This window comes from Phalacrocorax aristotelis, chromosome 8 (assembly GCF_949628215.1).
Source record: "Phalacrocorax aristotelis chromosome 8, bGulAri2.1, whole genome shotgun sequence".
Taxonomy (NCBI): Eukaryota; Metazoa; Chordata; class Aves; order Suliformes; family Phalacrocoracidae; genus Phalacrocorax; species Phalacrocorax aristotelis.
Genome location: NC_134283.1, coordinates 24,005,224 through 24,072,680, shown reverse-complemented (window position 1 = coordinate 24,072,680; position 67,457 = coordinate 24,005,224). Strand labels below are relative to the sequence as shown.

Sequence of the window (67,457 nt, the reverse complement as noted above, 5' to 3'; positions counted from 1 at the left end):
GCAGGTGATGATGGGGGTGATGGTCTAACAGGGGACTGACCAAGACTGGGACAGGACCAAGGTGGGGTGACAGGGGTGGCAGGGTCTGAAACAGGGTGTGAGGGGGTGATGAGAGTGGCAGGGTGTGGCAGGGTGTGGCAAAGCCGTGAGGAGTTTGGTTGGGTGACAGGGGATGGAAAGGGTTTGGGTGACGGGGCCGTGGCAGGTGACACGAGGTGGGCTGAGGAGAGGCGACGGGGACTTGACGGGTGAGTGGCGGTTGCGGTGGCGGGGAGGGGGACGTGACGAAGCGTGACGGCAGCCGCCCGGCCCGCTGGCGCCGAGGGGGCGGACCTCCGCGCCGCCAGGGGGCGCTGCGCGGCTGGGGGCTGGGCGGCGGCGGCGGGGGCGCCTTTTCCGGGTTGGCTGCGAGGCGCTTGGGGCCGGCCCAGGCTGAAGCCGCCGGCACCGGGCCTGGGCCTCGGCACGCTCCGCGCGGGCCCCGCGCCCGCTGCCCCCGGGCCGGCCCCGCCCCGCCCCGCCCTGCCCCGCTCCGGCCTGGCCCTGCCGCCGCCGCCCGTTGCCGCCGCCCTCCTGCGCGCCGCGCCCCGCCTCGCCGGTCTCCCGCACCGGCCCCGCGCCCTCCTCCTCCTCCTGCAGCCGCCGCCCGGCGCCGCCATGCCCGGCCCGGCCGCCGGCAGCCGGGCGCGGGTGTACGCCGAGGTGAACAGCCTGAGGAGCCGCGAGTACTGGGACTACGAGGCGCACGTCCCGAGCTGGGGGTAAACCGCCCCGCGGGGACCCCCCCCAACCCCTCCGTTCCCCGGGCCGCCGGCGGCCTCGCACCCTCCTGCGGGCTTCAGCCCACGGGGAGGGCTCCCTGTCCCCGTCCCCCCACCCTGTTTTGGGGTGTCCCCGGGGGGACTTCGGGCGGCTGGGGGGGGGGCTGGGAGAGGGCCCCCACCCGCCCTGTTGCCCTGTCAGTTATCCGCTCCCCCGCTTCCTCCTCCTCCTTTCTCCTCTTGGTGCCCGCAGCAATCAGGACGACTACCAGCTGGTTCGCAAGCTGGGGCGAGGGAAGTACAGCGAGGTCTTCGAGGCCATCAACATTACCAACAACGAGAGGGTTGTCGTGAAGATTCTCAAGGTGAGTGTCCCGTTGATGGTGTCGGGGCTTGCAGCAGCTGGCAGCGAGGGGGAGAGGAGCTGTGTTGGCAGGGCCAAAGGACTGTTGCATCTTCTTCTTCACCCCAAAACCCATGTTTTCTCCTTAAGGACATTGGGATGGTAGGTTTTGAAATGGATTTGGTGTCCCACATGCTGTCGTGATGTTTTGATGTCTCCTGTCCAGCATAACTCTGGGCTGAGAGCCCCTGTGGAGGAGGAGGGCTGTGAGTCTTGACATTTGAATGGTGTTGCATGTGCTGCCTGCGTTTGGTAAATGATATCTGGCAACTCCTGTCTAAAACAGCCCAGGGACTGCCATGTCAACAAGAGTGTGGAGCCCAGAGGGGGGAATCCTTCTGTTAACCTCTAGACAGCTGGCAAGTGGCCTTTTCAGAGCCAGGCTCAGCAGTAAAAAAGCAGGCAAAATTTTATATTCAGTCCTTTAGAGGATCTTATGTGGAAAAGAACTTCACCACAGACAGGCCGAAAACACATGGAAATTTGAGGAGACTGAAAGAGGCTGTCTGGAGTTTGGCAACATCGGTGACCTGTATTTTAGTGCGTTGGCCCTTGTGGGGTCAGGCCTTGGGCTTCGTGCAGCAGCAGCAGGTTGTAGTTTGGGATTGCTGAATGTAATGCGGGTTAGCCACTGCAGGGCACGCCTTACCGTGGTTGGCGCTGAAGCAGCATGCCTGCAGCAAGCTATGGTAACTCCTAGCAGCAATCTGTGTTGGTGATCTGGGGGTAGACAGGGGTGTTTAAAAAAAAAAAAAAAAAAGAAATGAAAGTTTAGAGTTGGGGTGCTTTTGGTTTTGGCTTGGCTGATGCTTGTGGCTGTCATTTGTTGGATCAGCAACGCTTGTTGCTTGTTCTCCAACAGTACATGGGAGCCAGTGTCTGACCGTGGGTGTTCTAAGAATTTGGGCACATGTTGATCCGTGGCATGCAAGGGGGTCTGAGCTTAATCTGCCCTTTTAGCCTCTCAGACTAGCAGCTATTTAGTACACACATCTCTCTGCAGGGCTGTAGCCTTAAGGCATTTGCTAGATCCACTCAGATAGTGTGGCTAGCTGTCTCATTTTGTCTTTGCTGATATTCCTATTTTATCACTGTGCCTGCTTACCTGGGATGTTCCTTGGCTTCCCAGAGAACTTGTCACTGTTTGTCTGGCCTCCTTTCCTAGGCAAGGTGTGATCTCCTGTCTTCCTCTGGAAGGAGGTGCAGACACCCCTGCTTTGGCTGCGATCAAGGTGGTGCCTAGGAGAGCCCCTGTGGCTGAGCCAGACATCAGGGCAGAGTGGTGAGCCTCATGTGCCCTCACTGAGCTGAGTTCCTCTGGCAGGCTGTTTGGGCCTCCCTCTTGTTTGTACGGCTTATGTGGTTTTGGCCTTTTTAAGCAGGGACAGGAGGGAGTTTTTGTTATGATAGAGTAGTCAAAGGTAGCCAGTGCAGAGCTGGGTTTTAATGGCAAGATAGCTTGTGGCTAGGCTGGTGAAACTGCACTTCTGCATGCTGCTCTGGAGCCCTGATGGCCTCTTCAGAACTGCTCTGGTTTGCTGAGACCCTGAGTCTTGTCCCACATAGAAAGGCACCATGAGGCTGAGAAGAGGCTGCAGGGAAAGTCGTCATAAATCTTCCTCCTTGCCTCTTCCCAGCCTAAAGAGCCTCTCCTCTCCCTGTGGCAGCAGAACTCTGCCATGTCTATAGGGAGCCTGTCAGCATTGGATTCTAAGTCAGCTGGCGGCAGTCATCTGAGGGCGGCTGGGTGCTCCTTCTCCTTGGGGCCTGAATGTGTTGTCTTAATGCCCTGCGAGCAAGGGACTGGATTGTCCCAGATTTGAAGCGGATGGTGTTGCTACCAGTTCCCCTGGCTCCCCTCACTTGCATTAACATGCAGACAGCATTCATGTGAGTAAGCAAGGAAAAGCAGAAAGTCCAGATAAATAAAGATGAACTTTCTTCTCAGTGGAAAGTGGGTCAGTGAAAAGTGACTTTCAGAGGACCGTGTGGTGTATGTTATGAAAACCTGTGAAGTGTGGTAATAACATCACTCTGATCTGTGGAAGGTGCATCTGGTTTCCTGTAGCTAGACTCAAACTTAATTGCAAATGTAATTACATGTATCTACAGTGGAGCCTTAGCAAAGAGGCTGTTCCTCCTAATTCAGGCTGGATCCTGTGAGGTGGGAAATGCAACCAAAAGTCTTCAGGTCTTTTGTGTGGCTGTAGGGGTGGGACAAAGGGGAATGTTGTTGCTGGGCAATGGATGTGGCTGTTTAGCACAGTTGCTCCTTTCTTTTTAAGGTTTTTTGAGAGGAGAATTTATGTTATGTGTTAGAGTGATTTTTTTTTTTTTTTTAGCAAGACTTACTGTTTTAATATCTGTGTCTCATGGGAGGTGACTGGTATATCTTCTCAGCCTTGCTCTTTGAAGCAGCTTATCCTTACTGAGTTCAAGTTAGCATGTAGGAAGTACTTCCCCTGCCTTTTTTTTCCTCCCCTTCTTTGGTGTTGTGCTACCTGAACATCTTGTACCCTCCTCCAGAGAGGTCAGGAAATTTTATCACCCTTTCTGTGATGCAGAACTGAGCCACAGAGATTTCCTGTCTGACTTTGGGCAAGTCCCTTAGCCTCAACAGAGCTGACTCTAGAGCATAGGTCCTAGCCTAATGCTGCATGAAGGAGATAACTGCTCTTCCTCTTCTGACAGCCACTTGCCTTGTTTGTTTAAGTGCCCTTTGAAGACTTTAGCATTGGACAAGGCCAGGGAGCTAATGGCTCTGATTGGTATCACAGTGCCCCAGGCCTTTTGGGCTTGCATAAAGCAAGATGCCCCATTTCCCTGTCCAGTATCAAACATTGCCTTTCAGTTCTGGTACCCCAAGTACAGGGCCAGGGGTAATCCTGCAGGAAAATGGGATGTGCTCAAGCCACTAGTTGTGGTCATAACACGTGTCAGCAAAGGAGCAGAATGACTGATCATGCAGATGACTATAATGTTACCATTTCCTGGATCAAGTGCCTTTCTTTGCAAATATGATGCTCTTAATGTCACTTTTTCCAGGAAAATTCTGCAACCCTTTTTTTAAAAGACAAACAAAGCAAGCGGATTGCTTCTCACTCCACTGCAGCAAGACATCAGGATGTGCCATGTAGAACAGTGTGTGCAGAGCAGCAAGGCAGGAGCCCTAATTTGCCACACAGACACCCCCTGCAAAGTGTCCTCCAAAAGCTTTTATCTTGAAAAGTGAGACAGAGGGCAAATTCCCACCTTTTCAACCTGTTCATGGAGCAAAGGTTCAGCAAAAAAAGCTGTGGGGCTGAAGTCATCTTGGTAGATAGTGGAGGACTCTGCACTGTACTGACCTTCCTATCCCTCCTGGGTAGTAGGGCATGGAGTTAGCCAGCAGCTGTGTCTCTGCAGTCTCTAGCTGGTGTAGGAGGCTCTTCTGGGCTTTTTCATCTGGCTGGCCTCAGTACAGCACTGGGCATGCTTCCTGCATGCTTAGGGGAGGGCCAAGCCAGGAAGAGGGAAAGTGTGAACAGGTCCTGGACATGCTTTTGTGTCTTGCTTAAATTTGATGCTAAGTTTGACTCCGAGGATGAGGCCTGACATTCCTCAGCACATCCAAAGGAAGTTTAAGACATCTTTGAGTTATATATCATCTATATCCAATGCAGGTATCTAAAGCACAGCTCTGCTCTTTCATATCTGACCACATAGATTTAGATTTTCTGGTGGACCTCTGAGGTCAATCTGCAACCTTTGATGTCTCTTTCAACTTCTCAGTTTGCTTTTCTGCTAATGAGGCTCCAAAGTGTCTGCCAGTCTCCTCGTGCCTTAAAAGTGAATCCCCTGTTCTGGGGTAACAGTGTTCCTGGGGGATGTGAAAAGCATTGCAGGTTGCCACTCTGAATGCCAATGATAAGCTTTCCGCGTTGCTTGCAACTTCTGTGGGAGATTCTTTGTGGTGAGAATGCTGCTGTTAAAGTTACCTACAATTATGGCTGTTGGTGAGCTTCAGATGTGCTGCAGTGTCCTTCACAGCCTGTTCATTCCCTTGTACTGTTTATCACCATCCAAGTGTCCACTCAAGGCAGAGATTACAGCAACCATATTGTCAGCTCTGTGCAGGAATCCTTCTGTTTTCCTGATGTACGTATGTGTCCATGTACACTTTACTTGCCTGCAAGGCATTAAACCCACCACATAAAGAGACTGTTGTCTCCTTGTATGGTTACTATCTGCATAGGCACAACACACAGGTGGAGGTTAGGGGAAGAATGCAGTTACACGGAGAGGGACCAGTGAAATGGAGGTTCTGCAACAATGATGAAATCACCCCTTTCTCCTTTGGTGGCTTTTGTCCCTCTGTGCTGAGTCCATGAACTGGAACTTTCAACCATGTACGTGGTTTCACAAGCGCGTTCTTGTTTGTTTGGGTTTGTTTTCCCTGTTCCCCCTTTTGGGCTGTGTGAACCCTCCAGAGCTGCTGCTCATACCAGGCACTGCTGCAAGGTCCTTCCAGTGCTGAACTCAAATTATCATTCTAGTAGCTAGAGAACCATTTGGGGGAGGTAGTTCTGTGGCTTTGGTTAATTTTCTTCTGTCTCTTAAAGCTTTAGAGCCCACATATATCATCACGTTCTAGATGGGGGCTGAAATGATTCCCGTGGTGGTGTGCAGAAGGGTTTGCACAGGGAAATACAACTGGATGATGTTGGTCCCTCAGGCTGGAGCTTTTGACTGCATCAGTGACCTTCCACTAAACTGTTCAGTGCCTGTTCCTGGTAGCTGTCTGTGTCTCTTGCTCCTCCTGTGTTTGCATGCACTGAATCAGCTCTCCCTGGCCCACTTCCTCCTCTGGCAGTCTTGAAATGAGCCCTTTTGCAAGAGAGCTGGGTACACAGCTCTTCTCTTTTAAACACCAGTTGCCCAAACTGAGCTTGGCACAGTTGGCTGCTGGAGTCCAGCCTTGTTTGGAGCTGAGACCAACTGAGACAGTCGGGTGCCTTGCAGAGGCCTGGAGATGCAGCTGGTAACTCTCACAGTGGTCTAGCACGAAGGAATTGGTGAGCTGCAAAGTTGCGGCTCCTGCAAGGAGGAGAATGAGTTACAGCACTGCATCTGTTCGCAGCGGCCTAGGGCAGAGACTGAATGAGTGATTCTCGTCCCTTGTAACAGTGGTGGTGGGGATCAGGGCTTGGTCCTTGTGCATCTTCCTTTTAGTTGACTTCAGGAGTCTTGATGCATTGTGGGCAGCCCTGAAGCTCCAGGAGGGCTGTTTTGGGATGTGCTATGTGGGGACGAAAGGCATTCTGCAGGAAAGAATGGCACTGCCCTCAAAAAACATGCTGGTACGTTCTACCAACCTAAAATAAAAAAGTAAAAGTGTTTTAGTAGTTTCAGAGTAGGGTTCCTCCCCCCCCCCTTCTAAAATTCAAGACCAGCTCGGGAAAGTTTGAATTCCCACAATGGAAGTTGTAAGATGCAAACAACCAACCAAATATTAACATAAGTGGGCTCCTTGATTTTGTAGCTCTTTTAAATACGATTATTTGGTTTCCCAGCTGATGTCTGGCAAAATAAGCACTGCTGCTCTGGAGCCAATTTTCCTATTGAGCAATTGGCGTCAGGCTTTATAGGCTGATTATTGTGATCCTTTCGATAATACTTGCTAGAGATGAATGAGTTTCTAGTGCCAGCTTTTAAATGTTTAAAGCCTGTCGTAAGGGTGTCGGTCAAGCCTTTTGCTGGTCCTGGACATTGTTTGTTGAGGTTTCCCTGCTTGTTCACTGGAAGTGTTGTGGTGTTTCCAGGCTCTTTGAGTTTGGTGAGCAAAGAACAGATATTTTTCTTTACGGGGTGGTGGAATAAATTAGTTCAGTTTCTTGCAGATTTGTATCTTTTAACTGCTAAACCTTCCACCCTGCTGTGCTAACCCCAGGTCTTTTTAGAGCACCTGCTGGGCAAAACCCAGCACCTTCTGTGACTCCTTCAGAATAGCACATGTGCTCCTCAGCTGGCAGTGTGTGTCTGCTGCCTGGCTGCCTGCTTTCAACTGATGTAGAATGATTTTTATGCTTTGGATTTAACTCATATTTCACATGCCTTCCTGGTCACTAGTTTTACTTCTCAGTGTGGAAATGCACAGATAACTTGGAATAACTAATTTATTTTTTCTCTTTGCTTGAATTCAAGCAATGCATCCCCAGGTTGTTGGGGAAGGCTGGAACTGAGGCATCTGACAAAAAAGTCTACTCCCTTTGATTTAGAAACCAAGCAAAAAAGGTGATTAACCAGGCAGCCATTTATTTGTTCAAGACAGGAAGTGGTGGCTGCAACCTTATATTTAAAGGTTTATTCTAGCAAACAATGTTAATTCTCCCAGCTGCCATTTGCTGCAGCTGGATTCCTTCCCTTCTTACATGATCTCATGGAAAATGACCCAGGATCTGATCTCTTGGTCACAGAGGGGTGTTTTCTTCTGCATCTACCTGACTGCAAAGCAACTACTTACCTCATACCGTTGCTCACCTCTGCAGAGGGATGGTGTGCATGATGCTCCCCCATCTTTGGGCAAAGGCAGTTGGAATAGCATTGGCCACTGTCACTGTGTCTTCTGCCTGACTTTCAAGTGGATTGAAGCACCCTCATGGGATCTTTTTGGGTGGGAGGGTGAGAAACCTGCAGCAAAGGGTGGCCAGCTGGGGACAGTCAAGTGAGAGCTGCCAGGTCCAGCAGAGACCATCCTCCCGTGGCTGGAGGTCACATTGTCCCTCTGCTCCGGGCACGCAGTGTAGTGGACAGCCATGAGCTGTATGTTTTGTCTCCACTGTCTACAGCCACCTCACTTCCAGTTTGCCTGAGGAAGGAAGCAGTTTCCTGGGAAACTGGAAAACTGGCTTGTGCTAGATGGTCCTGTTGTTCTAAGGGTACTGCTGCAGTTGAAGTAATTAAACCCCTCCCAGTGTAGACACAGTTAAAATGAGACGTGTCTTTTAGCCTGGTTTCCTATGGAAACGAGCCTTATGCAATCCTGCTGTCTGTCAGCCTTTTTCCCCCTCCTCTTCTCCCCCCCTCCGTAGTTTTTGCACTGGTTGGCCAGTTTCAACCAAATGTGACAGAAGTCTCCAAGCTGTCAAGTTTTTACAGATTTAATGGAAATAGGTGTTTGCATAGAGATGGGGCACTCTGTTGGAGCCTGTCTTGGAGGGAAAGGCTGCAGTGAGGGTTTGACTCATAGTGGTCACTGGAGAATCCAAGCATGGAGGAAAGCTTTGAAATGCTTCTGCTGTGGGAACAGATGGAGTTGGAGTCCGCACCTGTGTAAAATGTTGCCTTGCAAATACAGCCAGATCAAAGTCAGGAGCAGTTAATTTTGTCTTGGTGCCTGTTCCATTCCTCTGCTGGAAATTGCTCTTCCAGGGCAAGGGGACTGAGCAGTAGGAAACACAACCTGAAATGCTGCTGTTCATAGCCTGGTTTAATAGCCTTAAAGGAGTACTGTTAAAATACTCTGGCTACAAGGGCTGGTGTTTTAGAAGCTACCCCTGCTGGGAGAGGCAGATGGTTGGAGGCCATTATAGCTTCAGTTAGTTCGCATTTAATCCATGCGTGTTTGGAGTCAACATCCTTGGAGAGACAGATCGGATGACTCTGAGAGACAGTTGTAGCAACCCAGACTTAATCCTGGTACTTGGAGGATGTGCTGCTGATTGCCTGTAGTTTCAGCAGTAACGGAGTCTGGGGACAGGAGGGAAGTCAGCAGTTTCTTGTGGTTGTGTCCAGTTAGCTCCAGTGTAGAACTGGCAGTGTGCTGGAGTGGTTTGCACCAAGGTGTTTGACTTACCAGATGCAAGGGCCTTGGCTTGGAATCAGTTACTGGGTGAAAACTGAGCCCCAGTGATGTGCTCTTGGGTCGTAGAGAGTTTGCAGTTGTGGCTGGAGCAATGGCATGGGACATCATGTGGGTAGGAGGTGGTGTGCAGCTGGGCTGGTGGTGTGGCTGGTAAGGTGAAAGCCAGCAGTCGCCACTGTTTTCTCCTGCAAATCTGAAATGAGGAAATCCTCCATTCCCCTGCATTGCTCTCTGAGGAAAATTCCAGGCAATAGCTTTTACTCTAAGATGCCATTACTTCAGTGCATGGCATTTCTCCCTGCCTCATCCCTGGAGTATCCTTTCCTGACTGCTGGCTGTAGGTGGGGAGGGTACTCCGACGATGCAGTGCTTACCACCCCGCAATGAGCAGGGCTTCCCATACCTCCACCCTGCCTAGAGGCTGGCAGGGCCCTTGCTGCAGCTCACAGCCAACATGGAGGTAGTGTAGCTATGTGTGGACAGCCTGGCCTGAGCTCTGCACTACTGCAGCTTTGCAGGAAAACATGCAAACAGCGAGCAGCTTTTAACTCTTCTTGCTGACACACTGTTTGCTGGAGTGTCTTCCCTCAGTAATGTCAGAGATGCGGCTGTTGGTGATCGTCTACAGGCATTTCATGAAAAAAAGTCTGACTTCTCTCCTTTTTCCCAAAAGTTGCTGATTCTGTCTGCTTGTGTCTTTTAATAAGTGTTTTGTGGGTAGGGTTGGATTTTTGGTGGAGATCATGCAGGGCATCATTTTTCTGTTCTGAAAAAGGTGGAAACATGTGGAGGGGACTGGAAGACATCTTCTGCCCCAGTGGGAGTGGTGGTTGCTATGGAAGGAGAAATGGAAATCTTGGAGGGATATCCTCCCCTACCTAGCTGATGCAAAGGGCCTTTGAAATAACTACACTACAAAGGAAAACGTATTTCAAAATGGGCTTTGGGTACCCTTGGCAGTGTTCAGACACTGTATCAGCTTCTGATGAGGTGCACATGTCGCAGCAGAGAGGCTGTGATGCATGTCTGTTGGTAGCCAAGCCATGCAGTGAGTGCCTTCAGGACGGCAGTGGATCAGCTCCCTATGAAGTTCCTTGGAAAACAGCTTGTGTGTGCATCTGCCTCGCTGCATGAGCAGAGTAACCAAATTATATCCTCTAATTCCATTGCGGCCTTCTGGTAAGATCAGTGCACGTGGGCAACACAAGGGTGGTGCCTGTCCCCATGCTGACATAAATGAAATTAGTCCCTAATGAAGCATCTTCCTCTCAGGTTCTGAAACGTAGCTCTCACTTATGCTGGTCCCCTGGCTCTGTCTGCTTCTCCCTGTCTGTCCAACCTCCCACCAGCCCCAGCCATGTCTGGGTACTGCCCTGGGGCTGTTGGTTGCTCCTCCCCAGTGAACCCTGCCCCATGTGGCTCCAGCTCTGGCTGACAGCTGTGGTGGCCTTGCTGCTGTTTTCCACAGTGGCTTTATGAGATGCTGATGCTCCCTGTGCTGGCATTAGTGTTATTTTTGGCACTTTGCTTTGGGCTGAGATTCTCATCTTTTGGCTTGAATGTCTAGCTCCTGCCTTTTAACTTGGAAGAGGAGAAGGACACGATCCAAATCTGAAGGTTTCAGCCACCTGAAGAGCCTAGAAAGACAGCATATTTTATCACTTATAAAAATGCCGTATTTTCCTACTATGTAAAAAGCTTCTGTTCCTTCTCCTGTGTGCTCATACATTCCCATGAGGGGTCTGAAACCAGAGATTTCCTTGGATTTGCCTGTAACAGTAGTGTGACTTGCCCCTTTGGCACTCTGAAGCCATCACTGAGAGGCTGCAGCAGAGGCGAGGCAGCAAGCGCGAGCTGTTGAGTTCTTGTGGCTCCTTGTCCTTCACGTAGGCACCCTATAACATGTGTTCCTTTGGTAAGGTGCCTGGTACCCTCTTGGAACTCCCTGTTACTCCCCTCCTCACACATGAGACTATGCCAAATGTAGAAAACTAGGTGTCTGGAGAGCAGTGGTTTCATCAGCAAATCTCGCAGATAGGGCAGGGACTTCACCAGTCCCTGCAGGATGTCTTTGCATCTCTCTGCAATGGTACCAGTGGTGCAGGAGGCCATATTCCAGCTCTTCAGTAAAGACCTGCTATACTCAGTGACTCGCAACTAGTGATGCCCACACCAGGCACTAGCCAAGGCTTGTTTAAAAAAGTCTCACCTCTTGGCTGCTCTAAGCTACCTTTCAAGGAGGCTCAGAGCTATAGTTGTCCTGGGAGTGGATGAATTGCAGAAAAAATTGTTCATTTGCGTTGAAGTGAACTGCTGGATCAGCAGAGTGTAAAAGCTACGCTAGCCTCCAATCCCCTGCCTTGGGAGCAGCTGTTCTATGTCACTCTCTGCAGGGTGATGTCCAGAGAAAAGCTTACTTTGCAATAGGAGTTCCAGAGACTGCCAGATTGGAGGAGGAGTCCAAAACTGTTTAAAATGTCTGTAGGCTTTAAAAATAAATATGGTATATGGATGCAGTTGGCATGCTGTGCAGTTGGGTCTATACTCCTGGGATGGTTGTGAAAGACGTGCAGATAGTTAGGCGTAGCAGTGTCTGAGCTTACTAGAAATCTTGGTGTAGGAGACTGTCAGGTCATTGTTTCATTGGATTAAAGTACTTGTTGGGAAATGGGTTGGGATTAAGGAGTAAAAGACTGGTTTGTGCTGGTAAACAAAAGCTGACATATGAGGTCCACCATGCTTATCCTGTGGCTCTAAATGTGTAATAGGAGTGTGCCCAGATGTCCACATAGCAGTCCAAGGTGCTTTTAACCAGTTACTGGAGTTGCAATTAAGTTTGTCAGGAGTGGTTTGATTTTTCCCCTGATGAGTGGAAAGCTCTCACTGATGAGAGAGGAAATCCTAAATCCTGCAAGGTGTCTGTCTCCTCTTTGAAGCTAAAAATATTCACTTGTGAGGGTGGGAGCAGAGAGAAGAAAGGAGGTGATGTGAGCCAGTCAAAATCAGTGGCAGAAATTGGTGTTAATTTCTGAAAGGACTCTCACTTCTGATTTCTCTTGTCTATTTAAGCCAGTGAAGAAAAAGAAGATAAAACGCGAGGTTAAGATTCTGGAGAATCTGCGTGGTGGCACCAACATCATTAATCTGATTGACACTGTCAAGGATCCGGTGGTAGGTGCCTGTGTGTTGCGGTGTGTGTGGTGGGCTTGCTGCCCCGCTGGCTGCAGGAATGGGGCAGGCACTGCCGTGTGACTTATGCTCTCAGCTCAGGTTAGGTGCTGCCTGTGCCTTTGTGCCAGCCACGGGTGAGCATTGTCCAGCTTGTTAGGGTCTCCTGAGGTGGGTTGGTTTGGATGAGCTTATGTTCTTCTCAGTATTCCCCAGGCTCTTTTACACCCCTTCTGTGTCTTCTGTGAGTTTCCCATGGTTGATGGGGAAGAAGTTTTGTAACCCTACAAGTTTTCTGTAAGAAAGCAGAGCCTGTAGCCTTCCAGCTTCTGTATGGTCTCTGGAACATAAGTATCTGCCAGGGCAATTGGATATTAAGCACTTTTCATCCTTCTGGTTGCTGTCCTGCCCAGCGACCAGAGGTCATGTCCTTTATCTGCATTGCCATGATCACCCCATTTCTGGGAAGTTTTCTCTGACTAGCAGCTGGCTGAGGTCTGTGACTCGCAGCCTGCTGACAGCCATGGAGGGGAAATGACACTGCTGTAGCATTGGCAGTCCTGGCTGACCTTCCTCCTGCGAAGGGATGCGAGGCCTTAGCACCTGGTGTCATCTGTTGCCTTACCCAGTGCTGTCTCTGCTCTGTGGCAGGGGGAGGAGCAGCACTGGCCAAAATGCCCTGTTGGTGCTTGCTGCACGGGCTATTAGCAGAGCTTGCCTCTCTGCCTGCTGTGGGAACAGTGCTGCATTTCTCTTGCTCTTCTGCTTCCACCCACTCTCCACAGTGAGGGTTGAGCAGGAAGCATAAGTTTTCTCAGGTCTCTTGGAGCAAAGAAAGGTCAAGAGGGTGTTTTAAACAATGACTCTCTCTCTCTTGCAGTCAAAGACCCCTGCTCTGGTGTTTGAGTACATCAATAACACAGATTTTAAGGTGAGTCTGCCTGAGTGTGGAGGGGGGGGAGGCTTCCCATTTCAGTTAAGAGCACTGTGATCTTGGGTTGTCAATTCCTAGAGAGTTGTGGGGGGAGTTCAGAGTTTTCACCTAGGTTGGCTTCACCTTACTTTCCCCGTGTAAATCAGAAACCTGTAAATAGGCTCTAGATGAGAAGGAATGAAAAGCTTGTGTGCTGGATCTCCTCCCAACTTTAAGGAATAAGTTCAACAGGTAGATATTGTTACTCGCCTCTCAACTTAGTAATTACTGCTGCACTATATATTCAGCCCAAGTTAATCCCTGTGCTGCGATGTTCTATTTACAGCAGTGCAGTTGATGGAGCAGGTGACACCTGTTTGTGCTGGAATCCTTCAGACCTGGGGACTGTGGGGTGGCAGAGTCTGGAGAGCATGTCTTCTGCTGCTGGTGGGCATGGTAGCAGGGGTCTGAGCAGTCTTGAATACATCTTAAGAGCTTTTCTGCTTGCCTTAGGCTGCAGCATATTCACTGGCTCTTCTGATTTCTGGGTAGCTCCGAGTGGTATTACTCCTTCCCAAAACAGAGGTCCTTCTGTCTGGGTGCAGCTATGACTGCCTGTGCTACTGAAATCCTTCTGGCTGGCAGCAGCAAGCTGATACACGAAAGGGATATATAATTATCAGCCACACCTATTTTAATGGTATCTTTGCTTCCCCCATGTGAATCTTTACCCTAAGTCATTAAGTCAGTGGTGGAGAATTAATTGAGCAGTTGCCATTAGAAAGCTAGCACTGTTCGGATATCTCTTTCATTCCATGTTATGTGACAGTGCTTTTTTATTTCTATCTGCGCTGGAGCGTTATGCTACACACCTTGTAGGATGCAGCTTCAGCAGATACACCAAACACCCAGAAAAGGACCCCAGGTTGGTGGTGGTGGAAAGGAGGCAGCTTGTCAGCTGGCCCATGGACAGCTTCACCTGCAGCCCTGCACACTGTGAGGCAGCACATGCTGTTTCTGTCCCTCTGGAGTTGGTCCAGCAAGCTGAATCCTGCTGGGTGGTACCCTGTGCATAGCCAGAGCTGCAGTCATGCTGGCGGTGGTAGTCTCAGTGCTACGTAATCTCATGTAGAGACTTACTGCAGAGTCTAGAATAGTAACCTGCAGCAGCATCTGCCCTGACAGCTCTCGGTAGGGAGATGCATATTGCCTCCATCAAGTAAACAGCCATGAGAGGAGTGCTATGTGGTGACCTTTCAGGGCTAATTAAAGCAGGCCTGGTTTGTCTGTGTTTCACTGACATCAGCTGGGCTGTTCAAGTGCCACATGTATGTTGGGAACATGCCAGTGCTTCTCCTGCTGACCCAGGGACTCTTCATAAGGCTGATCCTGGAAGTTTTCAACTTTCTGTTTAGAGATTTCACCCTCCCCCCTTTTTTTTTTTTAGTTTTTCCTTTTAATGTATGGCTTGAGATAAAATAGGTTGCTAGGGCAGTGACACAGCTTGCTGAGGATCTGTTTGTGTGTGTCCTAGTCAAAATGTTATTATACCACTCTGTCGTTGTTAGAGGAAGAAATTATCAAAGGTACCACCCAGTAACTGATATATGTTCACAAAGTGGAGTTTTAAGTAGTAACTTGAGTCTGGTGGCCAACAGGGAATCTTAACTGAAAATGTAGGGCTTGGAGTACATGGTAGGTAAGCTGTCCCAGCCATGCTGAGAGCTGTCGCAAGCCCAGTAGAAGTAAGTGTTCAGCTCTGGCTATTGCATTAGAAACAACTATGTAAGTTTACAGCCGATCATTTCTAGGCTCCTAGGAGAAAGCTTGGCTCCTTGAGGAAGTCCAGATTCACAGCTGTACAAGTCCAAGACAGAAAGTATTGATGTTTTGATGCTGATTGGTACAAGGCAGGAATAACTTACCTTGCGAATACAAGCGTGCCTCCCAGGGCATGCAGTATGGCTATTTGTGTTCAGAGCCTATTTGTAACCTGAATTTCACTAGCTATGTTTGGGTGTGTGGGTTATTCAAGCTACACTCCCACAAGCTCTGCTGCCTGTTTGGGTAGGTTCTTGGGGCTGCAGCTAGCTGACAGATTACAGAGCTTCCGCTGCTCACAGGTACCAGTGCATATCCTCTTCTATACAGAGGCTCCTAAGCTGTCTCTTCCCTTGCTCTGAAGTGCCCTTGCCAAGCAGAAAGCGCAAAGAGTAGATGATACCACTTGTGTTGGAGGTCTTGGCTTGTCCTATACCTCTATAAATGAAGCAGCTGGAGAGCACCCAGTCATCATCTCCTCTCCTCCACAGTCCTGATCTCCCCAGGCAGCCAAACTCTGCTGGAGTTAAGTGCCACACAAGCTAATCCAGGTGACAGGGACCTCTTCTCTTTGTTTTGACGTGGCCACTGCTGATTTGCCCATCTCTGCATTGCCTTCTGGATTCAGCAGTACCGATGAGTACCATACATCTCACTGGCAAATCACCTTCAGGGTGTGTGAGTTCTCAGGGTAGCTTGTGTACAGCAGGTGGTCATTGACCGCTTTACAGGACTGTGTTTTCCTCTGTCCTGATGGCAATAGTTGCTCACAAGCTTGGATGTCTCCTCAGTTGTCTCCTTTCTGGCAGTTTCTTTCCTTCAATGCTGTTATTTTTTTGCTTAATGTTAATACTTTCACCCCTTTGCCCATTCAAATGCTAGGACTCTGTTCATGTCTGTGCACCCATGAATATGGCTGCTGGGTTGGTTTCCTCAGTGCTCTGTGCACAGGCAAAAGCTGCAGTTCTGTGGGGTGTAAGCCACAGCTGTGGACAATTCTGGATCAGAAGCATAAGCTTGTATTCCACACGGTTTGGCTATTTTTAAATGATGGTATAAACAAGAGACTTAGGTGATACCTCCTGAGAGCTGATTACATTTTCTTAAATCACCCGTCTGGGTCCCTTCTGAAAGTGACAACTCTGTACTTGCAGGAATGATAAGTTGCAACTAGACTAAATGTGTATTCTGCTGTGTGAGGATGGCAGCTTGTGTATGGGACTAGTGTTTCTCTTCAAATCTGCTGTATTACTTGTCATCTGTGAGTGCTCAAGCTACCCACAGTCATCTGCCTTAAATGATAGCTGCGATGCAAAGCCATGCAGTCAATTGAGTAACCACCAGTGAAATGAAATATCTTCTGTTAATTGGTTTCAAACTAGAAATGAGATGCCTGTCCTTCAACCACCATCAGCTGTCACATATTTTGTGTAGTCCATGAGCATACCTGGTACAGTGCCTTTTATTGTCCCAAAGAGGCAAATCCCTTAGGAGAGAAGGGGGCAGAGCCAGGTCTTCAGGAGCAGTGCTGTGTTGGGTTTGCTGTTTCGTTCTTAAAACATACTAGCAGGTTTGCAGCTGAAGAGGAGATGGGCAAGAAAGGTGAGCGATGAAAGGTTGCTTCAGTATATTCAGCCTGTTGGAGTTATGGGAACAGAGGGCTTTTGAGTCAAATCTTCCACTTTGCGTGCACCTTGGTGAATTTTCAGGCCAAGTTGCTGTGAGGGAAGTGTATACCTGTGCTTTATCCTTGTACATCCAAGGTTAGTTTAAAAAAATAGTTGTTGCCTTGCATAGGCAATGCAGAAGTATGAAAGATTCTCCTCCCTTGTGTGGCTGCTGAGGCCAGGATACTCTGGGAGCTGTTTCCTTTTCTTTTGCTGCTGCCTGCCCTGAATCCTGAAGCAGTGTCTCTCTCCTCCAACAGCTCCTCACAGCCACCCTGTTGCTTTGCAGATGCTGCTTCCTGCACGTAGCCAGCTCTGTTGCTCACTCAAGGGAGAAGAACAAGCGTTTAACCCCTGTCAGCCCCGTGGAGAGAGGAAGCATGTCTGTGCTTCCTCAGGCACTAATGTGATTAGTTTACGATGGGTTACGTGATGTGTGCCAAAATATCACCGAAAGCTGGAGAGGGGTGGAGGCTGCCGGTGGGTGAGTTTGGCCTTTCCTTGTGCTCTGTATGGAGAAGGGAGACCAGCCCAGGTCTCCAAGGCCTTGTGCAATCCTGAGTGCTGGCAACTAGCTGGGCTGAGGTTTGAGCTGGGTTTGAGTGATTCCCATAGTGATGTTTCTGATAGTTTTACTCCAGAGAGCCAGCTGTAAGAGCAGAGCATGGGAGAAGTCTGCAGAGGAGGTGTCTGCTCTCCCCTGCTAGGCTGGGTGAAGGGGATTTGGAGCCTGATGTCAAAGCCTTCTTAGGACAGCTGCTGTGTGGGACCTGTTAGCAATGGAAACCTCGGCTCTGTCCTTCAAAGCCTTCTGCATTTACTGGCTGCCTGCAGTGGGACTGAGCATGCTGCTGCAGGGACTGTTCCCTGCAGCAAGGGGAGCCTGGGTGCTGCTAGCTACACTGTTGGCCTTGGCAAGTTGAGAAGGTGCTGGGTTTTACAGGCAGCTCTTCCAGGGAAGTCTGTTGAAAGCTAGTTGTCCAGTGACTGCCTCTGCTGAAGGCTATGAGCCGGAGAAGTGACAGCATCATGGCCTGAGAAGAAAGGCATCGGTGACCTTCCTTCCATCCCCTCCTTACAGGCAGCAAAGGGCAGAGGAGCAAGGGAATGGGGAAGGTGGGGTCTAGCCTTGTTCTGCCACTGCCTCTCCTGCCCTCCTCTTTCCCCAGGTGTATCAATGTTGCCAGGTGAAGTTGAACAGGGTGGTGATGCCCAGACAGATGTTTTAGGCACCTCTGTCCCCCCCCACTAGTGTTTGTTACATAAGCAAGACATTTAAACAAACTCCTGGAAGGGCTCAGCTGTCCTCTGCTGGCCCTGGGTCGTGCATCAGAGCCACATGCAACCGAGTCAGGAAATCTATCCCTGCTGTAGCTTGTGGCTATGTCTTTTGCTCCCTGCTCACTTGTGTGCTTCAGTGGGTTGCTTCAAAGTGTTAGGATCATCCCAGCTCGGGAGAACACAATGCAGCTTGTGTCCTGGAGGCTATTAAAGCTCTTCGTGTGTAAGTGACACTTTTATGGTGTCAAATGATTTCCCAGAGCAGTATTGGGGGTGGTAGGGCTGTTGGGAGCTGCCCCTCGGTATGGCAGGATCCTGAGGATCTCGGCGTGGGCCTGGAGGGGATCCGGGGCCGGAGCTGCTTTCTTGGAATGTGAATTTCAATCCCGTGCCCTGGGATTTTTCCTGAAGCTGCCAAGTGGTGCCCATGATGGACAGCTGGCTCCAGTGCTGGTGCAGCTGGTGATTTGACTGAGCTGTGAGATGATCCTTGTTTGTTAGAAAGGGCAGAGGGTCTGGTCCTAATGCTGCCCTGTGAATGTCCTTCCCTGCCCTGTCCTGTCATCTCTCCTTGCTTTACCTGGACGAGAGCACAGCCCAACAGGGTTGGGCTGGCACCACTGCCAATGACAGATACAGAGCAGGAGGCAAATTTGGGGCCAGTGGTGACCTGGCACAGGAGCAGCAGGGTACTGAGTTCTGCAGTGACAGTGCTGGTGGCACAGTGCAGGTTAAAGTGCATGTTGGACCTTTGTCATTTCCACATGAGTAGCTGCAGAAGGACACAGAGGAGAGGAGGGTGGCAAATGTGTGCTGGCAACAAGCACTTCCCTGAGACTCTGAGCTGTGCTCTCTTTGGCCCACAAGCATTTCTGTGTTGTTGAGTTGCATTAGCCTTTATCCTGGCATAGAGGTGAGCCTCCATGGCTCTGAGGCTGTCTCTACCCTTTGTGCTTCCCCACCCCATGCCCCTTTTAGGTCATTTTCCTCTCCCTGCCCCTCCTTGAGCACTTGGAAGCCTTGCCCATGTGTTCCCAGCCTGCCTGCTCTGAATGCCGTTATCCGTGTTGTCAAGTCACCATGATGACTTTGCATGTGAACAGAGAGTCAGGATCATCTGTGCCAACTCCAGCATGCTCTGAAGGGCTTGCTGTCTTCTCCTTGGACAGACAGCCTGCCTGTCTCCTGCTGGAAAGAAGTCATGACAGGTCTGAATGATCCCAGTAGCGTTTCACAGGAGCTCTCGTGTCCTTTCTGGATTTCCTGGCACGTAGCCTTGGCAGGTCTGAGACCAGGACAGCCCTCAGGAGTGACAGCATTCACAGGGGATCTGGAATGGGGTCAGCTATTGGAGGCAAGTGGGGTGCAGGAAACAAAACAAATCCAAATCTGGAGTATTTATTTTTGTTTCTTTTTTTTTTTCCCCTCCCTCCCCAAATCTGTTTCAGCAACTGTACCAGATCCTGACAGACTTTGATATTCGGTTTTATATGTATGAGCTGCTGAAGGTGAGTGGCATTGCATATGGCAGTCTGGATGGGGAAACCAGAAATGAAAGAGGCAGTAGCAGGGCTCATGGGGCAGTGCTACTAAGCGATTACTTCTCTCATGTTCAGTGCAGAATCCATGTCTTATAACCTGGGAAGGTTTGGGAAGAGATGTGGTTAACCTGGCTTGTTGCTGTGAGGTACTACAGTCAAACTTTGGTCGCCTCCAAAGAGTCTCTGATTCTCTGGGGTCTGTTCTTTCCCTGTAAAGCATTTGTGATTGTTAGTGGCCAGGTAGGGCTGTGCTTGATCTGTGTGTCTCTCGCACCATTGGGCTGCACCATTGGGCACCATTGAGGAAAATCAACTCCCTCCCAGCCAGACCCAGTGCAAGCATCAAGAGGTGTTTGCAGGGGTGGGGAACTGGGGACTCTTTAGCATGCAAGGGAGAACAGAAGAGAGGAATTGCCAGCTCCAGGCTTTCATCTGCCGCAGTATTCAAATACAGCCTGGAAAGTAACTTCTGCCCACTTGGTCTTAGACCCTTCTGTCTGTGGTGGGGGATCTAGGACACTTCAAGAACAAGCTGGCCAGCTGAGTGTCCCATGGTCACAGAACCCCATGGATGTGGTCTTGGGGAGCGAAGCTTCTGGTTATGCTGGCTGTTACATGTTGATACAACACTGGTCGTTTCCTTTGAGACCTCTCAGCCAAAGCTTTTCCTGCCCCTCTGACAAAGGGTGAGTGCCCTAAATACTGCCTCCTAACTAGCCTAGCTTGCACCTCCCCATGGAAATGCTGAAGGAGCCATATGGCAGACTGTGAGGTCTGCTGCACTGCCTCTCTGGGGTCTCTGGTTGCAGGACATGGGAGGCAGCAGGGCATTAGGGAGAGCTTACAGGTTTTGGCTGATCCCAGGGCTGTTCTGTGCTGACCTGCTGGAACAGCAGCTTGGCTGTGTCAGGTCCTAGTAGGGCCTTGGGTCTTCTGGGCTGGCACTTTGTGGGTCCCCTGCCTCGGGGAAATGAGTGGAACAGGCTAGGGAAAGCCCTCTGTGCTCCAGGGCTTGGTGACTGCAGGAGACTTCCTGAACAAATCCTGTGAGCTTGAGGGAAGCTTTCTTCTCTGCAGCCCCAAGCTTGCTGCACCTGTCTGCAAGGGAGAGACTTTCCTACTGAAGGGTTGAGGGAGGCTGAGGCAGCCCAGGATTAGGGTGGGTGGGGTAATAATGTTTAGGTGGTCCAGCCTTGGGACAAGAAAGACACTAGAAAGCTTTATTCCTGGAAGCAGTTTGTCCAACCTGTTATAGATCTCCTGTATTGGAGATCTCGGGACCACCGTTTGCTGTGTATCCTGTTGGTTGCAAGGCCACATGTCATAGCAGGAATATTCCCTGAGGCCTTACTGTAATGGAAGCTGTGACCTCCTATGCTTCCCACTGTGGCAGGGGCCCAAGGACAGTGTTTCTTCCTTGGCACTGATGTCTTGGATATTAAATGACTGCAGGCTGTACCCTCCTTCCATGCTTCTGGAGATCTTGGAGCATCTGGTAGATGTTGATGGATGGATCTCCCTCCCCTTGGAGATGAGAAAACAATGTTCTCACCCCATTGCTCAAGGGAACAGCTGGGGGGGAAGTGGTGCCCGTTCATGGAGCTGGAGATCTTATGTGTGCTCCTGCCTTCAAACTTTAAGCTGCATCGCCCTCCCTCATGTGCTATCACCTGCCTTTTGTAAGTGCAGGTTTGGCTTAAATGAGCAGGGCAGAGGTGACTTTCTAGCTTAAGTGTGTTTTGGGACACAGGTGGAAAGCTGCAGTGGAAGACCATAAAACTGTATGCATGTAAGAATCATCCCCTTTTGGGGAAGAGTGTGACCTTGGAAGCACAGGGCTACCCAGGCTGGAGCATGGGGCTTGTCACCAGGTGCGATGCCTCTCTGCATTGTGTTCTTCAAAGACTGGGCAGGGAACACAGTTCCAGGACCTGTGACTACTGCAGTAGGACACAAGATCAATACAGTCTTGTTGCCAGCTTGTCACTTCATCATGTGCAGCATAAGAGCTGAAAATGCCAGTTTCTTGTGCCAGGGTTGGCAGCACTTCCTCATGGACAGGGCACTTTTGCTCCTGGCCAAGAACTGTCTGTTAGATTGTTCATGCTGTGCCTGTGGTTACAGGCATGTCTAATGTATGTGCGTGTGTCTGCCAGGCCCTGGATTACTGTCACAGCATGGGGATCATGCACAGGGACGTCAAACCGCACAACGTCATGATAGACCACCAACAGAAAAAGGTACTGTGGCACTAGAGCTTACAAGCAGGGTTTTTCCAGGGAGACTTGAAACTCTGCTGCCTCTGTACCCATCAGCTGGGCAGCTGTACTTACAGCTTTAACCTTTCTTTACCGGCTCCCCTCCACTTGTGCCTCCATCAGGAGATGGCCAAAGTCCCACTGGGGAGCACTGAAGTGGGAGTACATGGCTTGGAGATTGCTCTTCCCCGCAGGCAACTATGCTGGGTTTCTTTGCTGAGAGGAGCAGGTCTGGGCCATTAATCTCTACCTGGGGAGGTGTGGCAGTAGGGTGCAGAGGCCCTGGGCGGAAGAGGGGTGGCCTTGTCTGAAATACGTGTGGATATTTTTACCTAGGGAACATAAGCTCCTCCTGTAGTATGGCCTGCTTGTCCTGCAGTGGCTTCCTCACTTCTGGGGTGTGCTAGTTAGGTCACAGGAAACGTTTTTACCCAGTTTGCTACCATGGAAATGGGCAGCATAGCGAGCTTCCTCACCCTGTCATGGTACCTGTACCTCATGGGGTTCTTCGTATACTTGTCTCTCCAGGGACCTGGGATTTGTAGCAACAAATTAGTTGCTGGTCTGCAGGTCCTGCACTGTCAATCAGTGGTGGCTGTACAGGCAAGGCAAGGTCTATAAGGAGGGAGAAGTCTCTTACTAGACCCACTGTCCTTCAGTAACCTAGCGAGTCATCCATCCCTGCAGCTGCAGAGGAGTTGATCTGCCTTGCAGAATGTGGTGGGCCCCCCGCTACCTTGTTTCCTGCTCTCAGCCCCCAGTTAAAATCAATACTGCCTTCAGCCCAGCCCCTCTAAACAGCAGGATAAGACAGATGGATTTTGTCTCTTCCCTGGTATGCAACAACCTGTTTGCTGTGGCTGGTGGTGCTGGTAAGGAGCCAGTTGCCCAGCTTGGACTCAGGAGGCAGAGGAGCTCTCTAAGCTGGGCTTTGCCCCACCAGCTGGTGATAGGGGGAAGGGAAGAGCCTGAGCAGAGCACTGCTGAGAGCATCTCCTGTCCTCAGAGTGCTTCCCTGCATCCTAGGCTCCACATTTCCATCACAGGATTGAGAGGTTTGGCCAATTTGGCTTCACCTGACTAGCTTATACTGAGGCTCCTGACTCTGTGTCTCTTTATCACATGTTCAGCTGCGGCTCATAGACTGGGGTCTGGCCGAATTCTACCATCCAGCTCAGGAATACAATGTACGTGTGGCCTCTAGGTACTTCAAAGGACCGGAGCTCCTTGTGGACTACCAAGTAAGAGTCTGCCTCCTTCTTGCCAGCCAGTGATACCAATTGTGGTTGCACTTTGGGCATCTTTGGGTTGTCTGGATTTGCCTGCCAGGGTGTTGCCTTGGTTGGAGAAGAGGCTGGTTGTGAAGTGAAAAGGCTGAGGTTACCTGTGCAGTTGGGGAACCAGGCCATGGTGAGCATGCCTTTTCTGACAGCTTCTCCTTTTTCCCCTCAGATGTATGACTACAGCTTAGACATGTGGAGTTTAGGCTGTATGCTGGCAAGCATGATCTTCCGAAAGGAGCCCTTCTTCCACGGCCAGGACAATTATGACCAAGTAAAACTTTGCTACCTGGCTTATTTCATGAGATGTTTGTCACCACCTCATCTCTGTGTGTATAGTGGGGAGGTTCTGGGGGTTGGACCACCAGGCTGGGAGGATGATGCTGCGTGCTTAGTCAAGCCATCTAGGATTATGCTTCACTACCTCATGTAGGAGACTTGTTTTCTGTATGTGTTGCAAAAACAAGTTTCAAGGGAGATATTCCTTCTACCTGGGATGTTTCCAGAAGGAGAGCTCTTAGATTTGGGCAGCTCTGCTTCAGCAAAAGAGTGGTGGCCTGCCCTTCTGCTCTCTTTCAACATGCCTTTTGTTCCAGCTGGTTCGCATCGCAAAGGTCCTGGGCACAGATGAGCTGTATGGGTATCTCAAGAAGTACCACATAGAACTGGACCCGCACTTCAATGATATCCTGGGCCAGTAAGTGGAGAAGTGAAATGCAGCCTTTTTCCCTTGGAAAAGACAGAGGGAGATAAACTAATGTCCATCCCCTTGAAAGACTCTCAGCAAAGGTCTGCGTTGATATTCTGGGTCACTGCTGCCTGCACGCCTCCCATCTGGCTGCTCATGTCATCTCAGGAGGTCACTGAAATGCAGGCTCTTTTCTCTTGCCTCTCCCATGATCCGTGAGCCATCCACCGTTACTTCCTTCTGCTCATTGACATCCTGGAGGTCTAGATGTAGACATTGGAGTTGAGTTTGGGCTGAGGGGCTCAAAACCTCCCAGCTGAGATTTTTGAAAACGATGAGGTGAATAGGATAGCGAGGACAGCTTCTGTGAGGTTGACTGGCAAGCCAGAGCACTTCTGGTCCCAAGGGTGTTACCCTGCCTGCTGCATGCTGTTGTCTAGTCCCTGTAGACAGAGAGTGTGCAATATTATGCCTTTGCCGGGAGTAGGACATCCACACTATTGTGTACCTAAAGAAGAGGGTTTCCCCCCTTTGGCAAGTTCTTGCTGAGCAGTAGCTTGTGCAAGGCAGTGTCTGTTGCAGCTATCTCTTCTCACAAGTGGATAGTGGCAGGTGATTCCCCTGGGACCTCTGGGTACTGCTGTGCTGGTCAGAGCTGGGCAGTGACAGCTAGTCCCTTTGCAGGCATTCCCGGAAGCGCTGGGAGAACTTCATCCACAGTGAGAACAGACACCTGGTCAGTCCTGAAGTCCTAGACCTCCTGGACAAGCTCCTGCGATATGACCATCAACAGAGGCTGACTGCCAAGGAGGCTATGGAGCACCCCTATTTCTGTGAGTCTGTGGAGAAGCTTGGGCCAGCTGGGATGGAGAGGGTTCTTGGGTTGTGGGGGGAAAATGTCAGCTCCCCACTCTGCAAAAGCCTTAGCAGCTGTGTGGAGTTTGAGGGCAGTTTCTCTGGAAGGGTTTGCCAGGGTGAAGCTTCTGCTTTATTAAATGCTGTTTCCCCTTCCTTCCTGTTCTGTCTCCTGCAGACCCAGTGGTGAAGGAGCAGTCCCAGTCCAGCTCAGAAAACGCTGTGCTCTCCAGTGGCTTGACAACAGCGCGATGAAGACTGGAAAACGACGGGTAATTCAAGATGTTTACAAATAAAAGCAAAACCTTTGGTCACACAGTGAAGGGAAAAGAACCAAGGACCCCACCCTTCTTCCCCTCCCCTTTATACTTGGCAGAAATCTAACCTGGGGGGGGGAGGGGTGTGTGTCATAAACCTCAGTTCCTCTCTGGTGGTTGTGGTTAATGTAACTCTAACCCTGTGGTACCAAAGCCCTGGGCAAATGGTCTTGCAAGAGCTAAACATGTAGTGATATCCCCAGGGCTCAACACAACTGATTCTGGTTCACATCTCTTTGGATCCTTCTCTTCCTTCTCAGTCCAGCCTTCCCCACCACCCTGGTGGGGACAAATTGGTTGTTCCACCATCAGCCCTTAGCATGCCTCTTTCTAAACATGCCTTTCTGATTTGTAGACTCTGGGTGAACCAAATTCAGGCTGGGGGTCAGCAGGCGCAACTCTTGTTTTGCAGTCCCAAGTCCTACTGCTTACTCTGGGCTTGAATTTGGCCCTTGAATTCCAGTTTCAATTGCAAATGCCAGGGTGGTTGGGGGGAGGGGGGAGGTTCAACAAAAAACAGCCCATGATCCCAGCAGCATCTTGGCATTGGTTTGAAGCATTAAAACAAAGGCACTGATCCAAGTTGCTGGGGAGAGTTGAGATTCCCCCCTCCAGGTGTGTTTGTCAAAGGCTCACTCTGAAAAGAAACTCAATAGACCTGCTTTGGAAACTTGTGAATGTGAGGGCTGCTCTTTTGGCAGGAGGGGGGAGGAACTATCCAGACTTTCCCACCAAGCTCAGGAAAGTCAGTGTTGCAAGACTTCTTGTGATAGGTGTGCAACCACGTACCTCATGACGTGGCTCCCATGAGAATTCATGCCAGACGCAGACATGTGCCAGAGCACAACTCTGGAGCGGTTCAATTCAGCACTGCAGGATGGAGGAGTGGAGAGGAGGCCAGGGAGGAGAGCACAGGGAGGACGAAGGATCAGCAAATGGTGACGTGATCTGTCAGGGATGGGGCTGTGCAGCTACTGATCCAGGACTTGGGATCCTACGTAGTCTTTTATCTAAGTCAACCATTCGTTGAATTCTGGGGTGCTGATCCTGTTGCGGGGGGTGGGGGGTTCATCTTGTGGGTTCTTTCATCAGATCCCTCGATGGCTTTATAGCCCCACAATTCACAGTTGCCTCCTCTACTTGTTCTGTGTGTAACTTCATCAAGTGGTTCTGGTGACACTCAAACCTAGAAGCTGGAGATAGTGTTTTCCCACCAGCACCTATACACAGAATTTCCTTCTGCGGCATTGTCGAAACAGTTGATTTTTTTATAAGGTTGCAATGTTTCTATTTGAAACATCTGTTTACATTCCATATTCCAATAAAGTTCTATTGGCATCAATAGCAGGTCAATCCATTTGTATAATTCACTGAAACCAATAAATATCTATACGTCTGAATGTCTGCTGTCTCAAATCTATGGGATAGTCAGAAAAAATGAGAACTGAAGGTGTTGCCTCCTCAAGGAGGTCAGGTTGGCTCTTCCAGTCCCTCTTGTCTCTGAGTGTTTTGGGACCTCTTAGTCTTTGGTTACAGTTCTTCATGCTGTCAGCCCTGAGAGTTTCACTGTGGCAGATTGTCTCAGCTTCCACGGGGCCGCAGAGGTGCAAGGTTTTGGGTACAGTGTGGGAGTCAGCTGTTGTGGTACACCGGACTCAAACAGCCAGTGCCTGAGGTAGTGGTCTCAGTCTGTCTATTACATGGCTGGTCAGACAAGAAGTCACCGATGCATGGCTGGAAGTTGGGGATTCTCTGTGTGCATATCCCCATGCTTGTCTCCTCTCAGCCTGGGTGGATGGCTTTTTCTAAGGATGTGCTGAGCAGGGAATGGCTCTTCTTTCATCCCACTGTGGGATTTGACCGATGCATGAGCTCAGTTATTGGTGTTTGACTGAGGAGCTGTCTGTGGTGGTGCTGACATGCCATGGTACCCTTGCTAGCATTAACTCTTCTGCAGACGCTGCGGAAGGCTTTGGCAAGTGTTTCCAGACCTCTATCCTTCCACCTGCCCAACCTACAGGCTGCCTGGCTTGAGAGGTGTGGGGGTCTCTTGTGCTCTTAAGCTGTGCTAATACCAGCAGGGTTGGTCTGGGGTTTTAACATCCATTTCTGTACTGGTTTTAAACATGTATGATTGCTCTGTTGAGAAGAGGCAGGAGTGGATGTGTCTCATGACCTGTCCAAGTTGCTATGGGGGAAGCTTACATGTTTTCCAGCTCTTGCGTATTGGCATTCTCAGCTCCCAGAGAGCCATGGGGGAGAACAACTGGTTCAGTGTGGGAATTTTGATAGGTGAAAAATGTTGATGGTTGTATAGGAGTGCTTGACAGCGTTCAGACCTGATGGTGGAGTTTCAAGGTGCTTTGGGAAGTATCAGTCTGTGAACCTGAGTCAGAAATTCTTTCCTGGTACCCTCAAGCAGAGGAAAAGAGATGCTCTTCCCAGTGAGTGAAATGGATAAATGGCTTTCCCTGGTTGTGGTTAACCAGAGAGACTGGAATAACCTGCCCTGCATCTCCCCACATCCCTACCCCAGCTGTAGGGTAGGATGAGCTGTGACAGATTTCATCCCGGAGGGAAACATGGCAGCTGAACAAGCATAGCCTGGGAGTGAGGAGGATGTGTAGTCTCCTGATCCCAGGGTGGTGTGGACACTTGGCTGCAGCTCAGGCCAGTTCCTCTCTTACCTATTGGCCCTTCCAGCACGTGAGGCAGGAAACCCTGCCCTCCTCTGAACCTTAGCAAAGTGTCGTTCTGCCTGTAGGAACAGCTGGGAGCTGGAGAGGACTGTGTCTTGTCCTTAGGAAGGAGACTGGGGAGCATGCACCTTCATATGCTGTCTCCTGGAGAAAGCTGATAGTCCTGGTGCATGTCCTGGCCTTTCATCTGGCCTGGCCCCAGCTTCTAGCAGAGGTAGAGTGCAGGTTTGGTTGAGTGCTTTGTAAGAGGAAAGGCTCGAAACCAGAACACAGCAGCCACTGAGGAGTGTGGTAGGAAAGGGATGCAGTAAGCACTTCCCCAGCTTCTCTGTGCCTGTTGCAAGGGTGCTGTGGCATGATGGAAGCCTTTAGCAGGATTAGAGGAGATGTTTGAGGCAGTGGAGGGGGACTTAACACAGGAGGTTGGGGAGAAAAAAGTCCAAACTTGTGTCTGGCTGCCCATGAAAGTGCTGCTTTGCTGGACTGCATCTCTCCCTTGCCTTGTTCAGCCCTACCTTCCCTTCACACGCTGCCACCCCTTCTAAAGCAGGCTGAGGATCCTCTGCTGTCTCCACATCCAGAGGGGCATGGAGGGTGCAGCCAGGCCTGGCCGTGAGCGGGGTGGCAGGATTTCGGACAGCGTGCCCAGCCAATATACTTGTCACCTAGGTCCAAAGGAGCTCTGTCAAGCTGGCAGTACCCCATGACACTTACTTTGCTCCTCCCATCTCTCCTCAGGTCCGATGCTGTTGCTCCCAATTTTCCATAAGCAGAGAACCAAATCAAACGTCCTATCAGTGCATATAGAGTGACAGCGGGCAGACTGCATGGTGCAGGCAGGGCTGAGAGTGGGGCAGCACACCTGGCTGAATGGCACTCACCTCTTTATGTTAAAGGTTCTTCTGCCTTTGTTTCCTTGTTGAGCTCTTCCTGACCCAGAAAGCGTGGAAATGTGAAGGGTGTGCAAAGCAGTTGTTGGCTAGTTGTTTGTTCCTTCCTCTGTTCTGGCTGTTCCCACGCAACCTCTGATGGACCACAGTCAGCCAGCTTGTGCCTGTCTCTGCCAGGGCATGGGGTTGGCAGGGGATGCGGTATCACAACAGACAGTTCTATATTATAATTAAAGGAATTCTATATTGTTGAATAAAAGTTTTAAAAGAAGTGTATGAGGAGCAGTGTTCAGTGGGAAGGGAGCTGTGGGGCAGGACCAGCCACGCTGGAGGGTGCTGGCAGTGTGAGCTGTTCCCTGTGGCCTGCTAGGACAGGCTGAGTGAGGAGAGCAGGAGGAATTAGTACAAAATCACCGCGGGCTGAGGCAAAGAATCCACTTGCCACCTTTGGGAGTGTCCCTCCTTAAGCTCCTACACTGTTATGAAGGTGCCTGCCTGAGTGGTGGCCCAGGTGCTAATGCTGGTACCTGCTTTTCCCAGCCCGTGGGGCTTGGGCATGGCTCTGTCTCTGCACCCCAGAAGCTCCTATCTCTTCCTTTTTCTTGGGCTGAGACGACTCCTCCTCCCCAGCACCTTCACTGCAAAGCCCTCAGCTTGGAGCTCCTGTCTGTGGGCCTCTGCATTGCAGGAGTTCCCCTACAGATGCAGTGCTTCACCAGCAGCTCTAGGGAGAACCTGGCTGCAATGCTGGTGGTTGTCCAAGCTGTGCTCTGGTCTTAGATGTTGATGGACCACTTAAAACTCTGGTCTAAAAACCTCCAGCTGGACTCTACAACTGTACACCATCATTTGTCTTCTGTTGTCCCATTCCTTCACTGCCCATGTATTTTTCCCTGCACAGTTTTCCCCTACACTGAAGCTCCCCAGGCTAAGGGTACCTCTAAGATAAGGCTCTTGACTGGGAAAAATAGACCTGTTGCTGGTTCCCAGGGAGGAGAGCTCAGGTAAGGTGAGCCATGGGCTCCTGCTGGCACACCCAGATGGTGCTACTCTCACTCAACCCTGGGCAGTGGCCAAAGTGGAAATGCAGGAGTGAGTCCTCGCACAAAGCGTGTGAGTGGTACAGGTGGAAATTTGCCAACACTGTCCTCATACCTCACACCTGGAGATGTGCCAATATGGGGCCAGATGTGGACACGTACAGCAGGTAAGTAACAGTGACTGGTGCTGTAAGGCAGGGGGCTTGGTCCATTGCCGAAGCACAGTGTAATGATAGCCCTGTTGTATCCAGGACTGTGCTGACCTCTGGTGCCAAAATTCAGCAAGACTTTTATGGCTGGTGTGGATCTGGCCAGTGGTGAGAGCCTGTCCCTGCAGGGAAGAGCCCATGGCAGAGTCCACCTGAGGTCCACGTGTGCTGGGCAGAAGCAGCACTATGAGCGTATGTCGAACTGAGGTCCCTGCAGCATGGTGGCACATCCAAGGCTGTTGCTACCTCATCCATCCCTCTCCTGACACTGTTGGGGCAGGCCCAGGTCCTCTCCAAGACAACAGGTTGTCTCTGAAGGATTCTCTCAGTGACTCTTTTTTTTTTTTTTTTTTTTTTAAGTGTTCCTTGTCAGAAATAAACTCTTCTTTGCCTGGCCATATTTTGTCTTTGGTTTCTCAAGAATCAGAAAGGTTTTGTTCATTCTCTCCCCTTGTTCCACTGTGACATCCATTGCACAGGGGTCCCACCAAGACAGCACGTCCTGCTTCCTTGACTTTCTGTGCCAAAGTGCTCCAGCACATGCTGGCACTGTCTCCTTCTGCACCCACTGATTACACTCCCCTGTTCTCTTCTGATCCCTTGCACAGCAGCAGCCCAGTTTCCTCCTCCTTCCACACCGCTTGCAGTTCAGCCAGCATGAGGTCCAAAGCCTTCATCCAGGTTCCCTCAGCACCCAAAGCCACTTTTGCAGCTTGTCTTCCCTTGATTGTGGTGGCTATGGATAGCCTGCCCAATAGCTTTTTTAGTTTCCTTGTTACAGCTGCCCTTCATCCAGTCCTGCTCCTGTAGGAAAATCCAGGGTGGGAGAAATGGCAGGAGTCATCTGCACAAATCCCAGGATCTCCCACTCCTTGCAGAAGTCATTGCTTTGTTCTCATTTTCACCATGCAGTGAAGGCTTTTGGCTCACAAAGGTGCTGACTAAATCCAGTTGTGGTTTTACTCGTCCAAGCACTGTCCTTTCAGCTGGCCCACTGGGCCATGCAGCCAGCCCTAGGCATCTGCTCTCTGGCAATGGCTTAAGCCAAGAGGGTGACAGTCCAGGTTAGGATTTCCCCGGCTGTGAACCTGGGACTGTATGCTCCAAGGCAAGCACAGACTTTGTGATACTGGAGAGAGTTACTATGTTTACTGCACCCAGCAATGTGAAACTTCAGAGGAGCAATGTTTCAGGAGCTTCCTGAAGATCTAATTCCTCTGAAGGCTTCGGATTGCTGGGAACTCTGAAGGGCAGGAAATGCTTCAGTGAACAGTTATTTCTGGAGCAGGCAACCTCTGCTCACTTCTTGGACCAGGTTATTCTGTTAAGATGGGCCTTTTCCTCCACCTGCTCCCCAAAATCCAATCCCTCTACACCCTGGGAATTGGCAACAGGGGTGATGTAACATGTCTACATCTTCCTAGCGATCTTCCAGGTGGGTAATGACAGTGTGTGTCTCACTGAAATACATCTCCCAGAGGCCTCTTCCTGAATGCCAGCCTTGACTATTAATATGTGTTAACAACTCATTAGGCTTCTCTGTTTCTGCCCTCTCCTTTAGCCCACACATGCCTGGGGAAGGAGGAGAGGCAACAGGTACTATTTTTCATTAAAATTCATTGAGAAATAGGGACAATCAGAACCCACAACATATTTCGATGTACATCACTTGCAGCAAAACATGACATTAAAATGGTAAGTGGAGAGTGTGTGAATGAGCAAGCTGCTCAGGAATGGCAGCTGGATATTTGTCCCAGTTGTCTCTTACCATCTGACTAAGGGAACAAGTCATTTAAGCATTCCATATAAAGTGTACTCTAACCCACTGACTAAATATAGCTGATAATTTCTAAATAATGCCTTTCTTTTTGTGGGCTCCACTTGTTTGTGCCAGGAATTGTAAATGAAGGAGAAAGTGCTGCTAACCCAGGTGCTGTGAGGGACTGCGTGTTTGAGACAATTGGAGCATTTGTAGCCCAAGGGAGAGAACAGCACAACCAGCAGAAGACGACGTGGATGTCAGCAGGATTTGGATGGGGCGTTAGTTAGCAACAAGAGCTACACAGGGGCCTGGAGTTAAACTGCAGGACCATAAAGCTGATGCAGGATGGTAATTAATACAGTTTAGTGTCTGTACATTGAAAATAGATGCTAGAGATATTATTACAGCAGGAAGAAATGTAATATATTTCAGTTTAAAGATATAATTTCTAGCCCAAGCTGTTCCTGTTAAGCTTCTTCAGTTGTGCAAGGCCCTGTCTATACTTGAAAGCATTTTCACACTGGTAAATCTGTACATCAGCTCCTGATGTATAGGAGCTTATATCGTCATATCATCAAGATACTGTATTTTATCCCAGCTCACAAAAAGAAAAAAAAAGCATTTCTTTGCAGTTGTGTAGTAAGAGACAAGGGTTGTTGCTGGCACAGTTATCTCAGAGCACAAAGATGAACAAACTCCAACAGGTAAAGGTTTCTGGAGGTTAGGCCAGAGCTGAAAGCAATAACGTTTAGAAGGAGTAAGTAAGCAGCATGAAAAATTAGGGTTGTACAGTCTACTCTGCCACTTCTTGCTCGTGCTTAGATAAGGGCTGCTTCTGAAGATGAATTGGGTTTGGCTCGTGTCCCTGTGCCACAGAGATTTCCTGGACAGATGGTCCCTTGGCAGCCAGGCAGCAAATGCACCAGGGACAGGGCTCTGCCCACCTGTGTGCTCCTGTGTGCAAGGAGTTTTGCGAATCCTGATTGCAGAGGGTTTCACTGACCAGTATTGGCAAAGGGCAGAGGCACCATTTTGGCTCAAGCAGTGGCAGCTGGCAGAAGGGAGAGAGAGAGAGAGTGTGTGAAGCCACATCACATCATCTGTTTCTCACAGCCATGAGAAGCTGCTTTGGTTTCTTACCTTTGGGAAAGTCTTTTCCCAGAGTTCACTGCTTGGGCACCTTTATTTGCTTGAGCAAATACATTTGTGCTGGGTACTGCACATGCAGAGCTGGGTACACCCACAGATCCAGCAGGAGCTGGATCTGATGCAGCCCTCTCCATGCCCAGGTGGTGTCTGCCCACCTCCCATCAGCGCACGCTGAAGTCACTCGGTGGTTATGGGGTATTCCTGGGCCCGGGGGCTGGTTCTTCTGCAGGACGGCAAAGATACCTCTTGCCACTAATCCAAAAATCCAGATCTCCATGTGGGCACAGATCAGCACCTTCCTGCTCAAACAAGCCAGGCGGTGGGACCTGCTGCCCCCTCCCCTGGGAGGAGACCCTCACACAGCGCTGGCATCCCTGCATGGTTTAGAGCATCAAGCAGAAGCATGAGGTATTGCAATGAGGGTGCTGCTGTGTTTGAGAGCTTTCCTGCCCCTTCCTCCTACTGGTCTGCCTTGTGACGGGTATCTCTGGTGCCAGCAAGTGCAGAATCCAGCCCATTTCCACATGGAGATGATAGAGCAGTTTTGGCCTGAAATACTGTCTGAGGAAATGCCACTGTGACAGCAAGCATGATGCAGGGCTGGGACAACCTCCTGCACTGGCCGATGCACAGGAGGCTCCTCTGGAAAGCACAGATTTGCAGATGTCCCAGCAGTTTCTGACCTAAGGAGACAGCAGCCTCTGGCTCCAGTGCATCCCTGTCAGTGCCCCATCAGCATGTGGCAGAAACCAAGAGCTCTGATCACGTGGCTGCGGCCAGCTCCAGCCCAGGTGGCACCAGAGGGTTGGGAGATGGCTTGGCAGAGGGCGGGATGTGCCCACTGCCACTGTGTGACTGAAATATCCTTCCCTGTCCTATCCTTCCCAGAGATGTTTGCCTTTGCCTTGGCTACAGAGGTACAGGAAAGGGCCTGGCCCTGTCTTGGAAGACCTAAGTCAGGAAACGGCTTGGGAGTGACAGGAGCTGGTTTCCGGTACTCACACTTCGCTGTAGTGCTACCTAAAAACAGAGGTCCACAGACACAGGGCTAAGCTGTGAACATTTGTCACTTATGTTTTAATGAAGCCTCTGGCATTAACAATCACGCAGGATTCCCAGCAAGCGTACGGAGCTGCTGATGTGCACAGGCTGCTCCCAGCAGCACCGGGACTGCAATGAATAGATGTCACCTGCTGGGGCAAGTGACACTTGGGAACCTGGGAGCAAGGTTGGGGCTAAAGGAAGCAGCAAAGCTGAGCAAACATCATCCAGACTCTCCGGTCTTGTAAAACCAGCACAGAGGAAAAGAGAGGCCCCTAGGAGGAAACAGCGGAGCCAAGACTGAGGAACACTCCATGAGCAAAGTGCATCATCGGAAACAGAAAACCAAAGCATTGCTTTTTGTCTGATAATCACAGGGGAAGAACTGGGACATCTTACAAACGTACCCACGCAAGTCCAAAGTGTTCAGTAGATGTTGTACCAGCTATTTCATTAGGTACAGTGGACTGACTGGCCCTGGGTGCATGGCCTCGACAGTCTCGGCTTCAGTAACGTGCTTCACTGAGTCAATGAGGAAGGGGGATGGAGCCGGTGCTCCTCAGACCCCTGGCCGCAGACACCTTCGGGGCGGGTAGGAGCCCCGGCGCCCGGCGGCTGAGCACAGGACCCTGCCCATGCCGCGCTTTCACCGTCTCGAGGACTTCCCCGGCGGCCAGGGCTCGTTCAGGACGACCTCCAGCGCCGCGGCTGCAGCGGGCCCGGCTGCCCTTGCAGGGTTCCCTTCCCGGGCCGCAGGCCCGCCGGCGGGAGGGAAACTTTGCGGGCCAGAGCCTGCGGCCGGCGCGTTGGCGACCAGTAACGACGGCGTGTCCGAGAAGCAGAGCCGGGGCGAGGGGCCACGGGGTGCGCCCCAGCCCTGGGCAGGGCCGTGCCCGCCGCCGTTCCGCGCCGTTGGCCGGGCACGGGGCGGCACTGAGGGCACGGGGCGGGGGGGGGGGGGGGGGGGGGGGGGGGGGGGGGCACGCCCGTACCGACCCTCAGGTGCCCGCCCGGTGCCACGCGCCTCCCCTCCACCCCTCGCCCCGCCCCACCCCCGTTGCCGTGGCAGCGCGCCTCCGCAACACTCCGTCTCTCAGGAGCGGCCGGAAGTAGATCTGACGGCAGCCGGAAGGCGCGGAAAGTAGTTCCCTGGTGACGGCGGCTCCGCGACCCGGAAGCGCGGGGGAGCGGAGCGGAGGGATCTGCAGGAGCCGCCGTGTCTTTGCCCAGAGCGGCTGTCCCGGCGGTGGGAGACCGGTGCCCGGTCCGGCCCGGCCCGCCGCGGCCCCGGCATGTTCAAGAACACGTTCCAGAGCGGGTTCCTCTCGGTGCTGTACAGCATTGGTAGCAAGCCGCTCCAGATCTGGGACAAGAAGGTGAGGTGGAGGCGGGGCCGGGGGAGCAGTGGGACCGCCCGCCTTAGCCTCCCGGGGCAGGCCCGGGGCCGCCGTCGGCCCGGCGTGGCGAGGCATGGGGCCGCGGCCCGCCGGGAAGCGGCCGGTGGGGTCCGGGCACCTGTGGGGCTGCTGTCATCAGGCCGCCGGTGCCTGAGCCGGCCGTGCCGGGTTACCGGGACCCCCCGGGTTTGGTTCGGAGCATCTCCCGCCTTTGCTGAGTGGCAGAGCCCCGCCAGGGGAGCGGGCCGGACCGGAGGCGGGAGGTGCAGCACTGTGAGAGGGTACAAAAGATGTCAAACGCTGGAAATAGGCGACAGAAACAAAACGACCTTTCACCGTATACGGCGGCTTCCCCGCAGTCGCTGGGGGTAACCGTGAGAGGGATCTTCTTTCGTATGTGACCCATTTTTTAAAACAGGCTTGCTAAAGGTATTTAAAGGCAGGCTTTTAGAGTGTACAAGAAGTCATGAATGTTTCATCTGTTTGTTTTTCCCTCCTGCCTGCTTCTAGAGTGGTGCTGTTGTGGGTCCCCAGCCTTCTCTTGGGTGCCTTGCATCAGGGAGCCCTTATTGGGAATTTTGGAGGTGTTGAGACCTGCTCCTTCTTCCCCTCCACAAACCACCCAGAGCTGAGTTGCTACCTAAAAGTGACTCTGCAAAACACTTGTTACACTCTCTGAGAGTGGGCTTCTCTCTCTGCAGTTATGACATGTGTTCAGTTGCTTGTGCTTGAAACTAACCTGTATCTCTCATAGTTTCAGCAGGAATGAAAGCCTTCAAGGCACTTCAGCAGACAGCGGTGGTGTTTGACCGTGGTGGGCTTGCGTGAGCATTTACAAGTTGTGGGATGAGGGACAGGCAGCACAGACCCATTCGTTTCCCATCAGTGGGGTACCTGTGCAGCTCTGCAAAGGTGCTAAGCTGCTGCTGAAGCCTCTTTGGCTCAATGCAAGAACCTGCCAGGCGTAGCAGAGGGACAGGCTGGTGTCTGGCTTGGGCAGCACGTTCAAGAAGTGAGTAAATGTCCAGAAACAGTGAGGGATTTTTCCAGTAGGTTTGTTTGTTTATTGGAAAATAGTGATCTGTCCAAACCCAGACATCCCAGGAATGTTCCAACTCTGGCATTGCCACAGAAGAGGGTTAGGGTCGGAGTTTCTGGAAGGGGGGAAAGCAACCAAAACTTTGCAATAAGTGATCACTGCTCTCTTCAAGGGTGCATGAAATGCATCTGTAGTTTTGGTGAGAGTTGCAAACAAGGGATTTGATGTTCTCCCTTGTCCTAGGTGAATGCCCCAGTTACTGGATTCATTGTCCTAATGAGGACTCTCTTATCTTTGCAAAAAGTAGCAGCAGATGTTGATGGGTTTTTTTTTAGCTCTTCAGGAATCTCAAGCTTTTGTGAGATAGGGAAAACCATTTCTTGTTTGGCCCTAGTAGGATGCACGCTGCTTGTGCTTATGGAGACAGTGTGAGGTAGAGACTTATTCATATGATACAGGTGTAGAGGTGGGGCACTGCAAGCCTTTTCTTGTTGTGAGCATTTGTAACCACCCTCTAAGTAGTAGGATACAGTCCTTCCCTCCTCACACTTCTCCCTCAGGGGCTGTGGGCAAGCTCTGGGCAGGCCTTGGCAGCAAACCCTGCAAAGCCCAATCTGTCCTTGCTACCAGCATGCTGTCCCAGGGGACTCTAGCAGGACTGAAGTGTCCAGGCCTCAGGAGGAGTGTGGTGACTGTCCCACCATCCCTGCAGGAAGAGGTTCCTCCTTCAGCCTCATCCGCAGAGAACTGGTAACTACTGGGCTGTGCTCTCTTCTCCTGCCTTCTAGCGCTGCACATGGCTGGTTTGGAGACCTGTTTGCAAGGTGTTTTCTGTTTGCCTTCCAGCACTTTGTTGTTCAGAGTCCTCTGTTTATTCCTGTAGTGTCCTGCCACCATGGTCCTCCCGCCAATGCATGGATGCTGGCCCGTCTCCACGGGACTTGCTGATGCTTTTCTGCAGAGCAGATGGGAATGGTTTGGTGAAACTTGTCAAACCTATCAATCTTCTCGCTAATTTCTCCATATTCCTTCTGCTGATGTGTCAACGCAGAATATCGTTAGCAACTTCAAATGCTGTTGGGAGGACATGAGGTCAGCTAGTGTTCAATACCTGTCTGAATGTCATATGTGTGTTCTGCCACCAAGATGCAGATAGCAGTTTCTCTGACGAATGCTGCCAGAATCAAGTCCCTGTGAATGCTGTGACAGGGTCCTCTCTGGCAGCCCTTCTCTGATGTGTTACTCTGGGGACCCTCCTTTGGTTCTCTAGCACAGCATCCTTGTCTGGGTTGCTCCAGATCTCTGCATCTTGAATATAGCAGTCCATGCTGCTCGCTCCTCCTCCCCAAACCTATGTGCACCCAGCACTTCAGTGGAGCCAGGTACCTCCTGCTCTTGCCTCTTGTTTTGCTGTGGCACAAGGGCCTCTTGCCTGTTCTGCACCCACCACTGGCTTTGAGAAGTGCTGGCTTGTCCTGAGGCGAGGGCGTACCTATGCCTATGGTAGTCTGGGCAATGGTGCTGGCTGTGTTTCAGCTTGCTGCTGCTGGCACAAATCCATTGCCTAATGACGGGGCGGCCAGCAACAATGCGGGAGCGAGCCTCCAGAGGTCGGCCTCGGACCATGGTAACCCATCCGCCAGTGGGTGGGCAGCTGGGCCTGGGGAGGATTGCTCCTTGCTGCTTTTCCTCTGGTCTTTGTTATGTTTGACTGATGTTGCTAGCAGCAACAGCAGCATAAGAAATATGTGTTCAGACACAAATGTCTGTGAAGCTGCTGTTCCCTCCAAACCCTGTGAGATCTGAGGTTTGAGTCTGCAAAAAAAAGCTTTTCCAGTTTGTTTTTCAGTTTGTCTTTAGACAGCAGGTAACTTCCCGTCTCATTAACACGTGGCTCAGAGGCTGGTGCCAGTGGTGGAATTTTGTTTTTTTTGATCATGGGGCAGTTTACATGGCACCAGGCCTGCTGGAGACAGATGGGGTTCACCTGTCACAAAGGGAGAAAAGGATTCTGGCTCGGGAATTAGCAGGCCACGTTGAGAGGGCTTTAAACTAGATATGAAGGGAGAAGGGGATAAAACCAGGCTTGCTAGGAATAATGAGCCTAGGGGTGGCATGCCTGTGTTGGAAAAGAGATCAATGGATAATTGAAGTGCATTTATGCCAATGCAGGCAGCATGGGCAATAAACAGGAGGAGCTGGAAGCCATTGTGCATCAGGGAGACTATGATGTGGTTGCCATCACGGCAACGTGGTGGGATGACTCGCACAACTGGAGCGCTGCAATGGATGGCTACAAACTCTTTAGAAGGGACAGGCAAGGAAGGAGAGGTGGAGGGGGGTAGCCTTGTGTTTTAGAGAGTGTTTTGACAGTCTAGAACTCAATGACAGTAATGATAAGGTTGAGTGCTTATGGGCAAGGGTCAGGGGGAAGGCCGATAAGGGAGACATCCTGGTGGGAGTCTTTTATAGACCACCCAACCAGGATGAGGAGACAGATGAAGTACTCTGCAAGCAGTTGGCTGAAGTCTCTCAATCTCTAGCCCTAGTTCTCGTGGGAGACTTTGACTTACCAGATATCTGCTGGGAATACAACACAGCGGAGAGAAAGCAGTCTCGGAGGTTCCTGGAGTCTGTGGGAGATACCAGGTGTGTCAGGAAGTTAAGTGAGCCAACCAGGGGAGGTGCCCTGCTGGACCTGCTGTTTACGAACAGAGAAGGCCTGGTGGGTGATGTGGTGGTTGGAGGCCGTCTTGGGCTCAGCGACCATGACATGATAGAGTTTTTGATTCTTGGAGGAGTAAGGAAGAAGGTCAGCAAAACCACTACCCTGGACTTCAGAAGGGCAGACTTTGGATTATTAAGGAGTCTGGTTAACAGAGTCCCTTGGGAGGCAGTCCTGAAGGGCAAAGGAGTCCAGGAAGGCTGGATGTTATTAAAGAAGGAAGTCTCAAATGCACAGGAGCAGGCCGTCCCCATGTGCCGTAAGTCGAGTAGGTGGGGAAGAAGACCGGCTTGGCTGAGTAGGGAGCTTTGGCTGGAACTCAAGAAAAAAAGGAGAGCTTACTGCCTTTGGAAGACGGGGCAGGGGACTCAGGAGGACTACAAGGATGTTGTGAGGTTATGCAGGGAAAAGATTAGGAAGGCGAAGGGCCAGCTGGAACTTAAACTGGCCGCCACCGTTAAAGATAACAAAAAATGTTTTTATAAATACATCAGTGACAAAAGGAGGGCCAGGGAGAATCTCCCTCCTTTGTTGGATGCAGAAGCTAACCTTGCCAGGAAAGATGAGGAGAAGGCTGAGGTACCTAATGCTTTCTTTGCCTCAGTCTGGTCAGACTGGTCATCCTCAGGGTTGTCAGGCCCCTGTGCAGGGAGATGGAGATAGTATGCGGAATGAAGTCCCAGTTGTTGGAGAGGTGGCAGTCACTGACTTGCTCCTTCACCTGGATGTTCACAAGTCCATGGGGCCGGATGGGATCCACCTAAGGACACTGAAGGAGCTGGCAGAGGAGCTCGCCAAGCCACTCTCCATCATTTATCAGCAGTCCTGGTCAACCGGGGAGGTCCCACACAACTGGAAGCTAGTGATTGTGACGCCCCTGTACAAGAAGGGTCGGAAGGAGGATCGGGGAAACTAAGGCCTGTCAGCCTGACCTTGGTGCCGGGAAAGGTCATGGAGCAGACCGTCTTGAATCACATTACGCAGCGCTTGCGGGACACCAGGGGATCGGGCTCAGCCAGCATGGGTGTATGAAAGGGAGGTCCTGCCTCACTAACCTGGTCTCCTTCTATGATAAGGTGACCCGCTTAGTGGATGAGGGGAAGGCTGTGGACGTTGTCTACTTGGACTTTAGTAAGGCCTTTGACACTGTCTCCCACAGCATTCTCCTGGAGAAGCTGGCTGCTCACGGTTTGGACAAGTGCACCCTGCGCCAGTTTTTAAACTGGCTGGACGGCCGAGCCCAGAGAGTGGTGGTGAATGGAGTCAACTCCGGTTGGCGGCCAGTCACAAGTGGTGTTCCCCAGGGCTCAGTGTTGGGGCCGGTCCTGTTCAATATCTTCACTGATGATCTGGATGAGGGGGTTGAGTGCACCCTCAGTAAGTTTGCAGGTGACACCAAGCTGGGTGGAAGTGTTGATCTGCTGGAGGGCAGGAAGGCCCTACAGAGGGGCCTGGACAGGCTGGATTGTTGGGCCGGAGCCAGCGGTATGAGATTCAACAAGGCCAAGTGCCGGGTCCTGCACTTGGGTCACAACAACCCCATGCAATGCTACAGGCTTGGGGAGGAGTGGCTGGAGAGCTGCCTTGGAGGAAAAGGACCTGGGGGTGCTGGTTAACAGCCGGCTGAACAGGAGCCAACAGCGTGCTCAGGCGGCCAAGAAGGCCAATGGCATCCTGGCTTGTATCGGGAATAGTGTGGCCAGCAGGAGCAGGGAGGTGATTGTGCCCCTGTCCTCGGCGCTGGTGAGGCCGCACCTCGAGTACTGTGTGCAGTTTTGGGCCCCTCACTACAAGAAGGACATTGAGGTGCTGGAGCGTGTCCAGAGAAGGGCAACGAAGCTGGTGAAGGGTCTAGAGAACAAGTCTTATGAGGAGCAGCTGAGGGAGCTGAGGTTGTTTAGCCTGGGGAAGAGGAGGCTGAGGGGAGACCTCATCGTTCTCTACAACTACCTGAAAGGCGGTTGTAGTGAGGCGGGGGTCGGTCTCTTCTCCCTAGTAACAAGCAATAGGACGAGAGGAAATGGCCTCAAGCTGCAGCAGGGGAAGTTTAGATTGGATATTAGGAAAAACTTCTTCACTGAAAGGGTTGTCAGGCATTGGAACAGGCTGCCCAGGGAGGTGGTTGAGTCTCCATCCCTGGAGGTATTTAAAAGAAGGGTAGATGTGGTGCTTGAGGATATGGTTTAGTGGTGGACTTGGCAGTGATAGGTTGGTGGTTGGACTCGAAGATCTTAAGGGTCTTTTCCAACCTTAACGATTCTGATTCTATGATTCCCTGTTATCCTGATTCAGAGGATATTAGGCATTTGAAGAACTTTTGTTTTCTAAGAGGGCTATTACCCTTTTTTCCAGCTTCAAATATCCACCTTCTTAGGCTTAAGATGGCTCGAAAATACTGGCCAAGCAGAAATGTGTACTGTTTTGTTTAGATTTCTAAAATTTTCTGAAATCATCTCTTTTTGATCTTCTGTGAGGCAGGGGAGAGCCCCTGAAGACTAGGACCTCTTACTGAGTAGCCACTGTGAGCGCAGGGCTGGTGGATGATGGTGATGTCCATCAGGACACATCTGTTCCTGATGGAGCCAGAGGTCACCTCTTGGTCTGTGCGAGGCCATTGGGAAGGGACCCCCAGAGCTGGCAGGGGAAGAGAAGTGTTCCTCTGGCTGTGACCAAAATGTGTCCTCCATCAGGGAGGTGGTCCCCGACGCAGGCAGGAGGTGAGCTCAGCCTCCAGTGGGGACCGGGCTTTGCAGCGAGCCGAGGGGCCAAGCTGGGGCTTCGGCACTACCGAGTTCTGGAGAGCAGTGCTTTGAGCCCCCATTGGCAGTGAGTGCTTCTGATGTCATTCAGCCTTATCTTACCGAAACGGCAAGGCTGCTTGGACTTCTGATCCAGCTGGTGCTGGATGTCATGTTCCAAATGTCTGTGTGTCTGTCCTGCCAGTGCTGGCTGCAGGCATGTGCAGACAGGCTGACTTTTGTGTGGAAGGGTGCCTGTGTGACCTGGCCTCCACCTCCATGCAGCTGGGCGGTAGTGCAGCTCACAGAAACTTATACCGAGCTAGGTGGGACTGGGAGGAAGGGCTCGGCCGCAGTCTGGCCCTGTTTTGTACTTATCTCCTCTCTTTCCTGCTGTCTTTCATCCTGTTTCTGGCAATGCTGAGGGAGAAGAGTTGCTTTTCATTGTCCCTGTAATCTGGGGAAGGAAAACCTTCACACGCTAAGGAAGGGGAGCTGGTTGCAGATAGAAACACTGCTGACTAATTGGTTTAAAGCATGCTTAGCTGTTTTCTCTGCTACTGTCCTCTCCAGAGAAACCTAAACCTGAACCATCTCCCCTCTGTGGAGCCATAAGCTACCCTTGGTGAAAGCTGTCCTACATGGCGTGGAGGCAGGCTTTGTTGTACACTACTGTCACCTGCTTAGGCAGGGTTATATCTCCCGGTGTTAAGCCCATGTGCTGTATCCCTGTGGCTTCCAGGATTTAACTTCCCGTATGCCAATTGCTGCTTCAAATATAAATTCATGGCAGTTGCATTTGATGCAAAGGGGAGATATGGTTTTCCTGTAAGGATCCTCTCTCTGAGCTTAATGTTTTCTGGAAACATCTGTGTGGGCTTGAAGCAGAATTAAGAGCAGCCGGGCTAGGTGAGCTGTACTCACATGCTCAGCAGCAGCAGCTGGGTGATCCAGGCTGAGATTTCTTGAAACTGCTTAGTGAAGAGACAGGACAGGGAGGTGGGCTGCTCACAGGGCTTATCTCTTTCTTCCAGCAAATGTAGGCAGCAACACCCCCCAGGTAGGGTCCTCTGAGGAAATGAACTTTGAAGATGAATTGCTAAGCCTGTAAATAACTTTGTAACTTATGACTGGAACAATCCCATTAGCAGCTTAATGTACCCTATAGATTAGTAGTGGTGATAGATGCTAAAGAAATTAATTCATGGAGTCAGAAATACCATTGCAATTCACTGGTCTAGCACTGGGGAAGAGGAGAGGTCTTAATTAGCAAAAGTGCCTTTTAAATGGAGATAAATTTGGTGGAAAGTGGGCTGCTTCATTAAAAAAATAAATCCTCAGACCTTGGGATTCAGCCATGTTGCTCGTGGAGAAAAATGAATTTGTGTTGGCTCCTGGTTCCAGCCCTAGCCTCCCTGAGCTCTGTGGGGAGTTGGCTGCACCCAAGTAGCAAAATCCCCGCGCCCCTCTGCAGAGCAGGCAAACGGCTCTGCACTTGCATGCGCTATAATGATGAAGAATCTTAACCAAGGTCTCATCTGGTGCTGTTCTTCCACAGAGGCAGTCAGCCATGCCCAGCAGTAGAGACTAAGATCCCTTGGTGGCTGTCTGGTGGCTCCCTTTGCTTGCCCCTGTATTGCTTGTACTTGTTTTTACCCCTTATCTCACTCTAGTTTGATCTTGCTCTGACACTTCTATGCTTGTTTATTTGGGCCTCTAACATGAGGCCTGAGTCACTTGTTTTCATTGTAGCATATTTTGATAGATTGAAGTCTTGCATTTGGTGTCCATGCAGCATGCCGGGCTATAAACTCTTGCTTGGAGTCCTGGCACTCTGGGGTGGTGATCAAAGCCTTGGAAACAGCGATGTCCAGGACAGTAGGAGCCAAGGGAACTCCATGGGTCCTCCTGGGATCTTTTTCCCCCTCTCAGTGGAGCTGTGGGCGCCTCTTCTTTCCCTCTCAAGTAATGTCTATGCTGTCTGCCCCACTGTTCTTCCAGGTGCGCAATGGCCACATCAAGCGAATCACTGACAATGACATTCAGTCGCTGGTGTTGGAGATCGAAGGAACTAATGTCAGGTAGGAGAAGGCATCTTCTGCCCTAGTGTGCCCTGAGGGTTTGGCCCTGGAGCAGAGTGAAAGATGTCAGTGCTCAGCAGGTGCCTCCTTCAGACTCTACTGCAACCTCTTTGTCAATAAATTGAAGAATATGATCTTGGGTCAGATCACTGATACCACTCTGTGGCATTGTACTGTGCTTTTCCATGTATGTGCTTGTAGAACTCTCATCCTCAGTGGGGCTAAGGGATAAAAAAAAAAGTCCCATTATTCTTCCATTACTTGGAGATAAAAAGTTGTATTTGATAGCTGGTCCCCAGTCAGTGCTGCCAATTACTGAGAAAGCAGAGCTGCCTTCTGCATCTTTTATTGTCTTAGGCCTGCTCTGCTGCTCTCCTGACATCAGGAAGATTAAAGGGAGATTTATGAGGGGAATTGCTTATGGTGCTTCACTTAGCAACCTCGTCTCCATCGACCAGGGAGAGAGGCACCGGCTCCATGAGCGGGTTCAGAGTCTCCAAGTCTTCTCCAGGGGTGATTCAGAGCAGGGTGCTCCTTATAAGGGCAGCAGAGACTCCTCTCCTGCAGGCAGGCTGAGCCAACACTTCTCTTCCTCCCAGGATGTGTTGATACAGAACTTGCCAGGCATGACGTCTACTTCTAGGGCTCATGACCTCGGTTTTCCCAGCCATATAGAGCACACAGGGCCTCTGCTGTTCTCTGGAGGGCTCTACCTGTTCAGTCAATGGTAGGAGGAGGTTGCGTTAAGAAACAGCACTGATACGGCCTTGAAACTGGGGAGGTGAAGCTGTCCAGGAAGGTGTTTTTTCATGCCCTGGGTGAGAAAGGTGGGATTTGAAATGCATTCTTTGGGCCTTTTATCTCGTTCTCCCTGCAACTACCTCTGAAACTCTCCCTCCTCTTGCAGGAAGCCCTGGTTGTTGCTGAGATCTTATGATCTTATGAGCAGTCCTCCAAGACTGCTTTAGGTCAAGGGAGAGACTTGGGACTCTGGCTGTCTGTTTTGTGCCACGTGAGATCCTAAAGCATTGTTCTGTCCCTCTCAGTACCACGTACATCACGTGCCCTGCTGACCCAAAGAAGACCTTGGGCATCAAACTACCTTTCCTAGTGATGATCATCAAGAACCTGAAGAAATACTTCACTTTTGAAGTGCAGGTGAGGAGCATGCAGTGGGGAGGCCCCTCCAGGGACCAGTGAGGAAGGTGCCAGGGAGCCCGCAGACTTACTGTGGGACTTGTCCCAGGCAGCATGTGGTCCCCAAAACAGTTTTGCTTTTCTGGCCATGTGATGTGTCAGGTCTTCTGCTGTGGGGGTGTCAGTCAGCTCATGAGCACATAATTGCTGTTCCTGAAAATGGGTCTGTTTCCTGTGTTAGAAACACTTCTGCTACGAAACAGAGGGGTGGGAGTAGGAGAGCCCTCTCTGAGGCAGGTAAAGCCTGAGCCTAGAACAGCTGCTGTCTTGGGGAGCTGGGGGGGTGCCCTGATGCCTGGATCAGTAGCCTTCCTTCCTTGCCCCAGGTGCTGGATGATAAGAATGTACGGCGGCGTTTCCGGGCAAGTAACTACCAGAGCACCACTCGGGTGAAGCCCTTCATCTGCACCATGCCCATGCGGCTGGACGACGGCTGGAACCAAATTCAGTTCAACCTGTCAGACTTCACACGCCGGGCTTACGGGACAAATTACATCGAGACCCTGAGAGTTCAGGTGAGAAGCAGGCATGTCCTGTGTGTCCGGTGTTGGTAGTGTTTCTGCTGGCTGGGACAGCCTTGCTGTAGATTGGGAATCCGGGTTTAACCCTGACTGGTTACTTTGCCAGTTCTGCTCTCTGCAGAGCAAGGGCAGAGATCCTGGTGCTGCCTCGCTTCACTGGACTAGACTGGGAAAAAGGAGCCCACTTCATCTCTTTTCTTTTGCTTGCTGTCAGTTAGGGTAAGAGTTGCAGTCCACCTGAAGTTGCCTGCGGCATGCCAGGGAACTCTTCGTCCTGCTGGGTGGAGGTCTCTTTATTAGCTCCAGCTTATTAGCTGGAATTAGCTGTGTGCTACCTAACTGTCCAGATACACCAGACAGTGACTGGCCAAGTGGGAGCCTGGCTGGTAAAGATCTGGGGTGTTATGGGCAAGCCCATTTCCTAGTACAGGTGGAGTGACCTTGCCTTCACCGAGCCCCTTGGACCAGAGCTGATGCAGTGTGTGTTCCTGCTGAGGACATGAAACTTGTTCCATATGCTAGGAATTCATGTTTGCTGTGTCTGGTGGCATGCGTTATTTGGAGGGATGCCTGCGTGCAGGGCATGCCTGTTCCTTAGTATGATGGGACTGCTGCAGTTCCTTGTGGGGTTGCCCTGAGATGAGCAGGCAGTCAACTGGGAAACATCTGCCTTCTCATGTACCCATGAGGGGGACTGGAGCGACTCCTTTGCTGTTGGCTGGTAGTGGAGGCAGCGTAGACTGGACAGGCTCATTCCTGACCTCAGGGAGGCCCTGGAGAGGGAGTGTTAAAAGTGGAGGAGGCTGAGAGTGTTCTGGCAAATGTTGATACCAGTAGAGAAGCAGAGGTGGGTTCACAGCAAAGAACCCTATAAGCAACTAAGGCAGATCTCAGTTTTCAGAGATGCCAGAGCTTGGACAAATCTCTTGTGCCAGCTTGCATCACTGGAGAGAGCACCTAATGCAAAGCAGAGAGCATGGGCCAGCGTTTCTTCTCCGATGCCCTGTCCCCCAGAGAGACAGTGAGGTCTCTTCTCCAGCTGCTGAGCCAAGGTATCCAGGCTGCTGCATGACAGCAAAGCTGGATGTGGAAAGAGCATATGGAAAATGGACTGACTCTTTGTTTTGACTCGCAGATCCATGCCAACTGTCGCATCCGACGGGTGTATTTCTCTGACCGACTCTACTCAGAGGATGAGCTCCCAGCTGAGTTCAAGCTATATCTACCTGTTCAGAACAAGGCCAAGGTGAGCTAGCTGTGGGCAAGGGGGATGGGCAAGGAGCAGCTGGGCCAGGCTAGCATTCCTCTTTCTCCTCCCGCTGCCTTCACAATCCAGAGTTTCTTCTAGCAGCAGAGCTCTTACCAGCTTTGGCCGTCAGCCAGGGACCGCCCTCATCGTTGCCAGGGTGAGCAGACTGTCAGGGGTGCCTTGTGTTTTGGCAGGAAAGCCTGGAAGTTGTCATTCCCATCTAGGAGCAGGGTGAGCTGTGCAGCTGCTCCCCATGTCCTTCCCATGCATGTTGAAGGACTCTGGGCAGGGTGGCAGCCTCCCGGCATCTCTCTGGAGCTTTCAGCTGTGACTCAGCACAGCAGCTTTGCTCTTCAGGGCTAGCTGCAGCTCCACACTTATCTTCTAGGAGAGATGCTGTTTGTGTCCCTCTAGTCCAAATTTACTCCCCTTGATCTCTTCCCTGCCCCATGCTATGAGGTGGGGAGGGGATAGACAAGGTTGTAGCTGCCCAGCAGGAGGAGATGCTGAGCTCTGTTCTTATGGTGATGGCAGCAGAGTCCCTGGCATATTGGCAGCAGTCTTGAGGCTTGTGAGGAAGCACCTTCTTTGCCAGGGCCAGCCTGTCCCAGTGCAGATGCTTATTTTAGCAGAGAAGATTCCTGGGCAAAATTTCAAGGAGCTGAGGGAGGATATTGGGTCTGATCTTAGTGGGAGGTAGAAGGCAGTGTTAACAGTAGGTAACACCTCTGAGGAACCTGTCACTACCTTCTGGGCTATAGCAGTCTCCTGGGGGTATCTGGGAAATGCTTGGAGCCCTCCCAGTACAGTTGTCTTTGTGCTGCTGAATCTAATATGTGTCTCCTTTCTTCTCCCTGCTCTGTCCAGCAATAACACCATGTTGGGAAGAGATGTGAGAGATGTTTGGGGTCAGTTGGAAAACAAAAGCAGGTGGAAGAGAAGGCCCTGCTGAGACCAAGTTTTAGATCAGCTCACCTTGCCTAGGGTAACTTTGATTCATCTGGTATCCATCTTCTGGACAGGACACAGTTAACCATGTAACAGGTCTGGGACTATGTTGTTGGTGTGCAAGTTGTACAGAATCAGTTTTCCTAGCTAAAAGTGCTGAGCTTAAACACTGCAAGTGGCCTGGTATCTGATCTTGTGTTGCACAGAGGTGTTGCTCAAAGTGGCCACTGTGCTGCCGAAGAGGGGATTCAACAGAAATTATGGGGTTAAGTGTGCCCTCTTGAAGATACCAATCTTTTTTCTTTCCTTGTTTTCCATCTCTTATTTTATATATGCTCTAAATATGGAAGTAATACTCACTCTTGGAAAGTTATTAAACATTTGACTCTAAGTCTGCTTCTGGCTTCTTCCTCCTTTGATGGATCCTTTAACTTGCACATCTTAGCACTTCAGAAAGTGCTGAAGAACTTCTTTAGGAACTCCAGATGTTAGAATTTGCCTCTGAATTTGACTTTGATTGTCAGCCTCACTGTTTAAGGGATAGCACAGACATGGACAACTGCAATCTGGAGGGAGGAAAAATAGTAAGGTTACCATAGAGGAGACAGGATCTGTCTCCAGTCTATGAGGTTTGTGGTACTCTACCTAAGATAAAAACTCACACTGTTTGCTTTTAGTACATGGAGACGGGTTTTTTGTTCCCTTCATACTTGAAGCTGTTTTCCCAGCAGTGACGAATTGGTCTTACCTGCCTGCTAGGGCAGAGCTCTGTTCTCTGTAGTTAAACAACTCTCTCCAGCTCTCAACCAAGCCTTTAGCAGCTACTTATAGCAAAAGGCACACAATAGCTGTTTAGCTGCCAAATTGTCCCTTTCCCCAGGGATCAAAGGGGAGATTTAGCAAAGCGGCATAACAGGAGCAGAAGTCTTTTCCTGTGCTGAAACTGCCCTTCCCTGCCTCAAACCAATCTGCCTTTGTTGTGGAAAGGCTGGCGGAGGCGAGGCCGCTGCAGACCCCTGCCAGTAATAGGGAGGGTCTGGGAGTAGCTGATGACTTTCCTCCCTGGGGCCAAGCACCCCACAGCTACTCTGGGTAGGTACCTAAGGCAAGTACTGACCCTTCCTTGGTGTTGGCCTGTGCAGTGAATTGGGAAGACTGCACTTTCATTATTGTCCCCCAACAGGCTCACCTCCACCTGGGAGATACCAGCTTTGTTTTACAGGACATCCGCCCCAGATTCTGGGTTTAATCCTGACTACTGATTCTCCACTTGGTTTAAAGGTTTGGCGTGTCTGTACACCCTCATGGTCAGCAGCTCCTCTGTAAGGGGCCCACTTTACCTCTGGCTGTCACTTGGGACACCTATAATGTAGCCACCTTATTTGCACCTTTAAAGCTCGTGGGCTGACCCCATGCTGCCACGTGGTGCTGGATTGCACTTGCAGAAGGGTTTCTGGAGAAGACCTTTCCAATTTTAATAGCAGCTGAACAGCTTTGTAGCTCTAAGGAGCCAAGCCAAGGAAGCCCACATGGGAAGGCACCATCCATCCTGCTTTGACATCTGTCAAGACTTGGCTGGACTTGAGATTTGTTAAGTGGAATTGCAGTGTGTTGTGTGCCAAGAATCAGCCTTAATGAAGTCCATGGTGAGGCTTTCCTGCCACATTTGCAAAGCTTGCCAGGGCTGGGGGAGCTGCTGAAGCTGCTTCAGATCCCAGCAGGGTAAAATAGGCATAATTTCCTCCAAGCCCTCGCTCATGAGCATGGTTTTGGCAGTTGTTGGCAGCCGAGCACTCACCAGGAGCTGCTGGTGCCTTTCCCTGCCCTGCCAGAGCCCATGCTGGAGTCACCCATTGTCCTTGAGGAGTTGGGTTTGCTGTCAGTGACCTTAATGCGTTAAGAGGGGCTGGGCTCTCCAGGGCCCTGAGCTCGCTGCCGCTGTGGAGAGATTACATGGGCCCTGCCAATTCCTGCCTGACCTCCAGGAGCTGTGCCAGCAGATTTGCTGGAATAAATTCACAGCTGCAAATCCTTACATCCATGTGGACCCTCTGTGTATTTTTGAATAAGAAACAAATTATTGAATCTTCCTGTTTACATGCTGCACAAAGTGGAGCATCATCAGATACTGGCTCTTTCCTTTAAGGGCAGACAGTGGTGGATTTATGTGGTGTTCTTCAAAAATCTTCATCTTCTAATTTCCCCCTCCCATCAGAACTTCAACTATCTTGCTGAAGGTGAATGAAGTTTGGATGCTCTCCCTGTGGGAGAAGAGGATGCTGCTGGCAGATAGGCCAAAATCTCACAGGCATCCTGTGAGCAGTCTTTTCCTAAAGTAAATGTGCTCCAATAAAACTCCTGTGATGAAGCACCCAGCTTCTTACTGCTTTCGTTGCGGCTCTTGACCTGGCTGGTACTCATGGAAACAGTGGAGGAAGGCACGAAGGACATGGGTCCAGTGATGGGAGTCTTCCCTGAGGATGGCTACCACCTGCGTACTCCTGGGGTGGCCCCAGCTTGGTGTGAGGGGTGAGCAGAGGGGGAGTCCTGCTTCAGTGCAGGCAGCCTGCAGAGAGAATGTCTTAAACATCTCTTTGTTCACCTTTCTGTGGGTGGCCTGCTCCTTCCTTCCCCTTTAAGTCCTTATTACAGTTCATGTCTAGTGGGAGAGAAAGGAATCTTTCTTTGTGGGGAGCCCTGGATTTAACCTGGGGTGGAGTGGGGCCCACCCAGAGATGAGTTTTCCTTGCCTCTGCAGGCTTTTCACCTTCCTCTTCCATTGGCTGGGGCAAGGTCCTTCACTTGGGCGCTTTGATCAGGACTTAAGTGCTGGGAGCCTGCTTTCTACATCAAAGGCAAATCTTCCCTTTGAAATCTTGGCTGCTGAAGGACAGCGAGTGCACAGGCTGGAGCACCTCAGAGCAAAGGACCGGAGAGTGACCCTCCCCAGGTTGGGCCAGGGAGCAGACCTCCTTGGACCAAGCTGGAGCAGCTCCGGTCACCATGTGGTGTGACCCAAGGCTGGGACATCCCTTGTCTCCAGTGGCTCTGCCTGTGTAGGTGGAAGCAGCTGGCAGGGGAAGCAGATGACAGGGTGTTCCTGGAAAGCTTTCTGTCCGTTTGCTTTGCTGCTTGGGCAGTAGCAGTCCAGGTGACATTCTGGCCCAGCAGAGTAGCAGGACACTGGTATGGCCTTCTGTCCCTGCTTCCCCTTATTCTTTGTCACCTTCCTATTAAGTGGATTCTGACACAAAGCTCTAGTCACGGAACTGATGTGCAGGAATCAAAAAGATCTGTGCCAAGCTCTGCTCCTTGCCCTCTCTGCCTCCCATTCTGCATCTCCCTGGATGTCTTGGGCCAAATGTTGTCTTTGTGGAGGGATTACACCTCCAGGGTTACACTAATCTTCTGCAGCTGCTGTCTAGTGTGGGGTGGGTGGTGCCGGAGGCAAGGGAAATATTTATTTTAAGTTTTGCCGTTGGCCTCTGCCCAGGAAAATGAGTGACCGTACTGGGGACTTTGGCCACTTCTGCACGCAGGGAGAGTTGATCTTCCTGCCCCGCTGGTGCCTGTGGGAGGGGTGAGAGCTTCCCCAGGCAGACTGCAAAATAGGACCACCCAAGGAAGATTTTATTTAGATGAGGGAGTGGCTGTGTGCCCTGAGAGCTACCTTGGGATGTGGTGGAGAAAGTCTCAGAGCCGCTAGAGGTGAGATGATGGTGGATGCTAAGTTCTGCTGAAGCAGACCTGCAGACTGCCTTCTCCTCTGTCACCTCGTGTGTTGCCCTGTGGTCTCAGAAATTACTTTCCTCCCCATGAGACGAGGGTCTGGCACCACGGGGAGTGGCTGTGGGGTGGGTGCGAGGGGAGGTGATGGGCGTGAGCAGTGCACACATGCTGAGCTCAATGTACTCAGTGGGTGCACACACACCCCGGAAGCAGGCCTGTGCTGGCACTGACCCCTGCCCAGACAGTACCTGGAGCCTCAGTCCTGCATGCACAGGCAGCAGGTTCAATCCCCTCTCAGGGCCCCCTGGCTCTTCCCTCCATCCCCAGCATCATTTCCTCCGGCCTTGAGGCTGGCCAGTTGCCTCTCAGCGTATCTGGGCCCCAGTTCTTCCTCTGGGCAGAGCCCAGCTTCCTCTCTGCTTTCCGGGTCCTCTTCTCAGTGGCACACAGGGGATCATGCCCTGGCTTGAAGAGGAAGAGGAAGCACGGTTTCTCCTGTGATGGTGCCAAGCAGGCAGAGAAAGCCCCTGTTAGCCCCAGCCAACCCCATCACCCACACTCCAGCAGCGTGTGGAGCCCCATCCTGCAGGAGCCAGCACTGCTCTGGCATGGCAGGGCGTGGAGGATGCTGAACTCCTGGGGTCTTTTCCAGGACAGGCTTCTCCAGCCTATTTTTGGGAAGCTGGGATCTGCCTGGTGGGGGTGGATGCTGCCAGGGCTGCCTGGTGCATGCCAGGGCCAGGCTGAGTGGGACTTGTGCTCCTCCAAGGCACCAAAGGCCCCATCTGTCCCTTGCAGCAGGTGCATCCCTGCCCTTCCTGGGGTCCTATGTCTGTGGGTGGCCAGAGTTGAGCTGACCCTGCAGTAGGCATGCAGGGCAGAGTGGGAGCCTTCAGTGAAGAGCCCGAGCCCTGCAGAAATGCTGGGCTTTGTCTCTGGTGGGGTCCCTCGCTGCTGTCTGTGAGCGTTTCCAGATGGCCCCGGGCTCCTGGCACTGGCTCTGCTGCAGCATCCGGGGAAAAGTGGGAGGGGGTGGGAAGTGATGTCACAGCTTGCTGAACCCAGGCAGCCTGGGCCTCTGCTCCCTATGCTGCTAATTCCTCCCCGGGGAATTGCTCCAAGCCCCTGTCCCACCCTGAATCAGCAAGAAGCCCCCTCCCCTGCCATGGCAAGGCTGCCCAGGGGAGGGGAAGCCATGAGCATCTGGCCCTGGGCATACTTGCCAGCTCAGCTGGTTTTCCCTGTGAGGCAGGCATCTCCCCAGGTACCAGGTTTTTGGGGTCCTCACCCCTGCATCCTGCTGAGCCCCCAGCACCCCTGGGAGAGAGGGGAAACACAGCTGCCGTGGGAAATAAATCTGTTATTGGAAATGCACCTACCACAGGAAGTGCAGCTAGTGTGGGAAATGCAGCTGCCGTGGGAAATGCATCTGCGCCTGCCTTGGGAGCTGCCTTTGCGGGGGTGGAGAGCTGCAAATCCCGGACACACTTTCCTCCTGCCTCGCCTTTTGGCCAAGTTTGTGCCTTTTGGTAGCTCCCAGTGTCACTTTGGCCCAGTTCAGGGCAGGCTGGGGTGCTGAGCTGCCCTGCAGTGGGGCTTCTGGTCCAGCAAAGCTCTGGGTCCTCCATGGGAGTACCCACACAAGCACAAATCTGGGTAAAATGGTCAAAATTTAATTGAAAGGAGTTAAAAGCCAAGGAATGTGACCCAGTATGGCCTGGCCAATGGAACACAATAGCCCGGAGCCACTTGGAGAGGTTGTTGGCTTTTTTTTCCACCCCCCCCCTCCCTTGATTCTTCAGGGTTTTTCTGTCCCTGATTTTTGGCTTCTCGCTTGGCTGCAGTGATGTGCTGTATTTGAGCCAAATGTGTTTCCCAGGGACTCAGCTAACGGCTAGGAATCACTGCCCAATGTGGGCAAGGATGGAGGCCAGGGCAGGGGATGGGTGGCCCAAGCCATGGGGTTCCCCCACCACCAGCAGCCCCGGGAAAGAGAGGGAGAGCCAGCATTGGTCCTTCCCTTTTAAAGCAGTTAGTGACACAAGTGGCGGGGTTGCTTGGGGTAATTTACTGCTGGGAAGGGGCAGCAGCCAAGTCCTGGGTGCTGAGCCAGTAGCTCTGGGTCCTGGGGAGGGGGAAGTCTGGGAGGAGGCACAAAGGCCTCACGTGAAGCAGGGGGTCCCCTCCTGACAGAGCTGGCAGGGTGGGGATGGGGGCAGCTGGAGCCCCAGGGAGCAGGTTGGGGTGGGTTCATGCTCCCTGCACCAAGCCCTGTGTCAGAGGCACCAGCCCCATGGGGAAATAGGTAGGGCACAGGCCTGTCTGGGTGCTGGTCCCATGAGTACAGTCACAGAGAGCCCCCAGACACACTCCACAGCTCATCCCCACAGGGATGGGTCAGACCCACACAGTCCCTGGCCGGCATGGCCTGCTTTCCCCCAGGGTGTATTAACTGCACCAGGCCTCTGCCACCCACCCAAGGGTGCTCAGCCTGCGCCTGCAGCTCCAGAGCAAACCCAGCCCCTCCCCACCACCCTGGTGAACATCACCAGCAAAGGCAGGAAAGCCATGATCACCACCACTGCTGCTGCATGGTGCCTCTGCTGCCCACTGCAGTTTGATTTTCATTCCTGTTAAAGGCTGAGCAACATTTTTCCCTGGATAAAGCAAATTTCCTACACCCCCAGGTCTAATCTTTCCCACTCCGCAGTGGTCACGACTCCTGCTTTCCACTACCGAGACAGTGGCGGTGAGACAGGATATGGCCACCCCCTTTTCCCCAGGAAACATGCCGAGGCCACACAGGTACAGAGAGCTGAAACACCCGGTAAACCAGCTCCAGGAGGGACCACGCACTGACCCCCAGCTGCTGTGGCTGCCAGCCCCTGCCCGGGGAAGGGAGGTGGCTGCTCCAGAGCTGGAGCGTGGTGCTGGCCCGGGGAGAACAAGGCATGCTGTGTTCCTGGCAAGGCCATTGCCACTGCTGTGGGAGCAAGTGAAAGGCACCTCTGTCTGCTGCGGGGGGGGGGGGGGCCCACTTTTGCTGACACTGCCCCCCCAATGGTATCCCCAGTGCAGGGGCCACTGTGGGGACATCGCCAGCCATGCTGGCCCCTTCCCGTCACCTGGCATGGCACCCAGTCCCTGTCACTGCCAGGCAGGGTGGCAGCCCCAGGCGAGCCCCCGTTACCACAAAATCTGACAAGCTTCACACAGGGCAACCCACCTGGCTCCTGCCCCCATCCCGCGGCAGAAAGGACGGCACCATGGTTCTCCACGCACCCAACCCGTTTAATACACGTACAAGGTGGCCATGCCCGCTGCCCGGCCCACTGGACTGCGTGTCCCCAGGGCTTCACCCCGCGGCAGCAGCAGGGTCTGGGCTCAGCTGAGCCCATAGTGGGGGGGCTGCAAAGGTGGCCCCTCCTGCCTCACACGATCTTTAGGCACATCCCTGTATCCCTGCATTCAACAGGCAACATGGCCACGAGCCTAGCTCTCCCTTCCCCTTGTGCTTCCCTGTCGCTGCAGGTGCTGGCAACTGAGACCTGCCAGATTGCAGCACTTGTGAGCAGCCCCCAGCCCGCTCACCACCCCACATGGCACAGGTACAGCTCAGCAGGCTCACGCAGGAGGAAGGGACCCTGCCGGGCTCCCTTGGCAGAGGCAGGTGCAACACGATGGGTCATGGCAGGGGCAGGGGCAGGCGGGACCTCGATGGCCTCCAGCTCCCCATTCCCTGGTCCCAGCCTGGCTGCTCTGAAGGGGCTGGGTGGGGGGGTGGTCAGCATCCCCCCTTCTCTGAGGCTGGAGCCATCAAGCAACAATGGGGCAAGAGAGGCTGTGGCCATAGGGAGAGGTAAGGGAAGGGGGAGGTCAGGTCCATCTTTAGCACCATGGTGGTGGGGGCGGTTGGGGGTGGGTCAGACCCACTCCTGCAAGGAGCGCTTGCAGTACAAGAGCATTCGGGGCGCGCCCTTCCTCTGCATCTGGATGATGACGTAGATGAGGCCGAGGATGCAGAGAAGCAGCACCAGCAGCACCAGGACCATGATGACGCTCATGGTGCGTGTGTACTCATCAATCTGCACCACCACATCCACATCCCCGCCTGGCTGATGGCCACCCTCGCTGTAATCCTCCTCCTCCTCTTTCTCCTCCTCCTCTTCCTCCTCCTCCTCACCTTCAGCCCGCCCGTCCCCATCCGGGTTGAAGGGGGGTCGGTCCCCATCAGGCCAGCGGGGATGGGGGTCTGGGACCAGCTCCGTGTGACAGCCCATGAAGTCCCGTAGCATGGATTTGGGATAACCCGGCTCTGTCTTGAGACGCTCGTTGTCAAATTTCCAGTACTTTGTGCCTCTGTAGAAGTAGGTGGAGGCTGGGGGGGATGGAAGCGAGGGGTAAGTGGGAAGGTGCAGGGTGCCCCACAACCTGGGCACCCCTGCAGGTACCCAGAACAGGAGGTTTTGCTCTAGGACCAATGAAAACCTTCAGAAAAAGCTCAGCTGCTAACTCCCAGGCACCTTCCCAGCCTCCATCCCATATGGCTAGGCAACCAGAGGGGTGACCCCATCCCCTCTGGTCCCCCCCTGCCACCCAGCCCTCTTCTCCTCTACTTACAGGCATCCGGGCTGAGGAAGGCACCCTTGGGTGAGGGAGGGATGCCCACCCAGACAGAGATAGGCTTTGGGTACCCAGGGTCCACCAAGCGGGTGTCTTCATTAAAGCGCCAGTATCTGGGGGAGGGAGGTGGTGAGCAGGTGAGGAGCACAGGGGTCTCCGCTGCCCGCCATGCCCATCCCTGCCAGGGGCCAGGCAGCAGCAGAGTAGGGAGGACCCCAGAGCTACTCACCTGTCCCCACGGAAGAAGAAGGTGTGCCCCGTGGGTTCCCACCAGATGGCCGTGTCAATGCCATCGTAGGGGATGCCCTGCCCATAGGTGACCAGGGGCTGCGGGTACCCAGGCTCCAGGTTGGCTTCTCGGAAGAGCCAGTACCGGTCACCTGGAGGGGAGAACATGGAGAAGGGGGGTGAGGCAGCAATGCCCAGCTGCTGCAGCAGGTGCACATGTGGATAGGGATGGGGGTTCAATGCCTGTGGCCACCCCATCCCTTTGGGGTCAGGCAGCGGCTCCGGCTGGGGAGGTAGATCAGGAAGGGATGAAGCCAACCAGCTCTCAGCAGCTTGGTGGGGGGGCACTGGGGTCCCCCCTGCTCCTTGGCCCCCCCACCCAGCTTCCCTGCTCACCTTTAAAGAAGACGAATCTCCCATCATGCCTCTCATAGGCGGCATCGATGTCCCCAGGGAGGCCCCGCCAGAAGTGCCCAATGGGCATGGGGTAGTTGTCCAGCACCCGGTTGTGCCGGACTCTCCAGAACCACCGGCCCTGGTGGGAAACGGGGTGTTGGCAGAGGATGGGGGGACACAGGGACACAGACCCAGTGCCAGGGACCCACCACATCCCCACAGAAGGGGCAGGAGGGGGTCCTGACACATACCTTGAACACGAACATCTCCCCACGCAGCACTGCCACTGTGTCAAAGTTCCCATCACAGATGTCAGGGCCGTACTGGTCAGGCCGGTCTGGGCTGCCAGGTTTGGGGGGTTGCTCTGGTTTCCCTGGAGGGGGTGGCTTAGGGGGTCTCTGGTCTGGCCTGCCAGGTCGCCGGGCTGTCACGGTGGGCAAAGGCTTGGTGGGCTGAGGGTGTCCATCCATGGTACCTGGATGGGGCAGGTGAGAGAAGGGATGGGATGTTGCAGGCCAGCAGCACCCATGCCTCAGTTTCCCCATGCATGCACCCCACCCAGCTCCTCACCATACAGCTGCTGGATGCCCTTGAGGTCATCCTCAGGCAGCTGGAAGTTCTCCGTATCCATCCACTGGTAAAAGGGGGCCATGATAGCACTGGGGTTGCTGGAGTGCTCCAAGCCCAGCGAGTGCCCCAGCTCATGCACGGCCACCAAGAAAAGGTTGTTCCCTGCAGGGAAAGGCACCATCAGCAAGACAGGGTGGAGGACATGACCCATGGGGTGGGTCCTTGGACCCACCGCCCTGCGACGAGGGTGCTCTGGTGACAGCTGCCTGTATCACCCACGGTGGAGCTCCTTTCCCTCTCACTCCTGCCCACACCAGTGCATCCCCCTGCCCCTAAATCCAGGGGCCTACCAGGCTCCTCTGGTTGCCTTCACCACCTCCTTGGCCCTCAACTCACCAGACACATCTGTGTTCTCCAGAGTCCAGGGCTCATCTGAGTCGAAATGCGTGTCCCCCCCCATGCCAGGACCAGGAAAATAGGCATGAGCCAAAAACCCCCCGATGCCGTCGAAGGGGGAGCTGTCTCCATGGAAGCCAGAGGCGAAGAGGACCATGATGTCGGCCTCCTTCTTCCGCTTCTGCCGGATGTCCTCATAGGGCACCTCCCGGAAAACCAGTGGCGTGGCTTGCTCCCACACCCGGAAAGCTTGGCGGACAGCCTCGTACGAGTGGTACCGACCCAGCTTCTCCGTGTAGTTTTGGATGCTGGGGGTACAGAGCTCACTGGGGACGGCCCGGGACAGTGCTCGCTCCCTGAGGGGGTCCATGGCTCTCCATGGGCTGGGGGGTGGGAAGCCATGGAGATACTGGGTACCTGAAGGTGAGATGGCTCTGGCTCCAGCGCCGCCCTGTCAGTGCATACCGCTTCCGCCGCATATTGGACTTCATCCGTGCCCCAAACTGGTCCGGGACCCCACAGCGGGGACGTTTCATCCACCTGCCAGGAGGGCATTGAGCCAGGGCTCAGCCCACCGTGGCCAAGGTCCCTGAGGGGTTACCGCAGCCGTGGACGGCGAGGGAGGTGTCCTGGCTGCATGGGTACAGCCCCCAAAAGGGGAGATGCAGCTCCCATGGGAGACAGCACCTACATTTCCAGGTGCAGGCAGAGCTCCAGGGCTGGCAGGCAAAGCCAAAGAGCCAGGGAGTGGAGCTGCCTTCTGCTAGAGCAAGAGGACATGGAGAAACTCACGCCTTGGTCTCCTCATCCAGGATGCCAGTGACGGTGATGCCGTAAAACTTCTGCATCTCAGCGAGGGCCAAGGAGAAGGTCTGAGCTGAGCGCATGGTGGACATCTGCCGGCTGGGCTGTGGCAGGTAGCCGTAGAGCCGCAGCCATGCCTGCGCCGGGGAGAGCAGAGCGTTGAGGCCATGGGTGAAGAATGGCCTGAGGGGGGACCTGGTGCTCCCCGGGGAGATGCAGCTCTTTGAGACCCTGGTGGGGCAGGGTCCAGCCCACCACCTGCTGCCACCTCAGCCCTATCCACCCTCATGGGGCTTCTGTGCCAGCTGCCAGGGGCAAATGCCGCACCCAGGCAAGCAGGGCAGGCAGCACAGGCAAGCCAGAGCACGCAGGCAGCATTTGGGAGGCAGGGACCAGAGCTCCAGCCCTGCTCTGCGAAGAGGGCGGGGGATCCTCCAATCTCAGGGGGCCCTTGGCCACCCTGACCCAGGGAGAAGGTAGCTGGCAGGGGGCAAGCCTGCCCATGGATTGCCTGTCTCCCTGTCCTCCTACTCGGAGGTATCCCCATGGACATGGTGCCACCACCCTAGCCCAGGACCCCAGTCCCAGCCTCTACCCACAAAGGGGCTCCTGGCCTGTGGGGCCAGCAGCCACCCAGGGCGGCAGCTGTGGGCAGGAGGGGGTGCTGGGGCGCACCTGGTCCCTTCCTTCCTGCACCAGCCTCCGCCCCCTCTTGTCTTATTTTTTTTTTTTTTAATATTTTTCTTTTTATTTTTAATTTTTGTATATTTTCCTTTAATTCTTTTTTTTGTTTTCCTTTAATATTTAAAACTTTTTTCTAAATTCCTTTTAATTTTTTCCATTTTCTAATTTTTCCATTTTCTATTTATTTTGTTCATTTTCTAATTTTTTCATTTTCTACTTTTTTCCCCATCTTCTACTTTTCCCTCGTTTTCTTTTTTTAAAAAATGGTTAAATATTTGAATTTTGAATATTTTTTTAAGTCTTTTATTAATCCCCCCCTCTCCCCAAGGCAGGGTGGTGGAGCAGACTTTATCAAAGGCCCTTTCACCCCCTCCCCCGCCGCGGCCTGGCGTGGGCACAAAGAGCTTCCTCTCCCCCGCCGGCCGCTGCCCGACACCCCCGGGGGCGACCCGCCCCGGCCCCCGCCCCGCTCCTCTCCCCCCCCGCCCGCCCGCTGCCTGCACCTGCACCCCCGTCCGGGCGGGCAGCGCCGGCGGCCGCAGGTGCAGGCAGGGCGTGGGCAGGGTGTCCCAGGGGAGGCCCCCCCGCGCCCCCCGCTCACCTCTGCGTTGATCTCCTCGCCCGCCGCCCCCGCCAGCAGCACCAGTAGCACCAGTAACGGCGGGGGGCGGCCGCCCGCCCGCAGCACCCCCCCTTCCCGGCAGGGGGCGCCACCACCTCTTGCCATACCGGGCCGGGCCGCGCCGGGCCGGGCCGAGCCGAGCGGGGCGGTGTCGGAACTACGCCGCCCTCATGGCCCGGGGCCGGGCCGCCGCGGGGGCTGCGCAGGGTGCATGGAGGGCGCTGCCAGGCGCGGCCCGTCGCCTCTCGGCCCGCCTTCGTGTGGGGGATCAGGCCGGCAGCGCACGGCACATGGGCGGCCACCGCGGCCCGCTTTGGCCTGGCTCGGCTCGGCTCCCCGGCCCGGCCCGCCGGGAGCAGCAGCGCGGAGCGGGACAGAAGGACGCGGCGGCGGCGCGGTGCGGCTCGGCTCCGCGGGGCGGGGCCAGGCGGAGGGGCGGGGGCTCGGGGAGGGGCGCGGGCTCCGGGCCTCAGGGCGGGGCCGCGGCGCCCTCACACCGACCCACAGAGACACACGCCACCCCCGCCACCTGCTCCCACGGGTCTGTGCAGTCACACCCACACGGGCCTAGAGCCGCTCCCACGGGTGTGCACAACCGCGGCCCGGCACCCCTCAGCAGCCAGACCGGGCCCTTCCCCCTCCGTGCACGCCGTGCCTGCCACACCGGTCCGTTCACACTCGCCATCTCGGGCCTCTTCGGCAGCCGCCCTTCCCCGGACTTTGTCCCCACAGGCCGAGCCCGGCTCCTTCCCCCATCCTCAAAGGCAGGAGTGGGGGTCCCTGACACCTGCTGGAGTTATAAAACAGGGCGATGTGCCAAGGCGGGCCTCACCGGGAGGGGAGTGGGGCCACTGGTTAAGCATTAACCTGGCACTGCCGGACTAACACCACAGAGAAACCACAGAGAAACTGGTCATGCTCAAGCCAGTTTCACTGGAAGTCCCCAAGGGCTAAATATATCTATTTTTGTTTGTTTTCCCTTCCCCAAAAGAAAACTCAGAGTGTAATCGCATGCCTTATCATGCAGATCCCCATCCCAGAAACTAACTGGCTACAAGCTTAACAGAATTTTGTTAAGAATTTTGAAAACCAGCTATCACATGGGTGTTGGCAGCCGTCACAGCCTGTGCTGAGATGCTCCCACGGCCACAAAGCCCCCCGCTCTCTCATGTGCAAAGATGGGCAGGGCAGCGCAGCACAGAGCTCACAGAAATGTTTGCAGGCATCACCTCATCTGAAGCATGTGGGAGCTGGGCACTTCTGAAAGGGAACGGCTGAAATATACCACGGAAACAATTTTATGACACAAGGAGACATATTTTTACTGCTCAGAAGTCCCAGAGCCTTTCATCAGACAGATGTGGAATGAAAGATTCAGGGCAGCACATCGACGTCCTGCTCCAAGTACCCAAGAGGCTGCAGCTGAGCTCTCCACAGGAACAAAAGAACTAAAAAGGAGCCTCTCCCAAGGGACAAAGTCCAGCCTGATGCCCCCAGGGCCATCACGGCACCGGGGGGTGCTGTTCCCACGGGGAAAAAGCACGGAGCCTGGACAGGAGCTGCAGCCCCCAGACTTACCCGTGGGCACTTCCCTTTCAGCTCAGGCAAAAGCTAACACTGCCCTCTCTTGGGCTCACCCACACATGGCAGCAAGCTGCTCAGGAGAAGCAGGCCACCAAAAAAGTCCTGGGCTTACGGCACGCACAATCTTAAACCAAAGCTCTTCTTTTAGACCCAACCTGGAGCACTGAAACACAAGGGGTTTCCAACTTCTCCCCTCCAGATCTCATCTTTTGCTGTTTGGCAAAAGGAGCAGATACTGAAATGTCTCCACAGAGGCAACAGCAGTCTGAGACGAACACAGAACATGACCCAGAAACTTGTCTGAGCTGGCTTACTGTAGGGAGATGCTCTGGTGAGAGTCCAGCTCCGGTCCTCGCCTCTTGTTACTCAAAGCATGATCAGAGCCTCCTGACTATCAGACAGTGCTATTTCCAACCATGCAAGACACTCTCCCTTTAGCAACAGCTTCCCATGCTACATTCTTCCTCCCTCCCATAAGGCATCTATGGCTTTTATAGACATGTTTTTTTCTTTTTTACAAAAATCAGCAAAATTATCAACTGAGGGATGGCTGGACGTGCTGGTGCTGATGGCAGCACATACAGCAGCACGGGCGAAATCTGCTGCAAACACACATTTCTTCAGCCAGAAATTCAGACTTGGAAGTAGCCTGGCTTGAGGCCACAAACACCCCAGAGATGCTGAGAAGGCAAGAAGAGCACAGAAGGTGCGTGACGGCCCACACCATTCCGAGCTGCACTGGAGAACGGTCCTTGATTGAACATCAGGGTCCTCGAGGCTCTGAAATGCACAGCCCCACCGGCCCCTACCTCAAGGGGAAGGAGAAGTACTTGTTCCCTGACTTGCAGCGGATTTGCTCCCACTGGACACGCAGCAGGAGGGCCGAGTCCTCAAACCCATCCACAATGTCCTGGAAAACAGATGCAGGAGTCAGTACCAGGAGAGGGGATCTGCCAGAGAAAAAGGAGTCAGCAGCTCCCTCTCTGAACCAAGTCAGTGACAAGGCCATTTGTGGCTGGAAGCCTCTGACCTCCCTCTGGAGGGTGATTTAACACATGCTCCCCACAAAAGCTTCTCTTCTTTCAACCCAGTGAAGTTTGTCTTGCTCAGTGAAGAGAATTTCCCGCTTTCTGCCCTCAGCAGGAAGATGTAGCTGGACACCAGCTCTGCTCTTCCCCTGCTCTCCACACTGCATGAGGACGCACCTGGAGCTCCCGCAGACACTGCCCTTCTAGCCTGCCAGACAGGTCCCCGACGCACCAGGCCAAGCTGATATGGAACGACGGGTCCTGAGGACAAAACAGGGACCAGATTGTAAGGGCTAAAGGAGGCTTTGCTCAACGCACAGAGCCATGGGGGAAGATGTGATGTGATGCTGCCCTGCTTGGGATCACAGAGGTAGGAGGATCCCAAAGCTGGGAGCGCCCACTCTGCCAGCTCAACTGTTGCAAAGCTGATATGGACCGCACTGGATGTGAGATGAGTCCTAGGCTCCCCACCCCAGCCTTTTTGGACACCAGTGGGCAAGGCTTCCCAGCTCCCAGCCTCCCTGTGGTCAACTCTGCAGAAGCTTTTCTAACTCCACAGAGAACCTCTCATTGACAGTCCTGGAGTGGGGGGTGGGTCACTTCTGAATAATCCACAAGAGCCCCCTCCTCAGCAACGGAGACAGAGAAGTCAGGGTTTGGCCTTGCAAAACCAAAACCTGTTCCCAAAGCTAGTACCAAGCAAAGGGGCTGGACTGACACCCCAGGAGACTGCCCAAGGAAGAGGCACAAACATCACCCTCACTCTCACAGTGCTCACCCTAAGCTCATCCTATCCTAGGACAACCCTGCTTCTACACACGCATCAACTGTGACATATGGTCTGGCCCTTTACCCTGGAAACCCAATTCTCAAGAGGCCACGAGACAGTTAACATCCTTACTCTACTGCACAGTTGTCCTGGTTTCAGCTGGGGTAGAACTAATTTTCTTCCTGGTACAGTGCTGTGTTTTGGATTTAGTATGAGAATAATGTTGACAACACACTGATGTTTTAGTTGTTGCTGAGCAGTGCTTACACTAGTCAAGGACTTTTCAACTTGGGAAAGGAAGCTGGGAGGGGACACAGCCAGGACAGCTGACCCAAACTGACCCGAGGATATTCTGTACCAGAAGACATCACGCTCAGTGCATGAACTCCGGGAAAGCTGGCCGGGGGGCTGCTGCTCAGGAACTGGCTGGGCATCAGTCGGCAGATGGTGAGCAACTGCATTCTGCATCACTTATTTTGTATATTCATTCTTATTCTTTTTATTATTATTTTCCCTTCCTTTTCTGTCCTTTTAAACTGTCTTTATCTCAGCCCACGAATCTTTTTTTTCTTCCTGATTCTCTCACCCATCCCACTGCAAAGCTGGGAGTAAACGAATGGCTGTGTGGTGTTTAGCTGCCTACTGGGTTAAACCACAAAAACAAAATGCGAAACAGAAGTCATAGGCTGGTGCTAGTCTCATTTTCAGCATGAAAGTGTTCAGGGTGTTAAGTATGAGCATCACCAACCTGCCCAGAGGAGAGCTTTTCCAGAGTCTAACACCTCCACTCCTGTTTATTTGGGGTGAACATTTCATGGACCTCTCACAAGGAAGCAGCTGGCATCTCTGGATTGGCAGGGAAGTAAGTGGGAGAATCCTCACCTTGTAGAATGTGGGGAGGTCAAATTCCTCCAGAACTCTGTCCACCTCCGAGACCAGCTCCAGCAGCTGGAAATGCCCAGCAGAGACCTCCAAGCCAATAAAGGTCCTGAAGAAAGACAACAACAAGGAAACGCAAGCACCCTTTCATGCTGCAGAAAGCACAGCGGTAAGCATACTTAGCCCTGCATTCCTACTGGGCAAATTCCCTATCTCCTAACAACAGATAATTTGAGGAATGCCAGGTTTAAGCATTCAAGGACACTGAGTATATTCTGAAGAAAAACAGAAATGAAGATGCGGTAGCAGGGAAAAGCAGGACTGGATGATATACCATGTAGATTTATTGCATTAACCCAGCACCTTTTGGGACATGAAAACGCATTTTCCAGGCAAAGGAGGCACTCGATGGGTATGTCAGCAGAGCGCCGTGCTGTGCAGGAGCTGCATTCAAAAAGCGGAAGTTGCCAGAGGGGTTTTATGGTGGGAGAGGAAGCAGGGAACAGGAAGCAGCAAGCTGGAGAGACAGGAGAAAGATGTACCTCCTCAAGGACTGTCTGGATGACACCTTCTAGACTCCAGGAGGGGAGGGGAAGACTAAGTTTCACCCAGGATTCACTTCATCCTACCCATGACATTGGTGGGCTGCTGTTCCCACTAGATTCAGCAACTTTTCACAATTTTAATCACCTTTGCTTTGACATTTAAACTACTTAATTAAGCTAAATCTCTCCAGCTCTTGGAGGACCTTCACTACAATTTCACAACCAGCACTGCTGCCAAAAGAGGTGGCCCCCAGCTCTGCTCACCCCAGGCTGCTCACACTGGCACCAAGGTTTGCAAAACTGCAGAACAAACCAGATGGGAGATGGCAGCGAACACGGCTGCCTCCTTTAGCTGCTGTGAAACCATAGCACAAATCTAACCCCAGCAGAAAGGCCTGCCTCAGGCCATGTTATGAACAGACCTCTTCAGAAGACTGAAATACTGCATCCTCAGGTTCACCCATCACTAACAAGACCAATGGCTTGCAGAGAATCACTGCTGAAGCTAAAACTTTGTGCAAGTGGCCGGGGAAAGGTGTGAAACCTCTGGAGACAAGGTGATCACATATTGTGCTGTTATATGGCTCAGCCCAGTCACTGTGGGACATGCAGGATGACGTTTCGCATCAACCCAGCACCTCGCCCAGCCTTGTCCCCAGGCAGGCAGGCTGCTGTGCTGCTTGCTCACCTGGTTTTGTTCTGGTTGGTGTAAACCTTCACTTGATCCGCCACACAGAAGAAACTGCAATAAGAAAGATCCTATTTCAGCTAGTAGGGAAAAAAAAAAAGAAAAAAACCAGAAGACGTAGAGGGGATGGGACTTCTACTGAGCTATGGAAAGATAAAGGCAAATGCATGCCACAAATGGACCAAATCGATGCAACCAGACCTTTCTGGGCTCAAATTCATCCATTCCCTGCCTGCTTCCAACCCTCTGTAGCCTGGACAGTGACAGAAGCCCTGAAGCAGCTGATGCAGCAGGCGCCTGAGCCGGATGTAACCAGTGAAACCATCTGTGGTTTACAGGACGGCACAGCTCCCGCCTCATCCTTGAAAGCTGAGACCTGACTTTTCTGATGCCGGATCCCAAGGCAGAGAGCAAAAACTCTCCAGGGCTTTACTGGCGCAGCAGCAGCTCCCAGAAATGACTTAGGGTGCAGGTGCTGGTGAAACGCAGACCCCGAGGGAGAGGGAAGGGCGTGAGGAACACCCGCCTGGGCCGCATCTGGCCCTACCTGTGGAAGGAGGCCAGGTGCTCCCTGAGGGAGCGGATGAAGGGCTCTATCCAGTGGTAGCGCAGCACCACACACTGCGAGAGGCTGAGGTGGAACTCCTCCATGGCAGCCAGTGAGGAGACATAGGTGCGAGCACGGGAGACCAGGAGCTCCAGCAGTTCCAAGAATTCCTCCTGGACTCTGTCTGTGGGGCAGTGCGGTCAGAGCCGGGTACCCCCCCGGTCACCGGCCGCGGATCCGCACCGGATCGCCGGAGCGGGTCCCCCAGGGCTCCCGGCCCCGCCGCGCACCGCCCGACCCTCCGGGCCTCACCCGACGGGGCTCCGGCCCAGACCCCCTCCCCTCCCGGTCCCGCCCCGTTACCTACAGGGCAGGTAGACGTGGGTGGCCCAGTTGCCCCGCTCGTGGGGGAAGCCGCGGACGCGGCCGCCGTGCCGGGAGCTGTCGTCGCTAAGGGCCTCCTCCGGCTCCGGATCGCCCGGCAGGCCGGCGGGGGCGGGCAGGCGGGGGCGGCCGGCGCTGCGTGGACCGGGGAGGAGGATGACGAGAATGAGGAGGACCGCTCGTCCCCCCCCTTCATGCGGGAAGGGCCCGTCCCGCCGCACTCACCTGGCCGGGGGGGGGACTTGCGCGCCGCCACCCCGCCGTCCCCCTTCCTCCTCTTCCTCCCCCTCCGAGCTGCTGTACCCTACCAGCGCGGCCCTCATGGCCGACCCGGCCCCGCTACGTCCGCCGGGCCCTTCCGGGACGGCGCTGGTGCTGCCGGTGCCGGCGGGGGCGCTGTGCCGGCGCGGCCCGGCAGGGGGCAGCCACTGCGCCCCGCCCCGCCCCCTCCTCCTCCTCCTTCGCGGCCGGCCCGACCCGGCCCGCTCCACTCCCTCCCGCACCTCGCCGTCGCTCGCCCGCCTCCGGCACCGGCGCCCCCTCCCCATCTCTCTTTCCTTCCTTTCCCGCCGGCTCCCGCCGCCACGCCAGCGCGGGGCTCGGGGGGAGCGCGCAGGCCGCGGTCCCGCTGGCGGCGGGTGGGCGGGCTGACAGGGGCCTCCCGCCGCAGGTGAGGGGCCCGGCCGCCGCCGCCGCCCTTTGTGTGGACCTCGCCGGGGCGGGAGCGGCCCCGGCCGGGCAGGGACTTCACCCCCGCCCCGGACCCCACCGCATCCCACCTCGGGGCCTCCCGGCGCGGCGGCGGCGAAGGCCTCGGGGCGCCGCCGCCGCGTTTGTCCGCAGGCCGGCGGGGCCGGAGGAGCCGTTCCATGGGGAGAGGCGGGCGGCGGGACGGGTCTCGCCGCGGGCTAGGGCGGCGGTGGCTGGCCTCCGAGCTCCCCGGCCGCCCCCGCGCCCCGCGGCCCCGCCGCGCCGCTGCCTGAGGCGGCCGTGGCTCGGCTGTGGGAGGCCCGGACGGCGGGGAGCCAGGGGCGGGCAGCAGCCGCGGCGGACCATGCCGGAGCGGGCCGTGCCGGGGGCCGCTTCTCCAGTTTGAAAGTACCTCTGCTTTCCCGTCTTCTCTCCTTAAATGGTTGTCGCTTCCCACCTCCCACGTAGGGATGAGTTAGGCTCGGAGCCGGCGCCGACGCGGGTACCCGCGCAGAGCCCTCGGTAAGCCAAGGTTGGTATTTCTCCCCTTCCCTGCTGGGGGGACGCAAGCTTCCTCTCCCCTTTAGGCCGGATCGTCTGGGATGCCTTCGCCGTTGGGTTGCTCCTGCCACGGTTAACGTTGCCCGTGGGGGAAGGTTTCAGTGGGGCTGTGCTAGAGTCTTGTATCCCGTTGAGCTTGGGTCCTAGGTATCATAACTGCGAGCCCTCCCTTCTTGCAGTGGTCGAAGTGAGCTATGTAGGAGAAAGAGGAGATACTGCATACCAGCAGGGCTGCTATGGGGCCTTTGG

At 53.2% G+C, this 67,457-nt stretch overlaps 4 protein-coding genes across 8 annotated transcripts; 2 read left to right on the top strand and 2 right to left on the bottom strand.

Annotated features, from left to right (window-relative positions):
- Window positions 1-520: 520 nt before the first annotated feature.
- CSNK2A2 (casein kinase 2 alpha 2) lies at window positions 521-28,661 on the top strand. 4 transcript variants are annotated; one of them, XM_075102003.1, is made up of 12 exons: window positions 521-761; window positions 1,015-1,126; window positions 12,077-12,178; window positions 13,056-13,106; window positions 19,306-19,365; window positions 21,555-21,638; window positions 22,787-22,897; window positions 23,109-23,210; window positions 23,533-23,633; window positions 24,309-24,457; window positions 24,658-24,751; window positions 28,234-28,661. In XM_075102003.1, exons 1-11 carry the CDS (start codon window positions 658-660, stop codon window positions 24,732-24,734), a joined length of 1,053 nt encoding a protein of 350 aa, XP_074958104.1. In that variant the 5' UTR covers window positions 521-657; the 3' UTR covers window positions 24,735-24,751; window positions 28,234-28,661. The 4 variants fall into 4 exon arrangements, with proteins under 4 accessions (XP_074958104.1, XP_074958103.1, XP_074958105.1 ...); XM_075102002.1 differs by lacking the exon at window positions 28,234-28,661 and having other exon boundaries at window positions 24,658-26,196; XM_075102004.1 differs by lacking the exons at window positions 19,306-19,365; window positions 28,234-28,661 and having other exon boundaries at window positions 24,658-26,196.
- Window positions 28,662-34,705: 6,044 nt separating this feature from the next.
- On the top strand, window positions 34,706-47,872 carry CFAP20 (cilia and flagella associated protein 20). 2 transcript variants are annotated; one of them, XM_075102000.1, is made up of 6 exons: window positions 34,706-34,962; window positions 43,487-43,566; window positions 44,613-44,724; window positions 45,090-45,278; window positions 46,420-46,530; window positions 47,401-47,872. In XM_075102000.1, the coding sequence occupies exons 1-6, from the start codon at window positions 34,879-34,881 to the stop codon at window positions 47,404-47,406; spliced, it is 582 nt and encodes a 193-aa protein (XP_074958101.1). In that variant the 5' UTR covers window positions 34,706-34,878; the 3' UTR covers window positions 47,407-47,872. The 2 variants fall into 2 exon arrangements, with proteins under 2 accessions (XP_074958101.1, XP_074958100.1); XM_075101999.1 differs by lacking the exon at window positions 47,401-47,872 and having other exon boundaries at window positions 34,745-34,962; window positions 46,420-46,539.
- Window positions 47,873-54,480: 6,608 nt separating this feature from the next.
- MMP15 (matrix metallopeptidase 15) lies at window positions 54,481-59,782 on the bottom strand. The gene is made up of 10 exons (XM_075101996.1): window positions 59,513-59,782; window positions 58,216-58,364; window positions 57,841-57,963; window positions 57,424-57,731; window positions 57,028-57,189; window positions 56,709-56,932; window positions 56,458-56,596; window positions 56,063-56,213; window positions 55,831-55,946; window positions 54,481-55,588 (listed from the first exon to the last, which is right to left on the bottom strand). Exons 1-10 carry the CDS (start codon window positions 59,636-59,638, stop codon window positions 55,134-55,136), a joined length of 1,953 nt encoding a protein of 650 aa, XP_074958097.1. The 5' UTR covers window positions 59,639-59,782; the 3' UTR covers window positions 54,481-55,133.
- Window positions 59,783-60,829: 1,047 nt separating this feature from the next.
- USB1 (U6 snRNA biogenesis phosphodiesterase 1) lies at window positions 60,830-66,360 on the bottom strand. Its single transcript, XM_075101998.1, has 7 exons — window positions 66,183-66,360; window positions 65,941-66,092; window positions 65,574-65,757; window positions 65,027-65,080; window positions 63,797-63,902; window positions 62,323-62,406; window positions 60,830-62,027 (listed from the first exon to the last, which is right to left on the bottom strand). Exons 1-7 carry the CDS (start codon window positions 66,278-66,280, stop codon window positions 61,923-61,925), a joined length of 783 nt encoding a protein of 260 aa, XP_074958099.1. The 5' UTR covers window positions 66,281-66,360; the 3' UTR covers window positions 60,830-61,922.
- Between the last annotated feature and the right edge of the window lie 1,097 nt (window positions 66,361-67,457).

Coding starts and splice junctions, on each gene's coding strand:
- USB1 (XM_075101998.1), bottom strand. CDS start 66,280: ATGAGGGCCGCGCTGGTAGGGTACAGCAGCTCGGAGGGGGAGGAAGAG. Junction 65,081..65,573: donor CACCTGGCCTCCTTCCACAG/GTAGGGCCAGAT, acceptor TTCTTATTGCAG/TTTCTTCTGTGTGGCGGATC. Junction 62,028..62,322: donor AGTGTCTGCGGGAGCTCCAG/GTGCGTCCTCAT, acceptor TCTGTTTTCCAG/GACATTGTGGATGGGTTTGA.
- MMP15 (XM_075101996.1), bottom strand. CDS start 59,638: ATGGCAAGAGGTGGTGGCGCCCCCTGCCGGGAAGGGGGGGTGCTGCGG. Junction 56,933..57,027: donor GGGCATCCAGCAGCTGTATG/GTGAGGAGCTGG, acceptor TGCCCCATCCAG/GTACCATGGATGGACACCCT. Junction 56,214..56,457: donor GAGATTCGTCTTCTTTAAAG/GTGAGCAGGGAA, acceptor TCTCCCCTCCAG/GTGACCGGTACTGGCTCTTC.
- CFAP20 (XM_075101999.1), top strand. CDS start 34,879: ATGTTCAAGAACACGTTCCAGAGCGGGTTCCTCTCGGTGCTGTACAGC. Junction 43,567..44,612: donor ATCGAAGGAACTAATGTCAG/GTAGGAGAAGGC, acceptor TGTCCCTCTCAG/TACCACGTACATCACGTGCC. Junction 45,279..46,419: donor TCGAGACCCTGAGAGTTCAG/GTGAGAAGCAGG, acceptor TTTGACTCGCAG/ATCCATGCCAACTGTCGCAT.
- CSNK2A2 (XM_075102003.1), top strand. CDS start 658: ATGCCCGGCCCGGCCGCCGGCAGCCGGGCGCGGGTGTACGCCGAGGTG. Junction 762..1,014: donor GCGCACGTCCCGAGCTGGGG/GTAAACCGCCCC, acceptor TGGTGCCCGCAG/CAATCAGGACGACTACCAGC. Junction 12,179..13,055: donor ACACTGTCAAGGATCCGGTG/GTAGGTGCCTGT, acceptor TCTCTCTTGCAG/TCAAAGACCCCTGCTCTGGT.